The sequence below is a fragment of the Pelodiscus sinensis genome, chromosome 13 (assembly GCF_052426305.1).
Source record: "Pelodiscus sinensis isolate ZL-2025 chromosome 13, ASM5242630v1, whole genome shotgun sequence".
Lineage (NCBI taxonomy): Eukaryota > Metazoa > Chordata > Testudines > Trionychidae > Pelodiscus > Pelodiscus sinensis.
In genome coordinates this window covers 44270315-44341997 of record NC_143064.1, presented here as the reverse complement: position 1 = coordinate 44341997, position 71683 = coordinate 44270315, and the positions used below count along the sequence as shown (strand labels likewise).

At 48.7% G+C, this 71683-nt stretch overlaps 1 long non-coding RNA gene across 1 annotated transcript; it reads left to right on the top strand.

The window, feature by feature from the left end:
• Nucleotides 1-34669: 34669 nt before the first annotated feature.
• LOC112543765 (uncharacterized) lies at nt 34670-42631 on the top strand. The gene is made up of 3 exons (XR_003086989.3): nt 34670-36355; nt 36751-36867; nt 42576-42631. It is a non-coding gene; the product is annotated as an uncharacterized LOC112543765 (long non-coding RNA).
• The last annotated feature ends 29052 nt before the right edge of the window (nt 42632-71683 follow it).

Below are 71683 nucleotides of genomic sequence, written 5' to 3'. Positions count from 1 at the left end.
GTACTTGCCCCTTTGTTGCTGCAGAGAAGCTTCATCCCAGACTGCCCTGTGGGCCAGCGCTTGTAGCACTGTGTAGGTTGGGGCCCCGGTGAGAGAGGCCAGCCTCCAATACAGCTGGAAAGGTGCATCAGTTTGGGTCGCTCCCAAAGTAACTGGATACCCACAAGCCCTTGGAGGGGCTGCTCTCTCATAGGGTCCATGGTTCAGATGGAGACCTCCTCCGTTGAAATCTGGGTATCTCCGTGCGGAACAACACTACCCCAGAGTGTCCACCTCTTCGTGCCCTCTTCATTTGGAGGAGAAGTTATTCTGTCTCCTCTCTTTCCTCTCACCCTGCTCTCCAGAGTTGTGGGGACCAAACAAGCAACGAGGGTCTCCCAAAGTTTGTTTACTTTCCCCTCCTTTTCTTTCCACCCCTCTGCTCAGATTCTAGATGCTCATTTTTTTAGCCCGTGCACCTAAGCTTTTTCTGCAGTTGGAAGTCTGGCCTTTGCCCAGCTCTTGGGGCAAACAGAGGCAGTGTGTACAACAGAGGCAGCGTGGAATCTAATGGGAGTGAGACGCTGAGATGGTTCATCCCAGCCAGGTGGAGATCATGGAGCTCTGAGCTCATCCTCAAGGAAAGATAGAGGCCGTCTCATGATGTGGCAACTCCTGAGCTCAGAAGGAAACCTGATGGTGCAATAACGCCCCCAGTGAAGTTTCTTTCCCGCCAAATACAAAAGGAGTCGGTGCTCCACGCTCCCATGCCAGCGGGGTGAGAGGAAGTTGGGCGACACACTGAGAGCCCTGAGCCCGACGGTCCTGGAGCCAGTGCACACTGGACAAGCCTGTCGCTGGGAGGTGAGGGTTAGGAGCTGCAGCTGGTGGGTTCTCTTAAGAGAGCTGAGGGCAGCAGGAGGCAAGCCAGCCTGCGCTGAGAAGGGAAATGGTTTCCAGCTGCTGCCTTCAACAGTGGATCTACCAAGGACTGGACTCTGGTCCCAGCCCACGCCTTCATCTCCGGGAGCCTCCTTACTGCTTCACTTTCATTTGCACTTTAGCTGCTGCCTTTGGGTTGGCAGAAATCAACCCCGCGCCGCTCCTTCCATTTGCTGCCCTTTCATCCTCTCTGAAACATCACAAACCTCAAGCAGAGACGTACTGCATGGCTATTGTTTACCAATTACCAGATGGGCAGTCCCGACGAACAGCTGCTTAGATAACCTGGGCACATTTCCAGCAGGGACGACGTCTGCTTGAACATAACGATGATGTTGGTATTTATGTGTAACTGTTTGTGGTCCACATTCACTGTGCACCTCAGGAAAAACCCTTTCAAGGTGCAGTGGGGGAAAGCTGCATGGCTTTCAAATGTCACCACCAAGTTCGGGCGCACAGTTTTTCGTCTCACACCCAAATCAACAATGTGATGGGGCGTCTGCCTTGCACTGGCCCTTTAAGGGTAGAACCCATCCCTGGGAGAGGCTGAGAGCAAAGCCCACAGCTGAGGCAGATACTGCCAATTAGGGCCCAGCTGGGGGCTATATAAATAAGAGTTCTGAGCTCAAGCCTGACCTCACTCCCAGGCTGTAGAGCTTGTGGCCAGGCCTGAGTGTATGACGGCTGCAGGGAGACAGCTAGGATAGGAAAAGGCAGCAGGTCCACCTTCGCCCCTCCTTGCCAACAAGGTCTCTGAGGCAAGGTGGGAATAGGGGAATTGGGGGTTCCCTGGGAGGGGAGGACCCCAGAATGCAGAGACACCGGACTACTGAAAAACCCCGGAAGGGGGATGAGAGACAACTGAAGAGGTCGCTGTGGGAGCGACATGGGCCCGGAAATGCAGCATGGCATGAAGACACGGGAAGGTACCAGCCAGAGGGAGGGGCCCTGCTGACCAGCTAATTCCCAGCTCCACCAGCAGGAGGCGCTGCAGTGGTGAGTGGTGCCCCGTGACAAACACCCATATCTGTGCATGGGGCTCACTGTGTATCTTAAAAGTGTCAGGTGGTACAGGCTTTGCAAGGGCTCAGAAATGGTTAATTTTTGTGTTTTTCAGACTGCCTTGCTGTGTAGTGTAATGCATCCTGGCAAGGTGGGTGCTTAGCACGGCAGCGCGATGATCATTCAAGTGCTGGCAAACCTATAATATTTGCAATTTTTGTCTCTTAGAGACACCTTGCCAGTCACTCTCCTTTCATCCCCACCTTCTGAGACAAAGCTTGTCTATCTGCCTCGGCAGCATCTCTAAGAACAAAACCAAGTCAGCAGGTATCCGTTTGGATCCTTTTTATCTGATTTGCTGTGAAGTCACCTCATTCGATTTGGGCCATAATGATACGGAATGAGAAAATAGATATTTCCAAAACTGTGGCAATGAAAATGTTCCCTTGCAGGGGAAATCTAGTTTATTATCTAGCCACTTGAAAGGTAAATATCCAGAGGGGAAGATATGTGGTTAGCAAGTATAGCTCATAGGCTGTAAGGCACAGTGGCAGTCCCTTGCCTCTTGAATAACATTCACAGACGCTGTAGAAAACAAGTTATGCTGAATCATAGATGTATAGGCAACAGCATTAAATCTTTTTAGTCATTTTGGCCGCAGAGGTATTTAGGACCATTGAATCAATGGGAGTTAGGGGCCAATATACCTTTGCAATCTGCAGCGCTGGGATGGGCGGATGTGGCTCATGATCCATATTTGTCATTTCTTGTTAGCACTGCATCGTCTGCTGGCCTGGAGGGCTTTGCAGCTCAAAGCAGAAGAGCAGTCGCAAGGGAAGACTAACAAAACTATGTAGAAGCAGGAGCTTTCATGGGTAAAACCCCTCAGAGATTTATTTTGTGATTTTTTTTTTCTCCTGTTTGGTAGGCCTGGAACCTTATTTAGACTCAGTTCATCAAACTCTTCTGATCTCTTATTTGTATTATTGTAGAGGCCCCAATCTCTGAAGCAGCACCCCCACTGTGCTAGGCACTGTACAAACACAGAACAAGAGAGACCGTCCCTGGCCACAAAATTAAAAAGCTCAAGCTTATCTCTGAGCCCCCTCAGTGGTACGGAAACACGGGGTTCAGAGCGGTGGCTCTCAAAGTGTGGTCCACAGACCGTTAGTGGTGCGTGACCATCTTGCTGGTGGGCCATGGGCTTGGGGTTCGGTCCCTGCCCCTGCAGTGGGGAGCCTGCACTGGTGCTCCAGCTCTCTCCCCCACCATGAGGTTAGTGGGCTTCCTGCTCTAGGGTAGGGATCCCTAAGCCTCACGGGCCAGAATCAGGGGTCAGGAAGTAGTTCCGTGCATTGCCACACCCCCTTCCAGCTGAGGGAAAGATATCACAGGAAACTGCTTGCCTGAAGGCTTTCCCATTGGCCAGAATCATGGTCAATGGGAGCAGTAGGGGTGCGGGGGGGGGGGGGGAGGGGTAGGAGGTGCCTGGGAGTGGCAGAAAGCAGGAGCCAGGTAAGCACCCTCCCATCTACCTCATGCCCAGACCCCTATGCTTATCACCTTCACACACACCCCTCACACTCTCAGACTGTTCCTGCACCCTCCCTCCTGCCTAGCCCCCCCACTCCTGCACCTTCCAACCCCCCAGACCTTGCACTCCTACCCTCTCCTGCACTCATTTTCTCATCATGGGTCATTGGCTGGTGGTCTAAAGAGAGGTTTGTGTTGAGCGGGGTGGGCCTCATGCCAAAAAGTTTGAGAACCGCTGCTTTAGAGCATTGCTGAATGCGGCCCTTCATTAAGAGCAAGCTCCAGAGCAGCAGCAGAGGAATCTCGTAGCATCAGGTTCAACAGTTCCAGCGCGAGACCCTGCATAGCGAATGATTATGGGCCCCAGAGAAGCTCACGTAAAGACTCTCTTTGGTGATTGCTGCTCTTTGCATTCACGACCTACCAACTACACTGGTAAAAAATGCCACCATCATATTTTTTTATCCAGGATTCAGCGGGCACTGAATGCTTCTGAAAATCTGGTCACTTCTTTTAGGTTCCCTGGATAAGACCTGAATTCTTAAAAACCTCAGTGTAATTAGCCCTGTGGTTGTCAGCCTGGACATACAACTCCCTAGGCAAAGTTTTATTTTCTCATCCTTAGTGGTACTTTTTGCAAAAGTAGATTGACTTTTTATTTGATAGAAATATCACCTGAGGTTGTACTGCTTTCCGTCTGCGGCATGGGTTATAAGATGTGAAACATCTGTTTGCATTTGCAGTAAAATAGCTAACAAAGTCGTCTTAACATGGCTCGCAAAATAACGTTGAACAATCACTAGGTCAAGTGACAGCATTATGACTCTTCTCTGGTGCAGCAAATACTTACAATGGCTTGTAACCGTATCCAGCAGACAGCTAATTACCCGTGTGCCAGGATTGTCACAGTGGCAGTGAAGTAATGCAGTTCACGGGAAATAATGTAGGATGAGGAACAGACAAAGCAGCAGTTATGCTGATGATGAGGCCTAGACAAAGATCAATTTCAAGTTTAACCCTATAAACCTAGCCCATAGCACCAAGTAAAGGAACAATATTTGAGTTTTGGCCGCAGAGGTATTTAGGCACCATTGAAATCAGTTGGAGTTGCCATTATTATGCAGTCATGGCCTCCTGTTGTGCTAGGTGCTGTACAAACATACGGCAGTAGGTGTTCTCTGCTCCCAAACAGCTGCTTATGCTAATATAAGGCAGAGAAAACAGATGGATACGCAGGAGGGAGGACAAGGAGACAGAATTGGCCAGCAGTATCAGCAGCAGGCCTAGTACACCGGTGGGCTAAGCGTTCTCGAGTGTTTTGTAGGCATCCTGGAAGAGGCGAGCTCACAGGAGGGATTTGAAAGTAGCTAGTGAGGGGCTGTGCCAGCAGGAGAGATGCCCAAAGGGGCCTGTCTGGAAATGTAACAAGTGGGTGATGGAGGCTGGCATGGTGGTTGGACTGACCTCTCCATAGCGAATATTCCATCTTGAAACCGACGACGCTCTTCAAAGAGCGTTCCCAACATGAAGCGTCCTAACCTCCACCTGCACACTGTAAGCTTCCCCCTTTTGCAAATGGGGAACCTGAGCAACAGAGAGAAAGCGACTCGCCCAAGGCCACACAGCACGTCAGTGGCAGAGTTAGAAGTTGAACCCAGGAGTGCTGACTTGCGCTTTTCCTGTTCTAACCAGCAGACCACCAAGGGAAGCTGTGACGAAGTGCAGTTAATGGAGCACAAACGAATGTGGTGATAACGGTGCAACTTTAGATAATGTGAAATCATGTTCTCCATTTAGGAATTGCCCCCCTTTCATTGTGCTGTACACTATAGACATGGGGAAGAACTCAGATCCTTCTGCTTGAATACACTGGGCCCTCATTCTGGGGAAAATCTCTGCTAGCTGTTAGCACCAGTAGCCCCCTTAGGCCACGCCTACATTATCGCTTACTTTGTGTGGCAAAGTTCTGGCCGTGCCCTGTGGGTCTCATGCTATTGGCGAATAATATTAGCCTCAGAGACACACTGTGGGCCGACACACAACCCCTTTCTCTTTACAGGAGGCAGGGTCCACAGCTTAGAGAGCCTTGGGGGGAGGGTAGTTTGCACATTGGCTTGCTATACCCAGCCTTGTGAGTTCAATCCTTGAAGGGGCAAATCTGTCAGGGATGGTGCTTAGTCCTGCTGTGAGGATAGAAAACTGGACTTCTCAAGGTCCCTTCTAGGTTTATGAGATAGGTATATCACAGACTAGTCCATGGTTTTGGGGTGAAAACCCCTTGATAGTCCCGGCCTCCCTTCTTGGGACAGGCTCTTTGTTGGCATTGGGGAAGGTTTGGGGGGAATCCGGGCCTGCCCACTACTCCGGGTTCCAACCCAGGGCCCCAAAAGTGTCCCCAAACAACTCCTCCGAAGTGTTTCTCTTTGGTACATGTTAACCAGCTCTCAGCTCCCACACAGCTTCTTCTTGTTCCTCCCTTTGTCCTTCTGGTCCATCACTCTTTGTCTTCCCCCTCTCCTTACCTAGGGGCAGGGGCGGCCCATGGATGTAGGCAACCTCGGCAGTTGCCTAGAGTGCCGCGTTTAAGGCGGCGTCCAATGGTGACATTACACCATTGAGGGCTATGGAGGTGGGGGTGCCAATCGCACATTCCGCCTAGGGCTCCAGTTGCCAGCAGCTCTCCTCGAGCTGCTCCTGCCTAGGGGAAGCCTTTTAAAGCAACTCCACTGGCTGTAATTGGCTGCAGGTGTTGAGTGACTTGCCTAAGGGAGCAATCTAGTTAATTAGCCCCAGGCATTTTCCTGCCTCCATTTTATTGCAGGAAGCTCTAGTAGTTTACTCAGGAAAGAGAAAACCACTCATCCACTGCCCTGTATTCCTGCCTTCCACCAGCGTGTGGCAGGCTGCTGGCTTAGGTCTGTCACATTTGGTATAGCTTATGTCATTCGGGTGTGAAAAAGCCCCCTCCGCAAGTGGCGTAAGTTACACAGACAGACCCTCGCACTAGTGTCTACAGCACTGTGTTGGCCGGGGCACTTCTCTCTCCAACGTTCACCTGTCGCAGAGGGAGATTTATTATGTAAATGTATGGAAGTAGCGCTTCTAGTGTAAACGAGCCCCGGCACTGCTACAGCTCATTAAGCCATCCTTCTCCTAATGACCAGAGCCCATGCAGGCATCAGCTCTCGGCCTCGTGTCAATTCCCACATGTTAACAGTAATGAAAGGAACATGGATGTGGTATTTACTTCAGAAGCTAAAATGTTTGTTCAGGGTGTGTCTATGAAAGAGAATAAATTTTGATGATCTTTATTTTGGTCTTCTGGAAATCTAATATGTTTCCTCTGGCTTCTAACCACAATTCATCACTAAGTGATTTTCCGCAGGCCAACTTCCATTTTTCATTTAAATAATCTAGTAACAAAGAGGATGAGGCATTCGGCAAGAAGGCCTCTGACCAAGTAATTATTCTGCCTTCATAGCCTTTAGGGGGAATTATTAGAGATGAGATGACCTTCCTGACTGCCCACCATTACCACGGTAACACAGATGGATGATGGGACCATCTGACATGCAGCCAAAGGCAGGCTGAGTTGAGTGTGTGGTACCTGCACCTGAAAATGACAGTGATCTGATGAAGAGAGATTAAAAAGACTGGGACTTTTCAGCTTAGAAAAGAAGAGACTAAAGAGGGATATGACAGACAAATATATAATCATGACTGGTGTGGAAAAAGTGAATAAGGAAAAATTATTTACTTGTTCCCATAACATGAGAACTAGGGGTCACCAAATTAATTTAATAGGTAGCAAGTTTAAAACAAATAAAAGGAAGTTTTTCTTCATGCCTCACACAGTCAACCTGTGGAACTCCTTGCCAGAGGATGTTGTGAAGACCAGGACTTTAATAGGGTTCAAAAAAGAGCTAGATAAATTCATGGAGGCTAGGTCCATCAATAGTTATTAGCTAGGATGGGTAGGAATGGTATCCCTAGAGCTGTGGTCACCAACCCGTCGATCGCGATCGACTGGTCGATTGTGAGGGTTCGACCAGTTGATCACGAGATGTTTGGGGCCTCTCCCATTTACCCCCACCCCCAAGAAGCCCCACTACCTACCTCCAGCGACAGTGGAGGTAGTGCTGGCTTCCTGCAGGGTGGACAGAAGTCCTGCAGCTGCGTGCCACTTCCGGGGGTTCCAGAGTACACTGGCTGTTCCCCTCCCCCAGGTCTATGGCATGCCGGGAACTTGCGGGGGGTGGGGAGAGTCCCCAGAGGAGGCACATGCCGGAACTTCCCTGTTCTGCAGGGGGGAGGAGTCCTGGGAGGACGTGGGTGCGGGCAACTCCCTGTCTCCTGCCCCCAGGAACACCCTGTCCCCTACCCCCACTGTCACCCTGCCCACCAGAACAGTTGGGGCCACATTAGTGAGTCTTGGGAGGTTTTTGGAGGGTTGTTTTTTTTTGCATTTCACTTGTGTGGCCCCCAGCTGACGTTTGTGAGTCAGTGACCCCTGATTCAAAACAGGTTCCCCGCCCTTCTCATAAATAAAGACAGTGCAGAAACTTTTTGTGTTTGACACAGTATTTTATTTAAAAATGAAGCCTGGCCAACAAACCCCCAATTGGGGCCAAGCCCCCATCTGGCTGCAGCATCATAACACTCCTGCACACACACCCCAGACCCTAGATCTGAGCCTATCATACATTGGACCCCCCTGCCCTGAGCCCCTCACATACCCCAAAGCAAATTCCTGCACCCTCACATCCACAAGCCTATGGCTTGCTTAGTACCGCAACCCTCCATCTGACTCCAACAGTCCCCAACCTAGAGCTCCCTCCCTGAACCAGCGTCCCCTTCTCCACCTTCTGCATCTAGATTTCCTCCCAGAGCTTGCACCTCTCATCCCTTCCCACACCCAAATCCCTCATTCCCACCCCAGAGCCCACACATCCTATCTCAACCCAGTGGGGGTATGGCTAGACTGCAGATGTTTTCTTGTGTCATGGAAATGCAGGGGTGAAACAGAGCAGTGCTTAGCAGAACTGAAACAGCAGAGGAAGTTTAGCGAGACTGAATCTGGTTATCACGCCTGGAATTTGGCCAGTAGTTAAAAGGATTAGGACCATAACCATTAAGCAATGCCAGGTCTCATACATGATGACGAAACCTTATTTACTCCTGAAGAGGGTGGGTTGCTCCAATTTGAGCTTTGTTACAGACTAGCTATAGTGTAGTGGGAAGAGCACCAAGAGTTTTTACCTGACCACAAGTGGCAGAGACCTAGAATTTAGTCATGGCTTTGTATTCAGTTCATATGTGGAGGGTATTTTTAGATGTTTTATATTTCAGATGAACTGCTATAACAGTTTTCAAGGGGAAAAGTAAGCAAGGCTTTGTATGTTCCTTACATAGCATCTTCCCTTTACTCAATCCAAGTCCTGTAGGAAAAGAAAAGAAAAACAAAATAGAATTATGAATCAGCTAAGGACAAATGATAGCGGTTTTCAAATATCTAAAAGGGTGTCACAAGGAGGAAGGAGAATTTGTTCCTCTTGGTTTCTGAGGACAGGACAAGGAGTAATGGGCTTAAAGTGCAGCAGGGGAGGTTTAGATTGGACATTAGGAAAAAATTCCTAACTGTCAGGGTGGTCAAATTGCCAAGGGAGGTGGTGGAATCTCCCTCTCTGGAGATATTTAAGAACAGGTTAGATAGACATCTGTCAGGGATGGTGTAGACGGAGCTTGATCCTGCCTTGAGGGCGGGGGGCTGGACTCGATGACCTCTCGAGGTCCCTTCCAGTCCTATTATTCTATGATTCTATGAAATGCAGTATCTGACATGAGCCAAGCATGTTCACATACCTGAATGTCTGAAAGATGAACGATTCCAATTTGTCATACAGTATGTATGTGCCATTAGGACAGAATATTGCTAAATATTCTGCTGATGAGCTAGATGAATTTGAAGTCCTCCAGCTTCATTTTCTGGTTTATCCTCAGGAACAGTTCTACAAAGAGCATGATTTATTATTACCTTTATGGTGATCTACCTTGATATAGTGGTGAAATTACGATGATGGATCATACTTAATTATCATCATTAAAAGACATCAAAAATGTAATCGGCTGTTCGTCATTTATCTTCTAAAGAAAAGGGGAGGGGGACCTCGTGTTGAAAAACCTGAATTCTAGGTGTTGATAAAATTAGAATATGTTTTATTCATGCCATGGCAGTGATCTTTCATCATTGGATTTTCTTCTCCCCCGCTTCTATGAATTTTATTCTTGAGGCATTGGGGGATAATGTGGAAGCGGAGTCAGAAATCCAGGACCTCAGGTTCCAGTTCTGCCTTGTGTGCCATTTGGGAAGAGACAATGGTGCCTATGTGGAACCCAATGGGGCTCCCTGTGGGTCTAGGGGTTGCTGGCACAGACCAGCCTGTGGGTCAGGACAATGTGAGAACTTTGTTGTCTGCAGGTGAGGCCAGCTTGCCTCAGTTTTCATAGAACACTCAAACCAGAAGGGACTTCGAGAGGTCAAGTCCAGTCCTCTGCCCCCATGGCAGGACCTGTTCATTGTGAGGCATGGTGTGAAAAGCAAGAAGGCAAATCCCATCAGAAAGTGGAGGTTGGAGCATACTGCTGTCATCTGGGGTGTCTCGGGGGGCTTTAAAAGGAGTCGCGCAATTGTTGCCTTGCGAGATTTAACTTCGTGGCAGAATAGTTAACGTTTAGTCATAAAATCAAATGATAACGACTAAAAGGAGAGTCCTCAGTCTTGGGAGAACAGCCAGTGGTGTTGGAGAGGAAACGTTTTCCCCACCCCAAGGAAAGAGATAGGGGTTGTTTGCTCCAGCAGAGACAGGGGGACCCTTTTGTGAGGAGATTTTAGAATTTAAATGGGCAGGATTGGCAGTATGGCGATCTCCGCTGGATGGGTGGCAAACGGAAAGGCCACACAAGGTCTGTGGGCTGGTGGGAAAAGGGGACAGCTTTGGCAATCCTGCAGCACCACACACTATACTCGGAGGGTAATTATTCTCTCTTTGCCCCCAGCTCATTAGTGTGTGCACACTTCTAGGAGAGCGAGCTCTGGCATGTCCCCTGACAGCTACACGGATGAACTCATTTAGTCAAGATAAAACGTATACACCTAGCGTGATGGAAATATACTTGCTGGCTTTCCATCCAGTTTAGGGTGAGACTCATCCTACGGGTCTGGACAGGGAAAAAAGGGTACAGAGTTGCATCTTTCTCCTTTGTGCTGGCTACCTGCCTCCCAGGTCTCAGCGGGGAATAAAAACAGCCACCATTTTCTTTCCCACATAGATGGATTATGCTCCACCTTATTGGCCTGCACAGCTGACCCAGACTGGAGGATGACATAAATTGCACCAAGGGTAAGATGGATACAGATTCTATTCCCCCCGAGTGAGGGAGGATGCCTAATCTTGGTTTGGTCTTGGATCTTCTCCATATTCAGAGCTAAAATGGAGCCTTGGGTAGCCAGAATTTCATCCCTTTGTTTAAAGTATTTTATGTTCCCGCCAAAAGGGCAACTACTTTAAAGTGACTTCCCCGCTTACTGGAGGCCCTGTGTGCACTTACCACGTGCCTCGTTTTAAGAAGCAAGTGTTTTTTCAGAGACAATTGAAAGAAATTAAGAATGGCACATCATGATCATTTATCTCACGCGTATCTCAGAAAGTTCATCAATTCATATTACATTAGGGAATATGTAAATAAATGTGCACTCATTTGGCATAGTCCTCAGAGCAATTATTCTTCAGTTGATTTAGTACACTTGATAAAAATAAAGGTTAAGGAGGATGTTAATTTAAGACTTTTTTTCCACTAGATTTTATAAAGTGTTAACATGCAGATTAATTCCAGGCTTTATACTGGTGCAGCCACTTCGCTATCGCACAAAGACGACTGACATAAATCAGAGGGTGGGACGTATTTTGCTGCCCTCATGCTCAAAGGGAGTTTTGCCACTGACATCCACAGGAGTAACCCCATGTCAAAGCCTAGATGTAACATGAATTTAATGCAAGGCACGTTGGAGCTCTGCGAGGACCGTGCTCGCTGAAGCGTAATAAACCAGGAGAGAGATAGTGTTGTGAAAACTCCTGGGGATCGGAGACCCTGGGCAAAGAGTCGGTGGCAGAACTAATTCTACCCTGAGCTAAAGAAAAAAGTCAGTGTCTGGAGATACCGTTGGATCCAAGGAAAATCTCAGCCAAGAGGAGTTAGAATCTCGGTTTCCCAAATTCACTGTGGGATTGAAGATCGGCTAAAAGGAATCTCTCATTCTTATTACCCCAAAACTGCTCATATGAGACATTTGCTTAAATGGAAGAGATTTGCCCAGGAATCTGGACAAAGACACCAGTCACAAATCCCACCAGTACCTAATGCATGGACTTGGCCTAGCCCAGCTCTTTAGCTTCAAGAACATCTATGTGTGTATGAAAGCTGAATTCAATGCAGAGGTAGCCAACTCATTGTAAGTAGCAGAGGATGCTAACTTTGTGGCTCATAAAGTGTTTTTATTGGTCAGAATTGGATGCCCTATTGATATAATAGAATCATAGTACTGGATGGGACCTCAGAAGGTCATCGAGTCCAGTCCCCTGCCCTCACGGCAGGACCAAACACGGAATAGACCATCCCTGAGAGACGTCTGTCTCTCCTGCTCTTCAATATCTCCAGGAATGGAGATTCCACAACCCTCCTAGGCAATTTATTCCAGTGTTTAACCACCCTGCCAGTTAAGTTTTTCCTAAAGTCGAACCTAAACCTCCCTTGCTGCAATTTAAGCCCATTGCTTCTTGGGATGGGGCATAACATTCTGATTTCTTAGGAAAGAATCCATCATTAATTCTGAAATAGGGCAGGTGTTGTGCACTAAAGAAGAGGCAAGTAGAAAAATGGGCTGAGAGATAGCAACTGGTGTCTTTCTTACTGTGGTTTTCCAAGGTAAACATGAACACTGAACAAAAGGTTCCTCTATGGTTTTCTTGCAGCATGATCACATTTCTCTGGGCTTTACCAATGTTGCATGTTGTGGTGCAGGTTCCCAGGGATTCCTCAAAATCCAGCAACAGGCAAATGAACTAGATTTGGGCATGTGGGGCAGGTAAATGAAATGCTAGAGAAGGCAGGCTATTTTATGAGTGACTACTGGCCTCATTTTCAAAACTGGTTTCTATGGCTCAGCCTCTCAACGGTATTTAGGTTCTTTGAGAATCTGAACCTAGAAGGGCGGATGAACAATAGATGTCCACAGTATGACAAATCCATTTGAGGTCACACGAGGACTGTTTCTATGATTCCCACCCCCCAAATCAGAGCTTATCGAGTCACCTTTGCTCTTCCGAATGGATGTGCGTGGCCTTTCCACTAGACCAGCACACAGACCCTCTTTTCAATTAAGTTTGTTTGGATCCTGTATGAAGAAGCTGCAAGCTTTGTGTGATGTCCCTGAGTTCATAAGTCATTCTCCATACTTCTGTTAAAGCAGAATCGATTTCTGCTGGACGAGGGCAGTAGGTGCTTTCCTGAAGGAAGTGGCAGAAGCCCCACATTTGTGACATTGGATGAAGCCTTGGAAAACAGGCTGCACAGAGATGGGCAGTATGGCAGATCCGAGGTTTTTCACCCCTGATCTTGATGATGTTAGCTTTTGTCTCCATCATTTGTGGGTGTCTGTCTTGGGCCTGGGATAGTATTGTACTGTCTTTATTTTTGCAGACAGAAACATTGTCCGATATGTAGTTAAGCAAAAAAAGATGCAGGGAATATTTTTGATAAATGTTGCTTGTTTGCAATTAATGATCTACTTGAATTTGTTGATTGTTAGATGATTACATGCTAGCTGAATAATTTGGGTGAGTAAGTCTTGGCCTCTGGACTGTTTTGTTAAATTGTCACTGGGGCATAGTGGCTATTTGATTTGAATTGTGTCGGTTAGTTTTGATTGGACCAGGAGGTCAGAAGGTGTTTCTGTTCTCCGATTGGATGCGCGCATCTCTTAGAATGAGTCTTCTGATGCGAAAATTCATGAGTGGGCATTTCAGTGTGCTTATTCTTATTCTTAAACTCTTACGCTGCCCTCTTTGAGAGGATTATAAAACTTAAATCCAGCCAGTAGGGTGGGGGGGGGGGTTCAAGATTTTTATTCCTAAAATGAGAGGCTGAAATAATTAATTTTTACCTGTCAGCCATTGTAGTTGTGTGCCCATTGCAATGGGAGATGGAGTACCCCCATTTGCCCTATTTCATTGCAGAAGAAACCATGACAGCTTCCCTTGTTGGTGTGTGTCAGTTCTGACTTGCAAACAGCACCCTGTGCTGTCACAGTCTCAGAAGCCATTTCCAATTCCTCAGTGTGGGTGCCTCTGAGGAGATAGAAGATGGCGCAAAAGCCAGAGAACTTTCCAGAGAACAGGTGATTTTCTTTGGAAAATGTGAGCACATCTTCAGGGATCATCACTTCAAGCACCCCCAGGTTTCTCCAGGGTGCAAACACAGGAGAATAAGAGGTTCCCACAGAGGAGTACCAACACTAGGCATTTCAGGTCACGTTTTATATGATCGATTTCTGTAGGTTACGAAGGGATGAATAGATGTCCTAAGATATAGGGGCCATGCGTTGTGGGTGATGGCTGAAGAACGTCAGTAGGTGTTATAGGCTACACGCCATGGCTGTTGATCTGTGGGACTCGGACATTCTACCAGAATTCAGTAACTAGTTCTAACGTGTCTATTAAACATAAATTAGCCACTTCCAAGTGGAACTTCCAGCGGTTTGCAAACTGTGGGTCGGGACCACTAGGGGGGTTGCGACCACATTTGAATGAGCTCATCAGGGCTGTGACAGACTCGCTGACGCCTGAGCCCCACCACTTGGAGCCCAAGGACTTCCATGCTGGTTACAGATCCCACACCTGGGGCTAAAGTGCATTGGCTTCGCCTGGCCACCTGCCCTCTCCGCCCCCACCTGGGGAACCTGGGCTCGGGCTCTGGCTGCTCCTTCCTGGGATCATGCAGTAATTTTTATTGGCAGATATGGGTAGGGGCTTCCCTATGGAGATGTAGGGCTTGGGGCCACCCCTGCTTTTGCTCTTGGTCCCATCCCCACATCACCTCTTCTTGCCCCTGCTCCACCCCCACTCCACCCCTTCTCCCAAATACCGCCTCCTGCCCCCATTGCACCCCTTCCCCAAAGAGATGGGACCTGGGGAACTACAGGTGGGCCAGGCATGGGGTGGCTGTGGAGCTGGGGGAAGCAGAGCAACCCAGCAGCCTGCTATCCTCCACTGCCATCTGCCAGCTAAGTCTCTCCTAGTCCTGCTGCCATGGAGAATGCAGGGAGCCCGACCTCTGCAGCTGCCCTGTGCCAGGCTCCCAGGTAATCGCCCAAGGCCCCTCAAGCTAAGGTCACTATTGGAGACCATCTGCCCTGGATAATCCTATGGACAGGATGGCTCCAAATATGGGTCATGGTGCAATGAAGTTTGAGAACTGCTGTTCTGTTCAATACAGGGACTTATACCACCCTCATCACTGCAGCATTAAGCAACCTGACTCGACCAGTTTCCATTAGGAGACTGGGAATTTTCTGGCCTCCTCCCTGAGGGACCAGTGAGATCCTGAGGGACTTAGGAGAGGTGCTGAGCATCCTCGCAGCCCATTGGCTCAGGGGAAGACCAGGGTGCTGAGCAGAATCAAGCTGGTAGTGCTTGGAGGCATTTCCCCTTGCACATGTTTGCATCTGGGGACGGCGGGGTGCTGTCCCCTCCAGAGCTAGTTGCTGCCAGTCCAGAACTGGCTGGGGGGAGGCGGTACAGGCCAATTCATTTCCTACTTTAATTCGTTATCATCTCTGTAAAATTGACACGTGCTCTTGTCTCCTTCGTTCCATCTGTGAAAATACGATTAACAAAGGTAGCAACAGAACGCCACCTGCCAGAGAGACAACAACCACCCAAGAAGGTGAGTCTTAGCTGGTGTGAGAGCTCTCCCTCTGCTAGACGTCTGAGCCTCCCTCTGCTCTCTTCTTTACTGGAAGCCTGGGCGTATACAGCCTTCACGGCACACTCTGAAGAGCACAGCTATGTGGTATTTCTGGCCAAGGGTGCGTCTCCACGGCACCGTTATTTCGAGATAACTAGCGCTATTTCGAAATAATGTGAGTGAAATTTCGAAATAACAGAGAGCTTATTCAGAAAGCAGTAAACCTCATTCTCGGAGGAATAACGCCTATTCAGAAATAGCTATTTCGAAATAAGGCGTGTGTAGACGCTCCACTGCTGCTGTTTCGAAATAGCCCCTCACCAGGGCCATTCCAAGTGATTCCTAAACAGGGCCTCCTGGGGCTCTAAAGCGAGATAGCGCATCTACATTAGGAAAGCCTGCCTCAGACTATTTTGAGGCTTCCCTGCAGTGTAGACGTGCTATTTTGGAATAACTATTCTGGACTAGCTTATTTCAAAATAAGTTGATGTACCCCAAGGTGGGAAGTGAGTATCATGGGGATCTTGTGGAGAAAGCTGTGCCTTAGGCATCGAAGGCGTTCCAGATGAAATGCCCCTGTGGATCTCAATCTGGGACAATATCACGCAGGTATGGAGATACTGTCCTTTTCCCTCATGGGAGAGTTTGTACCATCTTAGCAGTGCTGCTCTCCTTAGACTTTGAGAGCAAACGAATGCCTTCGATTCCTGTATGTGGCAACATACTGTGGTCCATCTAGACCCCGCGGCCTGCTTAATTTCATGCACGTATGGAGTAGTTGTTCTCCTCTGGTACCATCAGACAGACTGTGGTCGCTTTAAACACTGCCAGTCAATCCTACTTATCAACATCTGTAGAGAGGACGGGGGAGGGAGAAGATAATGGATTTGCCTCAAGAGCTCGTCGAGAAAGGCAGTCCCACACAGCAGACTGACTGTATAATGTATTACTTTTTAATAAGGTAAATATATTAACATTAGAGCAACCTTTTCAATCTTCAGTACCTAACCATTACATCACTTCCAGGAGCAAATGTAATTAGAGATCATAAATATGAAAAATACTGGGACATTAACATAAAGAGCACCGATAAGTTGCTTTCCTTGTCATGTAATTGAAAAATATTAAAGGTGCACTCTGCAGTTTGCTTCTACGGTGAGCAAGGATCGAGTTTAATACAACAGGACAGCTCCTAAGCACAGAACAAGTGTACTCCATATAACTTAACAGGGCACTGTCAAGGGGTTTTGTTAGGTCTAACATACCTGTAAGGTTGATTAATGTTGCAATTGTCATCGTGTTCTCGGCTGGGCCATTTTCTAATCACCACAGCTTACTCTGTTGGGTACTTAGTGGAGTCAGCAACAACAAAAGTGGCACCAACTGTCAATCTGTCCAGACAAAGCCCTCCACACAAACACTCTCACTTGGTGAGTGTTTCAAGTCTCTTGATCTTCATTTTACCTCACTGCGGGAAAACCTTGCAGCGATGAAATGTCAAACCGTTATAGCAAGGCACAACACTCACATGACAAAGCAGCCATAGCTGCACCAAGGGTTTACCTAGCTAGGAGGGAGAGGCATTCAGCAGGACTTCACTGGGAGTTAGGGATGAAATTGTGAGAATGGACATTTCCTGGCAATGAGATCTGTTAGCGTGTGGGGGAGTCTCCAAGGGACATGGGGAGATCGCTGTTCATTGGGATGTCTAAAATCTGGAGGATCTCCTGCCCTGGCTGGAGGAGAGATAAGAAGGCTTAATAGGACTTTCCCAGTAGGTCAGATAAATGTCTTTTCAGACTGGTCCCAACCCTTTCGGACGGGTCACTTCCTCTTTGCCCTCAATGTGGAAGCCCTCTCTTGAGATGCTGTCTGGAACCACCAACCCCCTGAGTGTTCTCCAGAGTGTATCTGGATGTGAAGGTCTGTGAGAAAGAGGACAGCAACCACGTGCTCCATGTCCACTGAAGGTGAGAGAAGAAGCAAATTGGCTTAACTGGCAGCAGGGTTAGCTGTTCGGAAACTATCAAGGTAGCTGAACTTTGGAACAGGCTTCCAGGGGAGGCTGTGGAATCCCCATCAATGGAGGTTGGTAAGAAGATTGGACAAACACCTGCCAGAGTTGGTCTAGGTTTACTTGCCTGGTCCTGCTTCAGCGCCGAGGCCTGGACTTCAGTGGCCTCTTTGAGGTCCTTTCCAGCCCTTCTGTGATTCCATATTTTCTGCATGTGGAATGAGGTTTCTGCGAAATGGCTCACATTGTGGGTTTGGGACTGTTTGGTGAACCAAAGCTGTCATGGCTAGAGAGGAAACTGCATGATAACGTGCAAGGAGCCATACCTGTCTGGTTTCAGTGTGAAATCGACCCGCAGATGGCAAGCACAGCCCACACTCTGCTAGCCCATGGTGGGGTACACGAGAGGGCGAGGGGGAAGAGGCCAAATTCTGCTATCATGGTGCAAGCTCTGTTGTGTATGGAAGAATCATAAATCACACTTGTACTCTTTCCTTCCAGGCTGTTCAATACCAGAAGTCATCCGTGTGCGAGGAGCAATCATACCAGAGTCTCAGTAGCTCCTCCTCCTTCCGGCTCAGCTGCAAAGCAGTCCTCAGCCCGGCTCCCGCACACGAGTGCCCGCTAATCCACTGTTATTGGGGCCACGCAGGGCTCAGGCGTGCACAATGGCTGTCTTTGCAGAGCCCTCGCCCTATGCGGCTTCTAGCAACAAACTGATTTATGCTGATTTCATTCTGGCCCATGTGCATGCAGGCCCAGGGGTCATGAACCTTTTTGTTGCTGATTGCGTTAGTGGGATGCTGACAACGGCTTACCCAGCCCTTGCAGCTTGGCAACCGCAAGAAGTCTGGTCACGGGCGTATGTCCACACGTTCTTGGGAATCTCTTATTTTCTGGGATTGTTTGTGGTTTGGCTTGCTTTGCCTAATCTTCCACCTTTTTCAGTTTCTCCTTTTCTCCGACCCCCTTGTTCTCTAATCATCTGGATTTTTGTGTCTCATTCTGCTTCTTTCTCTGATTTGTTTTCTGTCTTTCTCCCCACTTAGTTCAGAGATCCTCTCTTTTTTCAGTTTTTTTTGGGGGGGGTGGGGTCTGGCTTCTCTTAGCTTGATATTTGTTTTTTTTCCCCTCCAGCGGGCAGGCCTTTCTTGCACCATGTCTTTCAGACATTACAGGCTTTGCTCTGCTGCCAGCTCCCCCCATCTCTCTCTCTCTCTCTCTCTCTCTCTCTCGCTTTCCCTCTCTCTGCTAGCTGTGCTGTTGCTCTGGTCACACTGCCATGGTAACTTCAAAAGACACAGCCATTTGATAGACCAGACCCAGGCAAAGCCTGCAGTAGTTTGTGTGTGTGAGGGGGTAAGTCTTTATCTTTCCCTTTTCATTTTTATGTGCAAATATTTTATTAGCCTTGTTGGAAAGAGGGCCAAGCAATAGGAGAAAAAAGCTCAAAGATAGAGAACCACTCAGAGCACACATCAGGGCGGCCTGTGCAAACAATGGTCCTGAACCTACTGGGTGCTGAGTGCCACCAGTTCTGTCCAGCCTCAAGGGGAGCGACCCCCCGAAGATCTGAAGCAAGGGGAACAAACAAGGCAGCGACCTGAGAGGAAACGAAGGCCTAGGAAGTAATAATGCTGCTCCCAAGGGGACACATATGGGGTATTAGCAGCATTTCCCCTAGATTGCATGTTGGTTCTTGCAAGTGAAGAGAAAAAGAAAACGCACGTGACCACTTTGACACCGAGAAGCCGTAGGGGGGTGGAGCCCGGTGGCAGCTGCTGAAGTGAGAGCAGCGGTAAATCAGGGCAGGGGAGAAGAGGACAACATGGAGGCCTAATCTTGTGGGATCCTGAGCACACTCAACTCCTCGTGACATCAGTGAGAGTGGAGAGTACCTCAACCCTCTCAGGAGGCACTTAGCCCCTGGCAGGACTGGCCTGTGTATTGCAAATTGTCTGTCGCCCCGGCAGCAACCAGCAGTAGGTAGCGGCCCTGTCGTGTGAGGTGCTGTCCACACACAGCAAGAGACTTCCCCAGAGTGTCTGCAGCCTAAATAGATCAGGAGGGGGAGAAAGAAAGGGACGTCATGGGACGTGACTAACCCAAGGCCTCCCAGGGGCAGTCAAGATTAGTGCTTAAGTCTCCGAGTCCAGGGCCCAAGCTATGGGACCATCCCCCCTCCCCACTGTTCAGCTGGTGAGGGAGGAGGGGTTTAGGAGCTTCCCTTCCCCTTCTGTGGATGGGCTGCCCAGAATCATAGACCCTGGGCTCAGAGAGTCCCATGGCTGCTCCTGGTTTTCTCCCATGGATTAGCAGCTTGCTAAAAGGAGGCTGGGAAGAAGTAGAAGTGTGTGTGGGGGGAGTACACAAGGGGAGTAGTCTGCACCCCATGCAGATACATAGCAGATTTCATGCTTCCCTGGCATCACCGGGGTACTCTGGGAGACACAGTGTAGCCCTATGTCATGTAATTATTTTGACAGTACATCCGGCTACTTGGCTGTTTCCTCTGAAGTCTCATTTTGAAAAGGATAATGATTTTTTGCCTCCCGCAGGCCCTATGGAAACAGGTAGGCCAATTAGGAGCATGCCGGGGACTAGGCAAAGTACAGCTGCCTGGGAGGGTGAAGGGGACCCTAGGAATGGCTGACTGTATCCCCCATACTCCCCCCCCCCCCATTAATTACAGCAGAAACAACTTTTTTGCTCAAATGCTTCTCATTCTTGGTGTGGCGGAGATTTCTGTAGGCCACCCTGAGCTAATCTCCGCTGTGATAATTGGCTTCAATCGATGAGTGAATCAATCAGCCAGTGATTTCTGGTGGTTGGGATCAGTATGGGGCGAAGAGGAGGGAGGCGCGGAGCGGGGGCTGGTGGAGAGGGGTTGTACATCATTCCCTCTCTGGTCCTGCTGCAGATGCTAGGGCTGATTCCGGCCCCTGGTTGTACTAACTTCCCCTTGGATCACCAGGAGCCACGAAGCCAAGGGCAGGGGACAGGTTCCAATGGACCTGCGCCAGCCTGGGAGTCAGGGCGGGCTTCTGGGAAGAGACTGATCTCATGTAGATCCCCTGGGATCTGCGCGGCTATCCAGGCAGCAGGGACATTTAGAGGCATTTATTTTTCTCCGGGGCTGGGGGAAAGGCAGGGAGAAGCAAAGCCTGCTCTGCAAGGGGATGGGACAGAGGAGCCTCTAGGAGAATTTGCTCTCCTATTTCCGTGACTGGGGGCAGAGTATGGGCCAGAGACGCTAAGACCTGGTAGTTCCAGTGTGTGAAAACCTGGCAGAAAAGCAGAGACCACCCCCCTGAATCATAAAGGAACAGGTGCCAGCAACGATCCCCTCCCCGCCTTGAGTTCCCCATTAATGACTGTGCAAGGAAGAACGGTGGTTACTAATGAAGCAGGATGCAGACAGAGCCACCTCTCTAATGCAGTGCTAACTCACATCCATTATCTTCTGGGTTTTTATAGCATCGTGGCACAGCTACATTAATGTAGGGGTTTTTTTTTTTTGCATTTAATAATTAAGTTATTCATGAAAGCGGAGGAGAGAGCATTTCATTTAAACCATCTCATTCGAACATCAGGAAGCCAGGCTGGCCGGGTAGGCGGATTCTGAGGCAACTGGCCTCGAGACTGCTGTGTGCCACATCCCCTGTTGGTTCCCTTTCATCATTTTACCCTGTCAATAGCAAGGGATGACTGCTTTCAAAATACCGGACAAACCAAGCGATTGCTTTGGGGGCAGCCAGGAACACAGACGTACCTCCAAAAAGCAGTTCTGTGTGGTGCGTTATTCCTAGGGTTGCCAGATACTTTCACAAAAAATCCCAAACATGGTGGGGAAAAAAACTGGTTGAGAAAAAAAACGGGAGACTAAACTTGAGCAAAAAAAAAAAAAAAAAAAGTCACTGAGCCTTTATATTTCCCCACTCCCCCTGCTCCCGCCAGACTTGGCAGAGAAAAAATGTCCCTGCCGACCTTCCATCCAAGAAAATACTGGACATTTTACATGTTTGGTGTTTTCTGGGTTTTTTTATCAGACAGAAGATGCAATTACCAGCCTCTCCACGTGAAAACCAGACACCTGGCAACCCTAGTTATTCCCTGACAGCCAGGCACTTTGAGGCCACTCAGGAGAGATTCAAATGCCGCCCAGCAGATTAACAGTTAGGTTTTTTGTTTCTGTTGGTGGGGCACGTTCGCACGTGTCTTGGTGGACGTATTCCACACAGGAATGGAACAAGTCTGCACCTGGATGGATAAGATGAGGGGGAATGTTGGTGTGGAGGCCTGGAGAGATTGGGCTCGTGATGCTGTTTTAAGGATTTGACTGAGGCGCTGAGGCTGGGGCTGAATGGGATGCTGTGCAAAATGTGTTTGGTTGGGTGTCATTCCTGCCACCAAATATGTCTTTTCAACGCAAAACTTTGCCATCTGCAAAATGGCTGAATTGTACTGAAATTGCCTCCAGCGTTCAAATTTTGCAATCTGGTTTATGTTTATTACACCCGGTGCAGGCCGCAAACTCATGAGTGATATCCCAGAGGCCATATCGTTTTCCTTCTCCTTGCTCCATCTCCTGTCCGGCATGACCAGTGTCTGCCCTGCCTGACTTCCCTGCGTAGATTGTAACTTTTAAGATCTATTGTATTGTTTGGTTTTCTTCCTGCCCTCATTTTCTTTCCTCCAAGGTAAAAGTCTCTGTTTACTCTAATTAGGGTCGTCATGAGCCTTGGATTCCTGTTTTCAAATGCCAGGAATCCAACCGGGTTTCATGCAAGGGGACATGGTGTTGTGATTCCCCTGGCAAGCAATGAGGTAGCAGAAGTTAAAAGATGAATCTGGTGATGAATTCTCAGCTTTGTTTGGCTCCCGAGGCTGGAGGATGGCTTGCACACGCTCCTTTGCAAACAGTCCCCAGGAGGAGCAGCATCCCGTAGCACGTGGAAAGATTGGAAGCATTTTATTTAACTTTACTCTGAGAGACCGTGTGTGTGTGTGTGTGTGTGTGTGTGTGTGTGAGAGAGAGAGACATCTAGCAAGTGTGCACATGGAATTCAGAGTGTGTTGGAGGGGTTTAAGTTGGGGACTATAGGTAAACTTAAACTCCTCCAATACATTATCAATAATCTACAACCTATACTGGAAGAGGATACTATACTCCGAGAGGCTCTGGGGGACAGACCCATAGTCTCCTATAGACAACCACCTAACCTCAGGAAGTTCTTACCAACAACCACAGGACATACCAGATTAATACCAACCCTGGAACTTTCCCTTGCAACAAACCCCGTTGCCAACTTTGTCCACATATTTACTCTGGTGACACCATCACTGGACCTAACCATGTCAGTTATATGATCAAGAACACATATTCCTGTTCATCCAGAAATATAATTTATGCCATCGTGTGCCAACAGTGTCCTTCTGCTCTGTATATTGGACAGACTTCTGAGACACTTCGCCAAAGAATTAATGCCCACAAATCAGACATCTTCACAAGGAAAAACCAGTTGCTTTCCATTTCAGCCTACCTGGACATAGTCTTAACGACCTTACTATATGCATCTTACTTCAAAGAGACTTTAACACCAGATTACAGAGGGAAACTTCAGAACTTTCATTCGTGCTTAAATTTGACACTTTACGAATGGGCCTTAACAAAGATGCTAATTACTGTACCCATTACAAAGATAGCTTCCCCACTTATCACCCCTGATTAGCCATTCATTGACTCATAAATAGGTATTCCCTCCCTCCCTCTCTCTCACCCCACCTTCTGTACTAAATCTGATTTGTCAGGTTAATAATGTGTTCACTTTTTTCATTGTATTCCTTTGGTATATATGATCATGCCAATTCTCTTCCAGAATATGATCTGAGGAAGTGGGTCTGGCCCACGAAAGCTCATCACCTAATAAACCATCTTGTTAGTCTTTAAAGTGCTACATCGTTTTTCCTTTTGTTTTAACTTAGAACCTGTTCTGTGTTGTGCCAGAGGTAGCAGCCCTAAAGGATGGCCAGAGCGCAGAGGTGCTGAGGCCATGCCTCCTTCTCCTTGGTCATGTCCCCCTTGGCCACATCTCTAGCACTTTGGTCTGCAAGGGGATTGGCCTGGCGCTAGTGGGAACTCCTTAGTTGACCCAATACATTGGCTTTACGTTGCTGGAGCAGCACAAAGCAGATTAGAGAGTCTGGTCCTTCATGATCTTTCCTATTCACTGAAGTTCTAATCATAAGAACATCAGAACAGCCAGGCTGGGCCAGACCAAAGGCCCATCCAGCCCAGCGTCCTGTCTGCCGACAGTGGCCAATATCAGATGCCCCAGAGGGTGTGAACACAACAGGTAATGATCAAGTGATCCCTCTCCTGTCATCCATTTCCAGACACACAGGGGCTAGGGGCACCGTTCCTACCCATCCTGGCTAACAGCCATCCTATTTATATGGTGTTAATCACAGTGGACTGTAAGCATGATATTTACCTGATTTATAACTGTATACAGCCTGTCATCATCACCAAACACCATACCTTGAATATCATCTACCCCAAATGCTTTCTCACCTGTCTCCTCATTTAGTTTAAGCAAAGAACATTAGAAAGCAAGCTAAGCTATTTCAAAACTTCCTTTCTCTTTGTCCTTGAAGAAAGTCTGTAGGCTTCTTTGGTCCTTAGAATGAAATTCCTAGCGGGAGACACCTTGTCAGCTTTTCTTTTTGGGCTAGAGCACAATGTTTCAAGTGAAATTCCTTTTTTAGTCTTGTCTACTTCATCTACAAGAAAGTGGGTGAAAAATCTATTTTCTTTCTTCTTTTAAAGCAACTTTTTCAAGTGCCTTTATGGCTCTTTTTAGAAATCATATAACAAATTGTGGAAATCTGGACTGGAGATGGAGTTTGTCTGATTTCTTTAAGACGCTCCCTTCTGCTGCTAAAACAAAGAAAGGAACCATGAGATTCAGCAAGCTTTTTAAGGGGTGGGCGGGGGGAGAGGGGAGAATCAAAGTTACCATTTGGCTTTTGAACAAGCTGCAAATTAGTGACTATTTGTTAAAACTCCAGACAGCAATTGTCTCAGAAATATATTTTCAAAGGGGAGAAGTTTTTCTTCTGTAAAAAAACAACACCCCCGTCCCCAACAATCCGCATACCTGCCTTTTGTTTGAACTTCAAAAGCCTGCCGAATTGTACAGAAAGAGAGAAAGCGAGAGCTTGAATTTAAAAGGAAGCAGCCACCTTAGTCAAAATAGTTTTACTTGCAAGGGAATTATTTTCCATTTGCTTTTTTTAGTTCTGGTGCTGTCCATAAATGACGTAACACACTTTTTCCCCCCAAATTTTCAGGACCCATCCACCCACGGTAACACTTTGTAAAACTGAAACAAACACATAACATTAAGAACTTAGAGATAGAAATGTAGCCATGTTAGTCTGGTGTAGCTGAAACAAAATACAGGAGTATGTAGCACTTTAAAGACTAACAAGATGGTTTATTAGATGATGAGCTTTCGTGGGCCAGACACACTTCCTGAGATCAAATAGTGGAAGAAAATTGTCACAACCATATAGAAATCTCTACCAATCAGGTTCCGACCGTGATACAAAGCATAGCCCTGAACTTAAGAGCTCGTATTTTCCTCCTTGCCCTTAACCTCCAGTTGGAAACAAGACACAACAGCTGTGGTCTGCTCAACCAAAGACATTCAGTATTAAGGATCAATTAATGCTTGAATTTGGGTATGGAAGAAATGCTGAGTTTTGCCACTCAGCTGAGCTCAGTTCCTTCTGGTTTGGAGTCCTTTCTCCAAGAAGTGCTGTGAGAGGCACTGGAGGATTGGACAAGGGTGGCATACGGGCCACGTGTAGATTACTTATGGTTGCAGGTTGCCCACTATTAATCTGAACCATACTTGACTAGAGCTGGCCAGCTTTTGTTAAACGAAAAGAGCTCATCTTTTCTTCAAAAACTAGAATAAATTGACTAGGGAGGTTGTGAAATCTCCATCAATGGAGATTTTTAAGAGCAGGTCAGACAAACACCTGTCAGGGAGCGTCTTTTGAGTCCTGCCATGGGTGCAAGGAGCAGTACTAGAAGAGCTCTTGAGGTCTCCTCTAGTCTTAGGATTCTTTCCTTTCCTCTCAGTGTGAATTTACAAACTAAAGAGCCATTTTTCCCTGGTGCTGTAACTACTGGGGCTCACGCTTTGCCAATGTTCAGCACTTCATTTTAAACCAGCATCTTTTCAGCTTCATTCTCTGATGGTGAGATTTCTGGCATTTCGCCTGAAATTTCTGTGGCGGTGAAAACATGTGATAGTGATGGCTGACACTGCAGCTAGCTTGCGGGAAAAACAATGCATGGCCCTCTCTTAAAAGTATGTCGAAACACAAATGGCCCCTTGAGACCTGGGGCAGGAGGGTTACTAAATGGGCAGGGTAGGACCTGGGTGGTGATACTGGCAGCATGCCACCCCAAAGAGAACAATAGGTTGTTCTGGTTTGGTCTGTGTCAGGCTTACAGGGCTTGGATTTTAATGAGTTTTTCCAGCAGAGCCTCAGAGAATTCCCACCAAATGGCAGGGCTGAGAAGAAAATTCCCTTACGAGCAAGTTATTCCATAATTGTTCGCTGTGGGGTTTCTTGTGCCTGCCCTCAGAGCAGATAGCACTGGCCAATTTAGAAAACAGCATGTAGTCCTATCGCATCTTAGAGACTAACAAATATCTATATATAGCATCAGGAGCTTTAGTGGGCAAAACCCACTTCCTCAGATGAACAGAGTGGAGAAAAAAGGGGGGACCTGCCACAATTTATAACGGAAAAGACGGGAAAGGGGGAGTACCTGTCAACTGTAGTGTTGGTGCTATTGAGTCTAATTGAGTGGGCTGGAATTGTCCCATACTTAGCTTTTGATGTCAATTAGATGTTGAATGTAAGGAAAGCAGGTTTTATAAGGGCCCATCCAGTTCATGTTTTTGTTCAAGCCAGGAGACTGGATTTGGATGTCCTCTTGTCCAAGCCCATCTGGCAAATCCTATTTTCCATCTTTACTATGGAAGAGCACTACATGCATCCTCTTCTGGTGCAGAATCCCAGGGCCGGGTTTTGCCACCACACCATGGGTGGAACTAGAATAATGGTCTTTCCCCTTTCAACGACAGGCCAGTGTGAAAACTAGGTGGTCTTTCCAGATGAGGACAAGCTGAAAGTTGCCTATCAAGACATATAGGCTATGTCTACACTGGCATGATTTTCCGAAAATGCTTTTAACGGAAAACTTTTCCGTTAAAAGCATTTTCGGAAAAGCACGTGTAGATTGGCAGGATGCTTTTCCGCAAAAGCACTTTTTGCGGAAAAGCGTCCGTGGCCAATCTAGATGCAGTTTTCCGCAAAAAAGGCCCGATCGCCATTTTCACGACTGGGGCTTTTTTTGTGGAAAACACTACTGTGCTGTCTACACTGGCCCTTTTGCGCAAAAGTCTTTTGGAAAAAGACTTTTGCCCGAACGGGAACAGCATAGTATTTCCGGAAAAGCACTGACGATCTTACATGAGATCGTCAGTGCTTTTGCGGAAATTCAAGCGGCCAGTGTAGACAGCTGGCAAGTTTTTCCGCAAAAGCAGATGATTTTGTGGAAAAACTTACCAGTCTAGACACAGCCATAGTGTTTAACAGATAATTAATCAGGCACAGCAATTCCTGGGCAAAGGTCAGTGACTTGATACCACGGGTTAATTTTGAAACAGACGGAGGATTCACAGAAGGAAAGACACACTAAGGAAAGGATTCATTTTGAAGCATAAATAGAGCTCGTTTCTAGACCCCCTCCTCCACATATCAATCAACATAGCAAATCATCCATCTCCATCAAAGATGTGGGAGAAAAATATAGTTATCTATTTAACTATCAAAAATTAAAAGGATTTAAAATGAAACATGTAATTAGCCCGTAGGACTCTGCTGTAGGTTACTGAGGCTAAAAAAGCTTACTATGTTGCAAATCTGCATTCGACAGTTATGAGAACAGCATCTGCTGCTCCAGGAGTTTGGAAAAACTTAACAACCCCTCCCATGGAGACTGTGGGTCTAGAGGTTTGCACATAAGGGTGGGAGTCAGGGGATCTGAGTTCTAATCCTGTCTCTGACAGTGATTCACTATGTCAGGGAGCCATAGACTGTATGGGCAGAAGGGCTTACCAGCTTGTTCAGTCAGACCTCCTCTCTGTCACAAGCCACCCACGCATGCTAGAATGAATAGGAGACCAAAGTACTACAGCTCATGGGAGGCTATGCTACTATGTGCCCAGGCAAGATGGAGGTGCACCAGTGCCCAAGTGAGAGATTCCAGGCAAGTCACCTGCACCCAGATGCTGCCGTTTCAAAAATATATCCAAGGTGTTGTGGGGGGCAGACTCCCTCACCAACCCCACATATGGCACTGTGTCATGGGGGCAAAACTCCGCCAGGGCTGACACTAAGCACGGTGGGCCCCTTGCAGGGTGTGGGCAGGGTGAGAGGGGACTTTGAATGTTTTCCTCCACGCACCCTGCAAGGGGCACGCAATGCTTAGAGTCAATCAGTTGACTCTAAGAGTGGTGCCCCCTTGCAAGATGGTGGCAGGGAGCAAGAGACTTCCTGTGCTCCCCCCTGGCCGATTGGGCTGGTGGTAGGGGGAGCACATGAAGTTGCCTCCTGCTGCCAGGGGCTCAGGCACCTAGAGGGAACCAACCTCCAGCTATTCAGAACAGCCGGAAGTTCTCTGAGGGAGGGGCAAAGACTTCACACTACTAGCCGGTCTGTGGGTGGGGAAACACAGAAGTGTCCTGGCCCCGCCCCTTCTGGGGTGGCCCTGAGCCACTTCAAAAATTTTTGAAGTGGCCCCCTGGTCTAAAATTCTTGCCCACCCCTACGCGACGTGCTCAGGAAAGTTTTCTGAATTCATTTGTATCAGGGACTGTGACACTCTGGGCTTGTCTACACTGGCCCCTTTTCCGGAAGGGGCATGGTAATTTTTGAGATCGTTATAGGGAAATCCGCGGGGGATTTAAATATCCCCCGTGGCATTTAAATAAAAATGTCCGCCGCTTTTTTCCGGCTTTTAGAAAAGCCGGAAAAGAGCGTCTACACTGGCCAGATCCTCCGGAAAAAAGCCCTTTTCCGGAGGATCTCTTATTCCTACTTCAAAGTATCAAAGAATAAGAGATCCTCCGGAAAAGGGCTTTTTTCCGGAGGATCTGGCCAGTGTAGACGCTCTTTTCCGGCTTTTCTAAAAGCCGGAAAAAAGCGGCGGACATTTTTATTTAAATGCCGCGGGGGATATTTAAATCCCCCGCGGATTTCCCTATGACGATCTCAAAAATTACCATGCCCCTTCCGGAAAAGGGACCAGTGTAGACGTAGCCTCTGTGTTCATGCAGCTGGCAATTCAGTTTGGCTCCCGGATGCTATGGCAGCACTAACATCAATAACACTGGCTCAGCCACAGCCCATGCTAGGGGTGATGTCATTCCACACGAGTGGCCGTTCCAGCGTGTACTCCATTTTATCAAAGCGCAAAGCCTCCTGAAAGCCAAACCACTGTCTTTAAAGAGGGTGCAGGGTGTTCTTCCTCTTCTACAAGTGCCCCTCTGCCGCTAGCTGCAGAGTACAAGACTTGAGCGGTCTTTGAAGGCAGGTAAATATGACCCCGTCTCCCCACCCCTGCTAGGGGAAGCAATGGGGTCAGTGGGCGCATGTGGGCCAGACCCAGGGGCCCGTGTTTCCCCACTTGAAAATGGAAATGTGATTGGTGTTTTGGCAGGCATCGCCAGGTGGTGCTATTACACGTAGCCACTCAAGTTCTTTTTCTGAGTGTGTGAGCAAATGTTCAGTCTTGGGAAGACATGGCACTGGTGTTGTTCACTTGTGGGTTTGCGAGGATCTGGGTTAAAGCAGCTGTGTGAACTGCAGGAAAGTCTGCTATCTGCCTTAGGGTATGTCTACTACGCGCAGCTTTTAGCAACAAGGATGTGTCGACAGCGTGTTGGGGCTACAAGTCAGCCTGTGTGAACTCTGTTTGTGGGCACTTTTGCCAGCAAAATGCTTCCACCCTCTAGGTGGGGGATTCACTTTGTCAGCAGGAAAGTGCTCCTGCCGATAAGCCAGCGTTCACACTTCCCTTTGCTGGGGCAAAACTTCATGGGGTAGGGAATCTGTAAGAGCTTGTGAATGACAAAAGATTTCTGTATGCAACACAAAAGACAAGCATGGTTTAAATGCAGGTCTCTCTCAAATATGGGGGCCTAAGTGTTGTTTGTGTTGTAGCTGTGTTGGTCCCAAAAGATGAGGTGGGTGAGATAATATAATTAATCAAGCCAATTTCTGATGGTGAAAGAGACAAGCTTTCAAACGACGCAGAGTTCCCCCAGGCTGGAAAAGGCAATCAAAGGGTTATGGTTAAATACCAGCTGGGACAGTTACAGATTGTTAGTATAAGGGGGTAAACTCTTGCTGCAGGAGACCCTTGAAGATGTAGTGGTCAGTGAACACCATTGTTGGGGGGATGTTTTGCTTCAGATAAATTGCTCTTGTTCTGATCGCTCTCTGGTTCATGTAAAGTTATATTATACTTGGAACCATGCCTAGATTGCTTTGTGGGAGTGGCTGTATGGCATTGTATGCAGAGGCTTACCGAATAGATTGTCTGCAAAGAGTGTATTACGAGTGGGTGAGGAGGGCTCAGCCAGATTTCTGTCTAAACTCTATTATTCATAACAGGAGTCTGCCTTTCCTAGTGTGCATTTTAGTCTTGGGATTCCAATACATTTCCAATAGAAACTGCATTAAATGCCAATTTTAAGGCAAATCCCCGTGGAGTGACATTGAAAACAAATGACCTAGGCCTTTGGCAGTTTCATTTTCTCTTTTATCTGGTTGGTGCCAGAAAATCCCCTGATGCTTTGGGACCTGGTATTCAGCTCAAATACCCAAATTTGCAGAAGCTGGTTAATGAATGTGACGTTTCCAGGTAAAAGCATTTCCACGATGTAAGATTTATAAAGAGACAGTTATTATGGTCTCCCCCCCAACTCTGCTTCAGAAAGAATATGAATCACCAGATCAAAGACCCTTGTATTTGTAAATCAGCAGAGACATCACAGGAATGTTTGGAAGTTGTACTCCGTTAACAGAGCTACTTCTCAATCTCGGAGCTTTACATAACCCCTTCTTAACGCACCGTTATTTCCTTTATAGATATACTCATAAATTACTCCTGGAACACAGAAAGCGTGGGAGGCTGCCTGTTTGCACAGCATGGGCCCAAGACCTGTGCATTCAAATATCAGCAGACAGCTGGAACACAATCTGTGAAAAGGCACTCAGAGCCTCCAGCTCTATTAAATACAAACTTAGAACATCTATTGAGAATTTTATATCTTGCATCACACCCCAGTAATGCCATAAAGATTTGGAGCAATCTCCCCGGGATTATATCTATAAATGTAGCAACTTAGCATCTGAGAGCTCTTAAATGTATATAGCTCTCTTTGTATGTGTATGTATGTACATTCATGTGTGTGTAAGTATTATGCACTGTGATATATTTAAGATTAATTATAGTTTTTTATAGCATTTTGCATTGGACTTTACTTGGGAGACCGAGAACATTCCGTTTTTGCGCTGGGTTCTTCAATCGACCCCCAAATATGACGTTACACAGAAACTATGCTGTCCTTTTCCCCTCTCTAAAGCCCATCGAGCTGCATTTTGGAAGAACCTCCATCGTGTGAACACGTATGTCCCATCTGAGTGCATGAATACGGCCCAGGACAGTGGTGCTTGAGCATGCAAATTGCATAGTGAGGCATGCAATTGGCATATTTGCTCGCGCAAATGTAGTCAATGTTTGAATAAACGAGAGCGGGCAAAGAAGTTACATAGGCACCAATGAAAAGTCTTTGGGATAATTCCCAAAGGAGTTGGCTCTAATGTGACATATACTTTCACTCCTTTTTTTTTCTTTATCTTGCTGAGCTGAAGTTCAAGGCACTTGGATTCCTTGCAAAATAAAACCAGTGTTATGATTTACATATATCAAAAAACAACACAAAGTCTGGTTCCAGTGTCCACTGTGATCTCACGTATGCTGGTTTTACAGCGGTATATCCTGAATGGCATGTCTCCTTATGTGAGCAGTGTAAGTAAGCACAGAATCAAGCCCTTAACACAGAGGTGGGGAACCTATAGCCCAAGGACCAGATCTGGCCCTGGCTAGCTTCCCCAACCCAGTCCTGCGCGCTGTCTGCATGGCACCATGCAGGGCTCCGGCAATGATTTAAAGGGCCTGGAGTTCTGGCTGCTGTGTGGTAGTGGTGAGAGTGGCCCAGAATCCCAGACCCTTTTAAATCACTCGTCCCAGGAGCAGCTGGCCCCAGGGACCCACCCTTTCTTTCCCCCGTTGGCGGACCTGATTATACCAGAGATCTGAGAAGTTTGAAAAATAAAGTTAAGAAGGGAACCAAACTATCTGTATCTATCCCAGATTCCGCACTGCTCCAGGGACAGAGCTGGTCAGGAGGGAAGGGGAGAGATGAAAAACAAAGAGCTTTATGCACATCTCTATAGTGAAGAGTTGGAAGAAGCAAGGAGCAAAGAAAGTACTTTGCAACCCCCCAAATGCCTTGGCATGTTTACCAGCAACTGCCACTTGTTCAGGGTGTGCCCTTGTCTGCATTATGTCAGGGCTCTCTGCCTCAGTTTACCCCTCTGTAAAATGAGTTCAACAACAGTTCTCTGCTGGACTACTGCGAGTCTTAATTATTAATGAGTAGACAGTGACTGGGGATCCTTGGAGGATAGGCAGGCTTTAAGCCCAGAATAACAGTACTAAAAAGAAAAAGCTTCTTCTAAACACAATGTGGGTGTGTCTACACTGGCGCGATCTTGCGCAAAAGCAGCCGCTCTTGCGCAAAAACTTGCTGCCTGTCTACACTGGCTGCGTGTTCTTGCGCAAGTAAAGTGACATTCTAATGTATGAAATCAGGGCTTCTTGTGCCAGAATTCTGACGCTCCTGCTCAGGAATAAGCCCTTTTGCACAACTGTTCTTGCGCAAGAGGCCAGTATAGACAGGCAACATGAATTTCTTGCGCAAGAAAGCCCTATGGTTAAAATAGCCATCAAAGCTTTCTTGCACAAGAGAGCGTCTACACTGGCACGGATGCTCTTATGCAAAAGCACATCTCTTGCGCAAAAGCACATGCCAGTGTATACGCTCTTTTCTGGAAGAGCTTTTGCAGAAGAACCCTTGCTCTAAAGAGTTTTTGCGCAAGATCACGCTAGTGTAGACATAGCCAATCAGTTTAAGAAGTCAGGATTTGGAGACAGTAATGTAGAAAACCCTCAGTTGTTAAAAGCAGAACAAACATTACTACTCTTTGTGTTGAAATTTCTACTAAACAAATTTTGCCAAGTTTCCAGGAGTACACTAGTCGTGGAGCTCTGCAAGTCTCATTTGGCTTCTATTGTTCATTTCCTGTTATTTTTGCCCTGGGAGAAAAAAATGATGAATGTCGCTGTTGTACACCAATCTATACGGAAAAACCCTACACTTGGTCTTTTAGTTCTGCAATAATAAATTAACTTTTGCCATTTAAGATGAAGTTGTTGTTCTTTTACATCTACTAGAGAATGCACGGTGACATCTCAGTTATGTTAAAACAGGAATGCTACAGGACATCGCCTGCTCCTGCCCGGGCCCAGAATTCCCAGTTGAAGTGCCGTGGCCATATTAAGGGATACACTAGCCCGCATCCGGCATGGAGATGCAACTGATTTGTGCTACACCGTTACTGCAAAACCCCCTTGGAGCTGCCTCCGACTCTCGTGCTGCCAGCATAGGGTGGGGAGAAGGCGGTGTGTATAAGCCATCCGTACTTCAGTGATCTGTGGCTGACATCTGAGCCCCCCAAGGCTCAGAGAAATACAGAACCCTGCTCTCCAGCTGTGCTGTATGTTCCGCACACATAGCTGAGGATCTAAGCTCTGTGTGGATACAAAATTTGTACCCGCATCGGCATCCACACAAATGAGTTGCGGATATTCTCATCCACATCCGCAGATGCGGATACCCGCAGATATAAAGCGGATATCCTTGGATTTGCAGGGGTCTAACTATATGGTCCATAGAGAGGAACTAATTTAAGAATAATCCACACCTGCCTCCCCAATTCAGACTAGCATTTAAGTACATGCTTACTTTTAAGCATATGCTGAAATTCAGCTCTAATCAGCAAAGCACATAACATGCTTACTGTTGAACATGTGCTTTGCCAAATCAGGGCCGGTTATCTATTACAGTAAAACCTGTGTTATCTGACATGCTCAGGTCATTCCGGTTATCTAAAAATTCCAGTTATCTGAGCATCCCATAAACCAAGGAAAAACCAATGGACAATAATAGTAAAACTCAAGTTTTTAATATTGGTAGTTTTGTGATGTGAGGCAGTTGGTTTCACATTTCTATTTTGAGTTAAAGACGATTAGTACTTCTTAAATAAAAAATTGTTAAGCCAATCATGGTAAATCAAGTCAGGCCTGTGCACCTGAAGATGTGACAGTATTGTGGCTGGGGGCAATGCCAGTTAACAAAGTTTTCTGGTTAATAGAGTGCCAGATAACAAAGATTTCACTGTAGTATCTTTCACTAAAACTGGTCACATAATTCTTTGTGAATAATGTATCCAACGAATGAAGCCCATTTGTTGTTCTGCAAATGATCCACAAATATTTTACTGATATTTTCATTCACCATCATTCAGACAGTTCAGATGAACCCGTTTTTGTCCATTCCTTGGTTGTGAATGGATCGCTGTGAGTGTTCTCTGTGGTTGGCCACCTGAATGCAATGGCATGCTTTGTCTTCCCTGAGCGGCCGATCTAAATCCCTTTCGTCCATTCAGAGATTATCTGTGGACATTCAGAATGATTTGATCAACCTAGAACAGTGATAGAAATGTAGTCGTGTTAGTCTGGTGTAGCTGAAACAAAAAACAGGACTATGTAGCACTTTAAAGACTAACAAGATGGTTTATTAGGTGATGAAAGCTCATCACCTAATAAACCATCTTGTTAGTCTTTAAAGTGCTACATAGTCCTGTTTTTTGACCAACCTAGTGTGTGAATAATATAAAGGCACTTTCAGAATGGCCCTGGGAGCATGTCCAAGGAAAATATCCTTGGAAATGTGTAGGCACGCTATTGCTCACGATGCTGCTGCTTCCCATAAACATTCCTGTGAATGACACTCACTCAAACATTCAGAAACCACCAAATCCTAGCAACAGAGTATTCATGATATTTTTGTTTTGCTGTTCCCACCCAGCTCTGCTTCCAAAGGTCTCTTTCCTTTCAGGTGCTCTGAAGTATATGCCATCTCCCCGTTCCATCAGCACAGGCCTGGACACAATATGGCCTGAGGGCTGGATTCAGCCTGCCAAGCCACCGAATCTGACCTGTGGATGCAGCAGGGAGCCCCAGGCAGGGGGGTTTCACTTTACAATCTGTGAGCCTGGAGGGGAGAGGGGAAGGCTTTAGGAGCTGCTCCCTCCCCCAGCACAATCCCATTGGTGGGTTTTGGCTAGAAACCGACCACTGGGAGCTGTCTATTTCAATAACAGGCAGCCAAGAAGCACCATGCCCCCTCCCCTCTGGACTTGTAGTTATTCACAGAGGACATGGCTACAGCCTGTGGGGGTATGGAGCAGGCAGGGAGGCTGCTTCAGGAAAATGCTGCTGGCTGGTAAGTCCCCTGGCCAAAGCCTGCCTCTGGCACCTCAACCTCTCCCTCGCCCAAACCTCTGCCCCCCCACTCCTACTCCCTATACCACATACCCAAATCCTCTGCCCCCCCTGCACCTATATCCCCTTCCAGAGCTGGTATCCCAATCTCCTGCCCCAAATCACAGTCCTCTCTTGCCTAGCTCACAACCCAAACCCCTGCACCTCAATCCCTTGCATACCCTTCTGTACCCCAATTCCCTGCTCTAGGTCACAATCCAATCCCCGGCACCCCAGTCCAGTGTCCCAGGTCACACTGCCTCCTTCACCCAAACTCCCTCCCTTACCCTAAAGTCCCTTCTGCACCCAACCTCCATTCCAAACCCCACACCTCCTCCATTAATATCATGGAAGAGTGTGGCCCTTGACCAGTTTCCAAATTCTTGGAGTGGCCCCCCCCATCAAAAATTACTGCCCCCCCATTAGCACAATGTCAACCAGTACTAGCAGGATCACTGGCTTCTCAGAATGGTGATATTCTAAGGGGTTGCCCCCCCGCCCAGTTTGCCCAGTGGTCAGCAACTCTTCACACAATTCTGGGTCACTGAACAGAACTGCTGAGTTTGGAGGTTCATAGAGTAGGTCAAAGCTCCTCAGCTCATCTCCATGAGAACATTATTATTACTAGGAAATGCACATTGTGATACACAATCACTCCCTGATGAGACCATGTACCAAGCCTAATGGCTCCCACTGAAACAAAATGTAATATTCAGCTCTTACAACAGGCATACACACTTGGCTCCTACTGATGATGCTTCTACAGAGAAGCAGGATGATTTCCTTGAGGTCTGAGTTTGTGGTAACTATAGCGTAGGCGTAAAAACAAATGTTTTATCCTTCCCTCTCCTTTTTCCAACCCAACCCAATGGATCCTACCCCAGAGAAGATGAGTATAACACCAACTCTTTTTCAGATGTCAGAATCTCCTGTTTGGTTGACCCTCAAGGTTTACACTGAAACAGGTAGCAGGGGTAAGAATCCACATGAAGAATCCACATCCAAAAAGAAGTTTGCTCTGAAATCAGAGCCTTCCAGATGTGAGTAGTTAACGTGACCGGTCCCCTGAATGCCTGTTTCAGTGTGCTAGATATGTAGTCTCTCTTTATTCATGTCCTGCTTTGACCGAAGCCCATCAGTATCTGTCCAAAAGCTTTCTCTCACCAATTATCTTTACAAACAAAACCCAGCCTGAGGCTCTATCTCTCCCTGTGTAGCTGGTGTCTGATTGCTCTACTGTTTGGAGTTTAAGCTCTGTGTTTGCGGCATGCAGCACGCCCCGTCAATGTATAATAAAAAGTGCCAGTGATCAGAAAATGGCCTGATTTTATTTTTCATTCTTCCAGAGTTAGGGTTGCCAACTTTGGTTGGACATATTCCGCAGGTTTCATCACAAGGCATAATCTTTAATTAAAGATGAATCTTTTATCCCTAGAGACTCCAGGACAATCCAGGAGGGCTGGCAACCCTATGAGACTGGCGTGGGAAACCAAGCTGGGCGGTTCACATTTCCACGTCACCAGGTTACGTCAAAGGCCTCTTGAATTTGATGGTAAGTTTGGAGGCAGTGGCATGCTTGGCTCTTGCTCACAAATGTTCTGAGACCCAGAATGCTTAGAAAGACCACCAGGAAGCTCAGCACCACAGCAAGGGACAGGGACAGGTGGGTCTCACTTCGCTGTCAAGGTTCCTCTTTCATATGGCCCACTAGGGGAGTCTTTGTCACTGTCCCTGTAGAGCCATTGGGTCTGTTTTTAAGTCAGGTGGGGATTTTGGTGGGTGGGCATAAAGAAGGTAGACTATTGTAGGCAGAAGTGGGATTGGCATTATTTTCTGGCGGTGCGGAAGGTCATGGCCATTCTGCTCTCTTCCAGGGGCGAATTCCAGAGTGGTGGGGCAGGGGCCAAGAGATCTCTCTGTCTCGCAAACCTGAGTGTCACTCTAGAGAAAGGTGGTTCCACTGAAATGCAGCAGCTGGGAGAAGTCATGAACTGCAATTGCCCAGGAGGAACCAACGTATCTGCAATTTGGGCCAGTACCGCAAGGGCTTTTAGCTGGGGCCCAGTATTGAATCAAAGCAGTGCTACGTCTACATGGGCAGCTTCTTGCGCATGAACTTTTTGGCGGAAGAGTTCTTGCGCAAAAAGTCTTCCACAAGAGCGCGTCTACACTGGCATGTGCTTTTGCGCAGGAGCGTCTATGGCAGTATGGACACTTTCTTGTGCAAGAAAGCTCTGATGGCCACTTTAGCCATAGGGGTTTCTTGCGCAAGAAATTCATGTTGCCTGTCTACACTGCCCTCTTGCGCAAGAGCTCTTGCGCAAGAGGGCTTATTCCTCATGGGGAGAGGAATAACTCTTCCGGAAGAAGCCCTGTTTTCCAACGCTAGACTGTAAATTTACTTGTGCAAGAACGTGCATGCAGTGTAGACAGCCGGCAAGTTTTTGCACAAGAACAGCTGTTCTTGTGGAAGAAGCTGCCAGTGTAGACATAGCCCAGGTGTTCTCTGGTGGGAAAATCAGTGGGAGGAGCAGAACCCTGGGGTGACGTGTACCCGAATATGTACTTCAACTCCTCTGTGTTACTAGGCACGAGGTCTACACTGTCCTGAACCAGCTGGCGATTTGTAAACGAGTGGTTTTATTCTTAGGTACGGTGTGTTGCATTCCCAGTAAGAATATGCTCACACTTGTTCAATGAATATTCTGTATTTGAAGGGACCATAGTTTGTGTTGGAGTGAGTCCCAGAGATTGCCCTTTACTGAGGGTTTAGTACTCCAAATTGCTTTGATTGCAATTTGTCGTGATCCTGAGTTATAGCTTCACAGCACTTATGTGTGGGAAGTTTGTTATATGGTTTGCCAGCTCTTCCCAGAAAATGCCGCGGTGTCCCTCTGGATGTTATAAGAGCACATTATGGAGGTACCCTAAGTGTGACACCTCGCATGTTTTATGGAATTCGGCTTATGAATAAATAGGCACAACTCAAAGATGCTTTAGACAAAAACAATTTTTGAAGGGGGACCACTCCACACATTTCAGAACTGGTTGTGTGCTGACCTGGAAGGGGCGGGGCTTCAGGCAGAAGGGGCAGGGCCTCATGCGAGCCCTTTAAATAGAAACCGTTAAAAGGGCTCACAGCCACTAGCAGGTTGCCAGGGAGCTGGGACGCATTAGCCCTTTCAACTGCTTCTATTTAAAGGGCTCGCGCCTTCCCCGTGGCTGCCAAGCAACGTGTTCTCTGACAGGCGTGAGGAAGGCGCGAGCAGTTAAAAGGGCTGGTGTGGCTCCGTCCCCCAGGCAATGCACTAGGGGGCGGGGCCGGGAGCTGCCATGCAGGCCGGAGCTGAGAGGCTTTTGCCCACCCCTGGCATAAAGCAGAGAGGGGGCTGTCCCACCCAGGTTTTCCAGCAGCATCAGCAGCTCCCAAAGCAGGGTATCTGGGTGGTATGGTGGCTCTACACATCCAGGCACTGAGGATGGGGAAGGCACTGGCTGCACTTTCCCAAGCTGTGCCAAACTCTACTAGGCGAGCTGACAGAGTCACCAGGCCCCTGGGCAGGGAGGGAGCGCCCGCGAACCCCTGTTCTGCTTGCTCTTCCCAATACCCAGCGAGCTTTCAGTGAAGACAGGCATCACTCCTTCAGAGACGAGAACTTCTCCCGCCTCTCCCACCTCTGTATCGCTTGGCTCAGCAGGGGCCTTAATTAAGCCAATAGCATTTAATGGGTTTGCCAGGGAAAATGTCATTTTTAGTGACACGTCTATGATAAATTGCTCGTGCTACTGGTCGCTGGATCTGGCGTCTATAGTTCCATGTACTCCAAAGGGGCTGGTTTTATCGCTGGCGCTGGTGCAGTTCCAACCAGAGAAGTCACAGGCCTTCCAGAGGGGGTGAATGTTGCCTGCTATTTGTGTGAGCTTTTGAGCGGTGATTGGTGTGACAGTAAGATCCGTACAGCTGTCTCCCTGTATTTATTCTTTTGCCTGCAAGGTTGATTTATAGTATCCTAAAATGCTCACAGCTTTCCATGCGAACGAGTTGAAATAATTGATTAATACTCATGATGACTATAATGTAATGGGGTATGCGGGAAGTTTACGGGCTTGGATGAGCAACTGCACTTAAAACTGGTTTATTCCCGCTTTCCAACTCTAACCCTTTTCTGAGGTTCTTGTAATTGGACCGTGCCCTCTGGGCCGAATCCGATTTGACAGGCCTGACATTAGGTTAATAGCACAACTGCCTGGGGTGTGCACTGTCTGATGTGCCTGTTCCCGGTGATTGTGTAACATGGTACCCCAGATAGAAGAGAAATGCTCTGCAGCAAACCAGCGGTGTCTTTATTATAACAAAGAGGAAAATCCCTTTCTAGAGCTCGGCAGACAGTAGTAGCTTCCAGGCATGGAACACAATGTGTTTTGAATACTCTGGTGTGTTTCTTGAAACCTGCTGGTTTTGTTTGCCTTGATTTTGTGAGCCTAAAAATGATGGGTTTGATTCTCCGGGGCATGCAGCGGTTCAGGTTCTCATGAGTTGAGGGGCTCGTGCTAACCAGAAATAAGCCAGTTATGAAACAAGCCCTCTCAGTCCCTCACGATACTCCCTGTCCTCAAAGGACTTTACCTTCTCCCCCGTGTGGGGCTGGCTTCCATAGCCTCCGTCATCACACGGTCAGAGTGCCTTCTGGCCCACTTCTGCCTTGCCACCTGCTATTTCCCTGCCATCTTTGTATCACCTCTCTCCACCAGGATCTTTCAGGGCAGATGGCTGGCCTGCTTCCCTGTGAAAGTGCCAAGTCCTTACCTGGTCTCCACAGAGCCTGCCAACCCTGCACTAGTGTCCACATCATTGTCATAGAATCATAGAATCATAGAGCTGGAAGTGACCTCAGAAGGTCATCAAGTCCAGCCACCTGCCCAAGGCAGAACCAACCCCAATGAAATCATCCCAGCCAGGGCTTTGTCAAGCTGAGACTTAAACACCTCTAGGGATGGAGATTCCACCACCTCCCTAGGTAACCCATCCCAGTGCTTCCCCACCCACCTAGGGAAATAGTTTTTCCTAATATCCAACCTAGACCTCCCCCACAATTGCTCCTTGTTCTGTCATCCGTCACCACTGAGAACAGCCTCTCTCCAGCCTCTTTGGAACCTCCCTTCAGGTAGCTGAAGGCTGCTCTCAATTCCCCCTTCACTCTTCTCTTCTGCAGACTAAACAAACCCAAATCCCTCAGCCTCTCCTCATAGGTCATGAGCTTCAGAGGGTAGCCGAGTTAGTCTGTTACAGAGAAAACAAGCAAGCAAATGGTCTGGTAGCACTTTATAGACTAACAAAACATGGAGATGGTGTCATGAGCTTTCATGGCACAGCCCACTGCCAGTACTCCAGGGGGAAAGTTGTTGAGCTCTGACTGGAGGCGCTGGTACTGCGTCTGGAGGTGTCAGTATTGAGTACCAGGCAGTACCGTCACAAAAAAAGCACCGGGTCATGTGCGCCAGCCCCCTATTCATTTTGGTCACCCTCCACTGGACCCTCTCCAATGCGTCCACATCCTTTCTATAGTGGGGGCCCCAGAACTGGATGCCATACTCCAAATGCTCACTGCCCACCCTGGCGTTCGCCTGTATCCTACACAACAATGCAATGCAAATGCCACATTCTCAGCTTCCTCCCCAAGCACAGCGGCTCTGAGGACTTCCTCGGTTTTAGCTCCCTATTGTAGCTTCTTTTCAATCCTTGGTGTTAATGAGACACGCTTCAGCAACTCGGCACAATGGCACTAGCTTCATCCATGGTTTAAACACTTGTCACCAGGGAGAGGAAGCCAGCAAAAGTTTGCTCCCTCCTTGCTACAGTCCCCTGCATTTAAAGTTTGGAGATTTACCTCGGGAAATCTTCCTTCCCCTCCTCCATCTCACAGGTGTCTTCGGGAGACAGGTAGCCAACAGCAATGGGACTGCAAACACTCCCAGCCATTTCTGACCCTGCACCCAGCCCTCGCCTTATTGTGGAGCTGAGAAATATCCTAGAATGCGCAGTGAGAAAGGGGAATCCCTGGTCTTGTTTTTCTTTTCCAGTACAGGCTGGATTTCCCTAGTCCGGCATCCTCGGGACTTGACTGGCCCCAGATGAGGGATTTTGCTGGCCCAAGGGAGGTCATTTTCTGGCCCCCTGCTACCGCCTTCCAGCCATGGTCCAGCTATCAGCCTCCTGGCTGGCTCCCTTGCCACCAGCACCCCACCCTGCTGGCCTTACTAGGCATCCCAGCCCTGCCAGGCAGCTCTGTTGCCACATGCCAGGAGCCACAGTGTAGCCCTGCTGCCAGCAGCCTGCTGCCCTGCCAGACCTCAGGACTCCCAGCTGCCAGCCCTCCACTCGGACACTGTGGTTCGGCAACATCCGTGGTCCTTCTGGTCCCTCCGTGGTCCCTCTGATGTTGCCGGATCACACAGTCCCGGTTTAGAGAGCTGCAACTCTACTGGAGATGGCAACAAAACCTGCCACTCTCCCCTCTATTAGACTGCGCTAACCCCGACAGGAGAGCTCTGACTTGCACAGCAACTGGAGAGCAGCTGTGACCAATTTGGTTCTTCTTTGACTCCTGTAATTTGCCCACCCAGGCAGAAAACCCTTTTCTACCATGGCTGCTTGGCTCGATCGCCTGTCTTGACAGGACTTGTGTACTTCCTTGTGTGTTTCTTCCTGTGGCAGAAAGGGGGTGTTCAACCCTGGCACCCTGGCCGGGTTGATTTAGTTGGAACTGGTCCTGCCTAGAGCAGGGGGCTGGACTTGATGACCTTCTGAGGTCTCTTCCAGATCTATGGTTTTATGATTCTATGATTTTCCAGAAGGCTTAGAGGTTGGGCACCGGAACTCTGGCTTGAATGGGATTGCACAGTATATTGAGAGCAGAATGCGGCTCCCGAAATAACAGAGACGTATCCCATTCTCCCCACATTACTCCGCTCTAGATAGCTGCAGTGTGTATCTTTGCTATTTAGTTGTCAGTTTTAGCTTGTCAGAGGCAATACTTTTCTCTAAGTTGGCACAACTTCAAAAAATAAGAGCTGGCGTCGGGACCGGCAGCATAATGCATTTCTATCCGTCAAGATCCATTGTTCATGTAGCGCTATTTAAAACTTGTGCTTGCCATTTGGCTTGTCTTCATTTTAGTCACATACCTGTACAGCATCTGATTAAAAAGGAAACACTCCTCTTTCACTCGCCGCATTCTGATGCATCTTATTGTTTCACAGGTTAATGCGGGCCACATTGTGCTGTATCAGTGTCACACGTCTTCACCCGACTTAATGTGAGTAGACACATAATGGAAATGGCTGAATACCTGCTACTGCTTTTGATCTATTAAAAAAAAAAAAAGATGCTGTTTTCTATGGCGCTAGAGAATAACTGGTCACCTACAGTTCCCATGCGCATTGTAGCCTTGAACAATGGTCTGCAACAAATATTCAGTTTATGCTGGCATACTGGTTTACTGAGGGGGGGAAAAAAGAAGAAGAAAATGAACCAGCTTTATGCAGTCATGGTGCTGGTCTCAGACACCCATCACATTTTTGCTGTTAATAGCAGGGAGCAGAGGCAACGCAGAGTGGGAGGTATATAAGTTAGTGGCATTGCATGGGACCAGCCAGGGGAAGGTAGAAGTGTTGTGGTGACATTTTGGGCCATTTCAACAGTGCTGCTGTGAAGGAGGAATAAAGCCACCCCTAAGTGGGCCAGTGTGGATTGCCCTGGCTTGTCGGAATCCCCCTGTAGTGTAGACCAAGATAGTCAGTTTTATTCCAATCCCCTGAGAATCATAGAACACAAGAACTGGAAGGGACCTTGAGAGGTCATTGAGCCCAGTCCCGTACCCTCACAGTAGGACCAAGCACCATCTAGACCATCCCTGATAGACGTTTGTCTAACCTGCTCTTAAATATCTTCAGATATGGAGATTCCACAACCTCCCTAGATAATTTATTCCAATGTTTGACCACGCTAACAGGTAGAAAGTTTTTCCTAATGGCCAACCTAAACCTCCCTTGCTGCAATTTAACCTCCCTTGCTGCAAATTTAAGCCCATTGCTTCTTCTCTTAGCCTCAGAGGCCAAGGAGAACAATTAGTCTCCCTCCTCCTCATGACACCTTTTTAGATACCTAAAAACCGCTATCATGTCCCCTTCTCAGTCTTCTCCTTTCCTAACTAAACAAGCCTAATTCTTTCAATCTTCCTGCATAGGTCGTGTTCAATAGACCTTTAATCATTTTTGTTGCTCTTCTCTGGATCTTCTCCAATTTCTCCATATTTTTCTTGAAATGTGGTGCCCAGAATTGGACACAATACTCCAGTTGAGGCCTAATCAGCGCAGAGTAGAGCAGAAGAATGACTTCTCGTGTCTTGCTCACAACACACCTGTTAATGCATCCCAGATTCATGTTTGCTTTTTTTGCAACAGCGTCACACTGTTGACTCATGTTTAGCTTGTGGTCCACTCTGACCCATAGATCCCTTTCTGTATTACTCCTTCCTAGACAGTCGCTTTCCATTCTGAATGTGTGAAACAGATTGTTCCTTCCTAAGTGGAGTACTTTGCATTTGTCCTTATTACTTTATCCTATTTACCTCATACCATTTCTCCAGTTTGTCCAGATTATTTGGAATTATGACCGTATCCTCCAAAGCAGTTGCAACCCCTCCCAGCTTTGTATCATCTGCAAACCTAATTAGCGTACTCTCTATGCCAATATCTAAGTTGTTGATGAATATATTGAACAGAACCCATCCCAAAAAAGACCCTTGTGGAACCTCACTTGTTATGCCCTTCCAGCAGGATTGTGAACTGTTAAAAACTATTCCCTGAGAATGGTTATCCAGCCAGTTATGCACCCACCTTATAGTAGCCCCATCTAAGTTGAATTTGCTTAGTTTATTGATAAGAGGATCATGTGAGTCTGTATCAAACTCCTTATTAAAGTCTAAGTATACCACATCTACCGCTTCTCCCTTATCCACAAGAGTCGTTATCCTATCAAAGAAAGCTCTCAGATTGGTTTGCCATGATTTGTTCTTTACAAATCCATGCTGGCTGTTACCTATCACCTTATTATCTTCCAGATGTTGGGAGATGGATTCCTTAATTACTTGCTCCATTATCTTTCCTGGCATAGAAGTTAAACTGACTGGTCTGTAGTTTCCTGGGTTGTTCTTATTTCCCTTTATAGATAGGCACTATATTTGCCCTTTTCCAGTCTTCTGGAATCTTTCCTGGCTTCCGTGATTTTTCAAAGATGACAGAGAAGAGAAGTAAGAACTCGGCAGTGACTTTCTTGGCTGTAGAGTGTCTTGAAAATGGAGAGAGTTGGGGGAACAGGAACATTCCTGTAGGGTGAAGAGGAAGCCCAGATAGAGAAGATATGTGAAGGACACAGGATTTCATCATGTTACTGCAGTTGACCCTGACCGAAGGGCAGGAATTAGACACCTGGGAGATGATGCTTGTTGCCAAGAGCCCAGGAAAGGGCTGAAGAAAAGGTCTGAAGAAAGGCTAACGGTAAGAGGTAGTTGCAAGGCATCTGATGGAGCAAAGCTTGGCTGATTGGCCTACGGTTCCTGGAGTGCAGAGGTAAACCCTGTGTTATGAATAACAGGAGAGAGAATGGATGACAGGAGAGAAATCACGTGATGGTTACCTATTCCTTTCGTTCCCTTTGGGGCATCTGGCATTGGCCACTGTTAGAAGACTGGATACTGGGCTAAATGGGCCTTTGGGTAGACCCGTTCTTATGCTCCCTGACCAACACCTGGGAAGGTGGCATGAAGCCCCAGGACATAAGGGGATAAAGACAATTTAAAGCTGTGACAAAATGCACCCCTGGATTCACACCCTACACTCTGTTGTAAAGGTTTTTGTACAACGCTTGACAACTCATAATCTGCGGGTCAGTATCAGCCTGATACAATGTGTGACAACACTGTAAAAGGTATAAGGTCCTTCGTATGGTGTGAATAACACATGTCCCAACTCAAAACAGAGGTTGGCAAACAGGTCTGTCCTACACAAAGGTAGGGGTGCTCTGTGTAATTTGCATGCAGGCAGGAAACAGTCCTCAAGCTGGAAAGGAAATAAAGGAAGCTCAAACAAATGAGGAAAAATCACCAAGGAACATCTTTCCACAGGGAACGTTTGGCTCCTAATGCAGAGCTGGAAATCTTTCAAGAGAGGGATTGAGAATATAAAAAAGAGGGACGAACACCACCAGGCACCCCCCCTACTCATCCCTGCCACTGCTTGTTACATTCACAGCGTCTGAAGCCACAAAAAGAAGCTGGGGGAGAGGGTCCTGACCTGCGAGGTTTGATCAGTATGGGCTGCTGAAACATGTGGTGGGATACTTTGCTTGAATCTGATATAGTCTGTTTGATTAGATGCTAGCAATATCTTACCTTTATTATTCTTGTATAATTGCTGACTCTTATCCCTCATTACATGTACTGGTTGACTCTCTAGTCTGGGACACTGGTCTGGCAACATCAGTGGTCCAGCATCATAGGGGATCCCATAGGTGCTCCGGGACAGGAGCATTCACAGGAAATAGAGCACCGCAGGACCACAGATTTTGATGGAAGAGATAGATGGGTGGCAGCTAGGAAGTCAGCCTGGAGACTGGGGCCTGCAGCTGGGAGCAGATCTCGGGGGCTGAGGGCCAGGACCCAGGCTCTGGCTGGGTCCAGACCTGGTTGCTGGAGTCTGGCCAGGGATAGAGGCCGAAGCAGGAGCCTGGTGGCTGAAGCCCAGCTGGGGCTGGAGACCGGAGTCTTGTGGCCAGAGCTCAACAGAGAGCTGGTGGTTGGGAGCAGAACCTGGCTGGGATCAGGGGCAGGGAGCCGATGGCTGGGAACAGAGCCCGGTGGATCTGGGAGCAGGGAGCCAGCAATCGGGAGCAGGGAGCTGGGAGCCGGGAGTGGAGCCCAGTGGCTGGTGCTGGAGGCCAGGCCAGCAGCAGGAGCAGAGCCTTGCAGCTGGGAGCAGAGTCCTGGGGCCGGCAGCCTGGGCTGGAGCTCAGGGACTGGGTTGGGGGGGCGGGGCTGGAGCCTAGAGGCTGGGGCTGGGGGCCAGCTGCTGGAAGCAGAGTCTGGTGGTCAGCAGTAGAGGTCCAGCAAACTCCCTGTTTCGGGACCGGCCAGGCCCTGATGATGCCAGATCAGGGAGGTCCAACTTGCACTGACGTTAACATCTCTCTTTGTGGTTACTAAACTTGTTTTAGAGCTTTATCTAATCCAGCGTGTTTAAAGTGAAGTGTCCAGGGAACTCTTTTGTGGGGGGGGGGCGAAGCAGGTTATGTGCATGTTATTCTCTTAAAAGAATAAACAGATGAAATAGAACGTGCATGCCCAGCAGATGCCACACAATTCTGGGGGACAATCCAAGAGTGGGGTGTGTTGGGGTCACCCTGAAGTAGAACCCAGGCTGGTGAGAGCCCGAGTGTAACCAAAGGGTGGCTGGCAGGGAGATAAACATGCAGGGTGTGGCTTGCACGCTGATCTTTGTGAGCAGCCCAGGTGGGAGACATTGCAAAGCCCCCGAGGTTGCAGGGTGGGGAGACAGCTGCTCATCAGCCTGGATTGTCCCCTGGTATGTGCCAAATGCCCAGAATGAAGGGCGTGCGAGGGCATGTGAGGGCACAGAATCTGCTTGCACCATGATTTGCATTTTGCTTTTGAGTTTGGTTAAATAAGGGAGCCATGACTCTGACAGAGGAGTGGATTGAAGGAGGGGCCCTGGAAGGACAGATGTCAACTTATCAGTCCCCAGTATTGAGTGAGACACTGTCAGTCTGGCACATTGATACCCTGGAAGGGGAAAGACCTGTCAAGAGGGCTGGGTCAAGAGGAGAGAGTCCACAGCAGGGCTGGAACAGCTGTCGGCAGAGAGAGCCAAACAAAAAAGAGCTGCTAGGCCGCAGCCAGCCATGAGGAGAGACACAGGACTTGCCGTCGCTCATTTTCTCTGGGATTCACCAAGTAAATGGGCTGAGGTGTGTCATCCTAAGGAAGTATGGACCTCCACTGTAACTTGCCGTTTGCCATTGGTTCAGATGGCTTCTCTTGTGTTGGGTGCAGTGAAACAAAATGAGAAGACCACTGTAATGGATGGGCAGTTGGAATAAAGTTCATCTTCCGTGCCCCATGTTCCACCCCGCAAAACACCACAGGGTGTTTCATTCACAGATTGGCTGTAAGGTCAGCTACTTCTCTCTTCTTTCTAACCCTTCTCCTCTTGATTTCCCTCCAGAGCGCAGAGGAATACTGAAAACAGGAAACCAAAAACAGCTGATAGAGCTGGAGGGCTTCTCACCAGAGAAGGTGCACGGGGAGGTGGCTTTCCTAGAGAAGACATCTCTCCCTTTTGAGTGAAACGAGCCGCAACAACGGAGCACAGACCTGCGGAGTGATGACTGACGGGTTCGGGACAGGAAACGAAGAATCACTTTTGCATTTGGAATGACGGCGGAGTTCGGGAGACAGAATGCAATTAGTCAGATTGGAATGGGGCCAGAACCCCGGAGTTAATAAATTGCCTTGTTCCGTAGTACTAGGAAATCAGTTGTTTGTGTCTGCGTGTGCCTCTCTTGCTCTCATCTTCTACTGTTGGATGGGGAAGGAGTACTAGACAGTTGCACGTCAGTTTCAGAAGTGAAGCACTGCTGTCGTTTTAACAAAGGGTTCACCCAAGTCTTTCTCTCCTCCCTTAAGGCGTTTAAACCCCATACTCTGGAAGTGTGTTTGCTGAGAGGAGGGGAGAAGGGATGAGGAGTGTGGCTATTTGTAATGTCTTTCTGGATATCATATTCCAGGCAGCAGTAAACACCACTTCACACACTCATCACAAGAGCCGTAGGATAGCAATGTTTGCCCCTTATTCCTGAGAACTAGACCAGGCCACATGCGCTATTCCCACGCATCCTATGGAGTCTGCCACAAATTGCATGTAAAGTGCTACTGTTCCGGTCCAAGGTGGCTTATCCCTACTGTACACTGATGTAAACAACTACACAAGGGGCAGGACAACAGGGAGTTAGGCTCAGTGACTTTATCGACCATATAGTCATGTGTCTAACAGGTAGCAGCCCTCAGTTACCCTATGGAAGGAGAAACAAATGGGCTGAGTCTAGACTGGCAAGTTTTTCCGCAAAAGCAAATGCGGAAGCTGTCTATACTGGCCGCTTGATTTTACGCAAAAGCACTGATGTTCTACTGTCTGCAATCAGTGCTTCTTGCGCAAATGCCTTGACATTCCCGTTCGGGCAAAAGCCCTTTTCCGGACATGTTTTTGCACAAGAGGGCCAGTGTAGACAGCTAAAAACTGTTTTGTGCAAAAAAGCCCCGATGGCGAAAATGGCGATTGGGGCTTTTTTGCGCAAAACCATGTCTAGATTGGCACGGACGCTTTTCCGCAAAAAGTGCTTTTGCGCAAAAGCGTCCGTGCCAATTTAGGCGCTCTTTTCCACAAATGCTTTTAACGGAAAAACTTTTCCGTTAAAAGCATTTGCGGAAAATCATGCCAGTCTAGACGTAGCCATGATGTAGTGTCTGGGTCCTTTCATGTTATAGCTTGTTTTGTCTGCTTTGGGGTGGGCAATAATTTTGCGGGGAGGGGGCCACTTCATGAATTTTGTCAGTGGCCACGGGCCGACTCTCTTGAAAGGGGCAGGGCCTCAGGTGGAAGGGGTGGGACCTTAGGTGGAAAGGTGGTGTTGTCACCTGGCAGGGGAGGAGAACTCATGCACTCCCACCACCCCCAGGCCAATCAGGGCCTAGAGGTAGGGGGGGCACATGAAGTCTCCTGCTCCCTGCTCTGCCAGGGCCGCGTGGTGCCTAGAGGGAACCACCAGCCATCTGAACAGCGAATGACTTTACACACTCATCTGCCCCCAGGAATCGATTGGCCTGGGGGTGTGGGAGTGGCAGGGTGTCCACAGACCTGATCAAATGGCTTGGTGGGCTGTATCTTGCCCACCCCTGATCTGGATGCTACTCACCTGTCTTTGAACAGAAGTGTTCACAATCATCACCAAGGAATTTCCACCCAATGCCAGTGCCTGGTTCCCACAGAGAAACGCTGCTCGAAGAATCGCCTCGTTAGAGCAGGGGTGGGCAATCATTTTTGAAAGGGGCCCACTTTGTGAATTTCTGAAGTGGTCACGGGCCGCCCTCGAAGGGGTGGGGCCTCAGGCAGAAGGGGCGGGGCCAGGAGACTTCGAGAGCTCCCCTCCCCACAGAGCCTGATTGCCTGCGGGTGCGGGAGCATGTGAAGTCTTTGTCCCCCACCCTGCCAGGGACACCCGGCGTCTTGAGAACAGCTGGTGGTGTGAGGAGACTTCCCTTGCTCCCAGGCCAATCAGGGGGTGCACTCCCCCCCAAGAAAGCAGTAACGTCAGGAGGGGGGCTGAAGGGAGGCTTTCCTTTTAGTTTGGGAGGTGCCTCGCTTCTCCTCCCCTGGCTGTGCCATGCCTCCCAGTCACTGCGAGCCTGGGGGCGAGGGAGCAGTCTCTGGCTTTCCTGTCCCGCCCCACTAGGGTGTGCAATTCCTTCCTGGCAGGGCGGGGTGGGTAGCGAGAGACTTTGCACACTTCCTCATCCCCAGGCCCTGATATGCCTGGGGGCGGGAGGGAACATGCGAAATCTCCTCCCCCTGCCAGGGACGCATGGTTCCCTCTGGTGCTGCATTCCCCTGGAGGGAGGAGGAGACTTCACGCGCTCCCTCGTCCCCAGGTCTCAATCGGCCTGGGGGCGGGGGAGCGGCAGGGCAGCCGCAGGTCCGATCAACCCGCCTGGTGGTTTGAATCCGGCCCATGGAGATGCCTTTGCCCATCCCTGAGTTAGAGAGATTAAGGCAGAGGGCAAAGCCTCCCCCCTGCTGCTTGCAACAGCCCCCCTGAAAAGAACCAGCTCTCCCTGCTACCAACAATTCAGCGTTTTTCAAAGAGTGCACAGTGCATGCACGCTAGGGAAAAGAATGGCTAAGATGACGTATAACAGCACCTCTTGGTGACTTCTCTCTAACATGCGGTAATCTGAAGGAGGAGGGGGTGGGTGGATGACTTTTTAGGGACGCCTAGGATGCTTTTTTCGGCAAGGAATTTCTGAAAATACTTGGCCATTTGGTGTCAACCAACCCATTTCAAAACAAATTGCTTCTCAGGAGAATGCGCCTGAACCTCTGGAATAAATCATCCATGGCAGAGATTACTTGGCAGTATCCAGAGAGGGGCTAGACTCCCGCAGAAGCAGGGAAATTACCCCGACCCTCTCTCGTTCAGTCTGGTGGTGGAACCGGAACAAGCCCTGCAGCTTAAGCAGTGAGGTTTAAATGATAACCTCATCTGTTCCCTGGCTTGAAAAGTTCTGCAAGAGTCACCTTGTGAGCTGAAATATGCTCTGTGCTTGGTCTTTGCACAAAGGTTGATGTTTTGGAAACATTTGAGTAAAACCCTGCAGCCATTTTTGAGACTGATGAAGAAAACAAAATCTCCTCTTTAGAAAAATCACCCCATTTCCCCGGCTTTCCCATTCCTGGACAGATCACTCAAAACAGCTGCTCTATGAAAATTGGCATGTTAATCGATTTCCATTGTGGGCACAGACATCACCAAACAACTGGCTGTGTTGCTATTCACAGAGTTTGCATGTAATAAGAAATGCAGCATGCGTTATTTCAGAAGGTCGAAATTAACCCTGGGCAGCAGTTCGGCACGAGACCGATGCATGCGGAACCCCATTGCTTTACAATTTTGAATATTTGTTCCCAAGCAGGGGCTTAAGTGGTGTGTAGCTCTTGTGCCAGCACTCGGCACAGGGTGAATTTCATACTGCGCGCACGCTAATCTCTTAACAATGCTTTAACCCACCTCTCGCCCGCCTGTATTTCCTCGCTTGAAATTTCACCTGTGCAGTCGCTTAATGCTGCATCTAAATAGCCACCAAAACCAAGAATGCAAATCAGCTGAATCCCAAGGAGCAATGTTCTCTGAGACAAATACAGCTGATAGCATGACTAGATTCCGAACATCAGCTCAACTACTTTTTATTATTATTATTAATTTCAAGCTCCAGCTGCTGCCTCGGAGCATTTTGCTTTGGCATTCCAAAAGTTGTGGCTCAGAACAAACAAAAGGGAAAGAAAAATGAAAGCGAAGCTGCTGCGAAGCCATTAGTACCATAGAGCACAGCAATGATGGCTAACGGTGTCTGCTCATCCATCAAGGTATCTCATCTGTCAGCTATAAAAATGTCATCCCCAAAAGTTTATTATGGGAGCTCGGGAACACGTAAGAGTGGTTTACTGCTCAGGAGAGTAGCTCTTTGTGACAGTGGCAGAGACCTGCTGCAGCGGCAGTGAAGCAAAATATAAACCCTGTGGAGACGCGGAAGAACGGTGTGGCTGGTGGGTGGAGACGACAAGATGAGCCAGGAATAATGTTTCTTCCAGACAGGCCTACTCTAAAGATGGGGTGTTCAGCAAAGGTAGATTATTACACTGGGGTAAGGACCCCAAAGAGCCCCTACACATGGCAAGGTCAGGGTTTGGTTGTGCCTGGACAACTGGAAGCCCCGAGAAAGGGACAGTTTTCCATACTGTGCAAAGGGAGGGGCTGCTGTTGGGAGGGACGCAATATTAGAGTGGCCACTAGGGTGCCGTTAAAGGAATGGCAAGCAGAGATGGGGCTCTGCCATCTTGCCTGACAACCCCCCTACCTCAAACCCTTCCCCCTCCCCAGCCTTTAACTCAGCACCGCAGGAGGGAGAGAACAGGCCCCTGGCATGCTGGGAGGATGGCTAGCGGGTGGGGTAGAGAACAGGCCCCAGGAAGGCTGGAGGGTGGCTGGAGGAGTGGAGGGAGGGGGAGAACAAGCTCTGGGCAGGTAGGCAGAGGGGCGTGGCAGGTCTGGGGAGAGAACATGACCCTGGCCCCCAGCCTCCTGCACCCCGCCCCCACAACTCAAGACCCTGCCCTGAAGGACCTGGACAATGCCGGGCAAGACTGCTAGTCTACTACATCTCTGAGAGAGTCTGGGTGTCTGTGAGTCTGTTTGTTGAAGAACGCCTCCTAAACTTGAGAGCTAGGACCACCACGTGGTACGGTTTGGTTGTGCCAGGACAATAGGTTTTGCCTGGAATATGATTGTTTCTCATAAAACACAAAGGGAGGGGTCTGCTAGCAGGCAAAATTATATTACAGAATGACCAAGGGGGAGAGGGGGGCACACCAGTAGGCGAGTGACCCAGTGGAGGTCGGGCTCTGGATGTTGCTAGCCACCATACACATGGAAGGTTCCTATGCTGGTGAGCTGCCCTGGGCCAGCCCCAGGGATCCGCCAGCCCCAATGATCCACTGACCAGGCACCATGTCCCGACCACCCCAACCAGCCCCAGGGAGTTACCACCTGGCCGCTATCCCCGCCTGCCCCAGGGAGCCAGTGGCAGAGTAGTGCGGCCTCCACCACCCGTGCCAGCCCCGGTGATGTGGAAGTTGAGCTGTGTGGTCCTTGCTGCCATGGCCCACCCTAGGGATCCAGTGGCCGGGCCATATGGTCCTCACCATACCAGCCATCCCTGGGGATCAGCCAACCTCCTGCACCTCTCAAACCCCACCCTGAACCCCCAGCCTCTTCCCTGACTCCTGCATCCCCACCCCCTGCCCTGCCCCCTCCTTAATGGACAGATTTTTCTGCCCCAGTGTGCACTGAAACCTACCTGGTCTGCTGTTACCTTGGGACTGAACACGGGTGGTGGGTGAAGGTAGGGCTGGGAGAAGTAAGCCTCTCACCCCGCTCCCAGCCCCACCCCTTCTGCCCAGACCCCGCCCCCTAGCATCCTGGAGAGGTGGGGCAGCATGCGGCCCCAGCCTCCCTGACCCTGAAGCAGGCAGTCCCAGCCCCTCTGCCCCCAGTTGGTGTTCTGGGGGTGGGGTCAGGGTGGTGGATTGAGAAGGCAATACCTGCTCCTGCTTAGCATATCTACCTGCCATAGGGTAGAAAGTGACTATGGAGCTAGGGCTGTGTGTTTTTGCAGCGTCAAATTCCCAGTCCTCTGAGCCAATCTAAAGTAAATAGTGGAACAAAGGCCAGTTGCATGACACCCCCCTCAACTCACTCGTGAGCATTATCCAACCAGCATTCAGCACCAGTTTCGGGCACGAAGGCCAGACCCAGAGCGTAGCCGTGCGATAGAGCAAGAGGGCTACAGACGAGCCTTCCCCACCTCCCCTGAGCTATGGGCACACGGACCACGGCTCAGCTGTGCTGGAGAATTCCCCACATGCCAAGCTGCCCTGGTTTTGCCATCCAGCAGAAAGCCTGATGCTCTGTTTGGGGGGAGGCGTGACAATGGCTCACCCGCGGCTGCACGCAGAGCGGAACAGTTGTCTACGTTCACCTGCTTTGGTTAATTACAGGCACCCCGTGGAGCACACACACTTTGACATTCATGAAGCAGAAAGGCTGCCAGGCTCCAGACACAAACACGAAACCCGGGGAGATTTTCCTCTTCCAGCATGAGCCGGGGGGCGTTACCTGGCAGGGGGTGGCAGCAGGAGTCTGGCCTCCTTGCACTCACCGTGACAGCAGGAGTCCGAGTGACTAGCAGCCTGCTCCTCTCCGTCCCACCCCACCACTGTCTCCCAGCCCCTGTGCTCCACCTCACCTCAGCAGTGGGAAGCGGCGTGCCCTGGGACCAGGCTGCGGGCCGGGAGAGGGCGGCGACGTGGAGCAGCCTGCCAGGCGACTTTGTCTCCCACTGCCAGGGTGAGGTGGGGTGACCCCTGCTGCTGCCCCACGCCTGGCCTCCTGATAATCCCCTGGGCCATCCTGGGCCCCGTCCATAGGGCAGTCAAGGCGGCCACCCCGAGCCATCCTATGGACAAGACGCTCTGCTGCTCTGGCCGAGAAAGGAGGAGAAAAGTAGCGCAGCTCAGCGTGCCCCTCAGAGTAGAAGAGGCACCTCTCGTTCTCCAGAGGGGTTAGGCCAGGGCTGGCCTTACCATGAGGCAAACTGAGGTGGCCGCCTCAGGTGCCAGACTGTATGTGGGGGGGCACCACTAGGACCCAGACTGTAGAAAAGTGTGTCTGCTGCTGGTGCAGATGTATTCTCTCTGCTCTAGGTGCACAGAGATGGTGGAATGCCATGAGAGTAGAACAGGAAGAAGGCAGAACTGAGACCTTTCAAAGTTTTGGTCCAAGCGAGGGGATATGGGAGCATCATTTGAGCTCCCCGCCGCAGGTACCAAAATGTTGTGGGCCGGCGCTGGGTTAGGCACCACCTGAATGTCCCTGCACAAGGACAGAGGCAGCAGTAGTAGAGCATTTACTCTTCCTGATTTATCTGCTGCTGGGCCACTTCTGCATCTCAGGTCCTGTCATTAAACTCAGCAATGCCCTATTTGGCTCTGGGCAGCCGGCAGACTTAGGCTACAGCTAGATCGAGTTGTTGGGCGTGGACTGTAGCTCCTATTGCATGGGACAGTTTTCGTGGGTTCTCCATGCTGAAACGGAACGCAACCAAACTATTTTGAAATTTCCCGTGAAACAAATATTTTTCGCATGGAGTCAAATGCGACATGTTGCTTCCATAAAATCGATACGCTTTGGTTTTATTTCCCCTTTTTGACATTTTAAATATTTTTACAAAGTTCATAGTATAGCACAAGAGACACGATGAAACAAAAGGGCGGTTTTGAAACTCCCCATTCCAAAAACATTGAAATCTGGGCTTGTTGAAATGGTCCCCCCGACAGCTTTCTGCATATCTGTAGCTTTCAACAAACTGGCACGTACTGATAGAAAAATGCTCCATCAGAAACTTTCTAACCAGTGGGAGATGCAGCATTTGCACTTTAACCCAGAGGATGCGATCGATCAACATGTATCTGGACATGTTCACAGCAAACTACAAACCCCATTTTGTCCTGAAAATGCCGTTTTTGATTGTAAAGTGCTCTGCCTCTAATGCACTGTTGCCTTCTAATCCTCAGTCGGGCCTGGGATTCGAGGCAGAGGTAGCAGAGGGCTAATAATGGGGAGCATTGAATGGTCTTCCATGCAAATGGAAGCTCCTCAGAACAATGCGTTGGCTGCAGTCCAAAGGAACCAGTTCTCTCAGAGGGGCTGTAATTAAGGCCAAGTCTACCCTGTCCAAGTTACTGCACAGTAAATCAGCCCCCAGTGCTGGAAAGGAAGAAATCATCTGACAAGTGACTTGCAGTCACTTAGGGGTCACTCAACTCAGGGGACTGAAATGTTGTAAAAAGGACTGTCTCCGGCCACGTGGGAAGAGAGTGGAACCAGGAGATGAGGCTGAGCATGAGAAGTTGCAGAAGACTCGAGGGGCCCTTTGAAGGACACTAAGCCCTGGTCTACATTAGGACTTTATTTCGAAATAACCCCCTCCCCTGGGTCGCATTTATAAGCCGAGCGTCCACACTACCAAGCTGGTTATTTTGAAATAAAGATCTGCGGAATTCAAAATCTGAACTTCTGCTTTTCATCAGGAGTAACGCTAATTCCAAAATAGTTATTTCAAAATAGAAGTCGTGTGGACACTTCGGTGCCGCTATTTCAAAATAACTACTCCCTGGAGTCATTCAAACTAATGACTCCCCAGTGTTTCCTGGTGCTCTAAGTCTGAGGTAGCGTATCTACATTGATGCAGCCTGCCCTGGACTAATTTTGAGCCTCTTCATAGTATGGACATGCTCGTTCGAATTTGTCAAACTGGGAGTTAAGCTGAAGTTAGTAATTTTGAAATACTTTCTCAGTGTAGTCATGGCCTAAGAGACAACGGGTTAGAAGGCAAAGTAAGGAAACAGAGATAGAAATGTAGCCGTGTTAGTCTGGTGTAGCTGAAACAAAATACAGGACGATGTAGCACTTTAAAGACTAACAAGATGGTTTATTAGATGATGAGCTTTTGTGGGCTCATAGACATTTACCTCCCCCCCATCCCCCTTCTGTTCTGAAATTTGATTTGTCTTTTTCATGTGTGTTCATTTTTTTAATTGTATCCTTTGGTATATATGGTTGTGACAATTTTCTTCCACTATTTGATCTGAGGAAGTGGGTCTGGCCCACGAAAGCTCATCACCTAATAAACCATCTTGTTAGTCTTTAAAGTGTTACATAGTCCTGTTTTTTGTTTAAGGAAACAGAGGCAGGGATTTGTATGCTGGTTTTCCAAAGATTTGTATTTCTCTTGTGTTTGTTGATGAGTGATTGGTTTGGAAGTTCATTTGCAAAGTTTTTGTGTTACTTGCTCTTTCTGTCATGAATCCTGGAAGAGGAATCAGTAATTCAGAGGAAAATTCTTTCTTTCTTTCTTTCTTTCTTTCTTTCTTTCTTTCTTTCTTTCTTTCTTTCTTTCTTTCTTTCTTTCTTTCTTTCTTTCTTTCTTTCTTTCTTTCTTTCTTTCTTTCTTTTCCACTTTGAAAGCGTAGTGGTTCTCTCACACTTTGGCTATGTCTAGACTGCAGCACTTTATCCCGGAAAAGCAATGCCGTGTCCAAGGAAAAAATTTCAGAAAAGTGGAAGCGTTCTTTCACCATCCCTATAAACCTCATTGTACGAGGAAGAAGGGATGGCTCGAAAGAGCAGGTTTTTCCAAAATGTGGCGCCATGTAGATGCGCCAAATTTTGGAAAAGCCTCTTTCAAAAGAAATGCGTCTCTTTTTCTGACTTTTCTTCATAGTCGAGACGTAGCCTTTCTGAAGCTCAAGATGATCTCATTCTGCACTCCCAGACCCAAGCAGTCTGAGGACAAATGCGCTCAGCAAAACGGAACAGAACTCGGCATTTCAAGATTATTTTGGTAGCTTATGAAGAGGCAGCTTCCTAGCCGAGCTGGGATGTTCCCCGACTACCTGAGCTGCCAAGAGTCTTTCCCGAGCCTGCTGCTGCCAGCTCTTGCTATTCTCTGACTAGAAGCAGAAACGAGTCCTGCCGAAGCTGGGCTCTTTGTGCCTTGTAAAAACAAGGGCCTTTCTGTTGCACCGGCAGCTGTAGAGGAACTGTGGGGCAGACACAAAGAACCCTACTCCCGGTGCCAGCGCTGTGCCCCTGCACAACAGCCTCAGGCCTGTGGGTGGATCCGAGGCAAAAGGGGGCCGATGGCATGGCATCGGTGGTGGTTTTATAGCAAGTGTTGCCACGCCCGGTGCTGCCTTAATGCGCTAGCTCCTGGAGGCCGGAGATGAAGGGAGCATCTCAGCTGTTGTTTTTGATGGAGGAATGTGCCTAGCCCCTGCGGCTGGGTGAGGCGCCTGCAGGGCATCCTCAGCGTGCACCCGAGGGCTCAGAAACCAGGAGGCAACTACGGAGAGCTCACAGTGTAAAATATCTGATCTGTAAGGCAGCCGCATGGCGTGTGAGCCCTGGGGCCGGGCGCTCTGTTCTTATCCTGGCTGCTCCGGGGCCCTGTAAGGTCTCACAGGGGTTAGTGAATCAGAGGGGTGTACAGTGGGCATGGAAGAAGGCGAGAGAAGCATTTCACTGAGTCTGTTCTGCACAGCCGTGTCCTCCCCCCATTTTGCTGCACCCCCTGCTCTGGCCAGCGCTGTCTCATTCCTGGATTCCTCCCCCGCCCCCATTCCTCCCTCCTTTCGCTTTGGGGGCCTGTCGTTGGGGTGAGCGGAGAGGTGCGATGGAATGGAATGAGCAGCCCAGGCACCTCCCGGCTGGTAAGGTTTTGAAATGTTCAACGAGCATGACTCGTTCCCTGTCAGCTGGGTGTTAATACGCACTGACGCGCTGGTCGATGCAGGACCTTGTGAATGATGTATGAAAGGAAAGCTCCTTGGTCTTCTAACGCGCAGAAGAAAAAGCCCTGTAGGTAGCCCGGGAGCATTCCACTCCGCCGCTGCCTGAGAAAACTGGAGAGTCCCCCCAAACAGTTCTGACGCTTTTCGCTTTCCAATCTGCGTGTTTGTCCTTTCCAGTGAGAAGGGGGATTTGAATCCGCTCCTTTGCGGAAGGAATTGACCCATTAAATACATTTAAAAGCCTTTCAGAATAGCCCTGCATGCCTCTGACAGATAAGAGCATAGAAACGGTAATCAAAGTTACCTCACAAAGACTAAAAAAAAGCATTGAAATGACTTAAAATGTGGTGGGATAGGAGTGGATGTGAATCTCAAAAGCCCACCTCCAGCTTTTCATGGAATCCTAGGGTTGGAAGAGACCTCAGCAGGTCACCGAGTCCAGCCCCCTGCCCAAAGCAGGACCAATCCCAACTAAATCAACCCAGCCAGGGCTTTGTCAAGCCAGGACTTAAAAGCCTCTAGGGATGGAGATTCCAGCACTTCCCTAGGCAACTCATCCCAGTGCTTCACCACCCTCCTAGGGAAATAGTTTTCCCTAATATCCAACCTAGACCTCCCCCACTGTAACTTGAGACCATTGCTCTGCCATCTGTCACTACTGAGAACAGCCTCTCTCCATCCCCTTTGGAACACCCCTTCAGGGAGCTGAAGGCTGCTATCAAATCCCTCCTCACTTTCTCTTCTGTAGACTGAACAAGCCCAAATCCCTCAGCCTCTCCTCAGAAGTCATCTTCTCCAGCCCCCTAATCATTTGGGTTGCCCTCCACTGGACTTTCTCCAATGCGTCCACATCCTTTCTGTCATGGGGTGAGGGCCAGAATTGGACGCAATACTCCAGATGTGGCCTGAGCAGTGCCAAATAAAGGGGAATAATAATTTCTTGGTTGCAAGGACACACTGTTGACTCATATCCAGCTTCTCATCCACTGTAACCCCCAGGTCCCTCTCTGCCAAACTGCTGCTGCTTAGCCGGTCAGTCCCCAGCCTGTAACAATGCTTGGGATTCTTCTGTCCCAAGTGCAGGAATCTGCACTTGTCCTTGCTGAACCTCATCAGTTTCCTTTTGGCCCGATCCTCCAACTTGTCTAGGTCACTCTAGCCCGTCTCCCTACCCTCCAATGTATCTACCTCTCCTCCTTGCTGTGTGAAGCCATTTCAAATCCAGTCTGTGCCTGTGGTCCCAAAAGGAAAAGTGCATCCCACTTCACTGGCAAATACTGCCAGAGCCAAACCCTCTGGGTCGGAATTCTAAAGCAGCAAGTGTATCCTACTCTGTTTTCAAATGCTGGGCTGGCTGATGGGTCAGCTGAGGCAGAAGAAAGGTGAGAGGAGGAAGAATGGAGAAAGGCATGCATGGAGGTGGCATAAACAGAGGTCAAGGTGAAATTTGTGCCCGGTCAGCACGTCCTAACTTTTGTCCATTTCGGAAGTGGGGAGGAAGGGCTCCTGCTGAGACCAGAGAGGCTGACTTTTGAGTTAAATGGGAGCAGAGTTAGGGCAAAGCTGAATGGTTTTAAAATTCCTGCCTTTGACGTCCTGGGGAGGTCAGCTCCCAGGTAGTAGTGCTCATCTCCTCGCTTGACCCTTTTGGATGGTGTGATGTTTCACAAGCAGTAAGTTCGCTAAATCATTCTTTGATGGAGTGGCTAGCACTCAGCCTTTGAATAGTGTCAGCCTCTTCCACAGGCAGGTTCTGCTGATACTGACAAGTCACCTTTTTCTCCCTGGTGGTGCGACTCACAGTTATTTGCACAATGGCAGGTAAACCAAACTGAGAATGCTACGGCGCATGGAGAGATCATGGGGCATGCCAGGAGATGACTTTTGAGCCGACATGAACCTTTTCTTGATCTACATAAAGTTCTCCCCTGCTAGTCCAGACAGATAACCTAAATACCATCGGATCCACTCTCTGGGCGTGGATAGAGAGCAAATAAAGACCCATTTATTGTCACAGGTTTCCAGGCTGACTTAGCCTCTCTTTACAACTGCTAACTGGGCCACGTGCGCTGGGAAGTTTCACAAAGCAGGCAAAGAAAACAACTGTTTTTAATTAATCGTTTGGCTGTTACTTCTGTTTTCATCTTTCATCTCCAGCTACCTAGCAGCTCCTGAGCATCACCCAGCAGGACGTTTCATGGCAGGGTGCAGCCTGTTTTGAGCCACCTCTGCTAGATTATACAAACAATGGAACGATGTTGATTTCTTTCCACAACCCATATGTTTTCCCCTATTAGAATTCCAACTTGAAATCTGGGTTTTTTTCAAATCTATTCTTGAAACTCTACAATTTATTCTTTAACTCTCGCCTGCCCGACATACGCCTCCTTTGTATTGGCTGCTTTGAACGTGTGCTTTGACACTTGTATTTCAAGATCCCTTCTTGTTGCATGCTGCCAGGACCAGCAATTCATTCACTGTCAGCCACTAGCTTTAATTATTCAAGGTCACTCTCTCGTCCAGGCAACAGTAGCTACAGGGAGTAAAACTTAAATCTGCCTTTCAATTTTAATTCTACACTTTACAGAGTCACAGATTCATTTTGTCTGTTGTGTGTGTGTGTGTGGGGGGGGGGGGGGTTGCCCCCACTGTACATAGCAGTTATTACAACACGCTCAGTATCACTAATTGGAGGTACTTTGTATTCCAAGCTATAGCAACGTAGGTATAGTGCCGGGTGGTATTTTCCATAGCTATTTAAAATGTGGAGGTTGTGGAGGTAAGCAGTTTTTAGCTTACCTGTGAACTCCTAAAAAGTGCCACAGAGAAATAAACCTCTTAAGGGATACAGTCCAGCAGGAGGTGAAGTGTGTGTGAGTTTGTGAAGTGTTTTTGTTTGTAATTCATGCCAGGTACATCTTTTCAGTTAAAAAAAAAATCGCAACATTGCCCTGTAATTTCTCATTAATAAACCCTTTGGCCCTTACTCTGAGGTATTCTCTGGCCCCGTTGTGCTACATAAGGAGCTTTTAAGTGGCACAGGGCCTCCCTGAAGGGCTACTGCTTTTCTAATTGGTTCTGAAAAGCAAAGCCAAACCATCTTTTCTCATCTGGAAACTCTCGGGATGATTGCCGTATCTGTGCTTCCCAGCACCTTGCCGTCAGCGACGGGCGCCATATAAGTCAATTAATAATTATGTCCCTCTCCTTGAGATAAAATAGTTCATTTATACAACCCGACTGAGACGTGCAGAATATGGCGCTGAAGGCTGACCTTGGTGGTGTGGCATGAATAGGACCGGGGATTCTCTTTCTTCTTGTGCTCTTGGCTTTGTTGCAGTTTTAAAGCACGGGCTGTTTGAAGCGCTGCCTGTGTGGATGTGGTATGCTGGTCCCCTTTGTCATGAAAACTTCATCCTTTTCTTCATTTTTAATTTCACAATCTCGGGGCCTTCTGTTCCTCCAGGCTGCCTCCTGACGGGCAGCTGAGCTGTAACTATTGACCCTGCCTCGGCAACGCCATGAAATAAGCCAGGGCCGCTTTTGAAATCTTGGCCCAGTCATTGCGTATCGCCCCGAGGTTGAGGTCACTGCTCTTCTTCCCTTTCTAAAACTTATCGCAGAAGAAAGAAAAAAGTTCTCAGACTGAGAAGAAATCCATTCCCGAGCCGTTCCTATTTCTGGTAGTTTGTTTACTGCCTCCCTCCCCCGGTGCAATGTAATTTCTTTCTCCATGAGTGTTCCCATCACCTTTCCTTGCTGTAGCCTACACATCTCTCTAACTTCTTTGCTTCAGTGTGGGCGAGGTTTCTGATGTCCTCTCTAAAGTTACCCCAATGCACATACTTTGGTCCTTGATTGTGTGCATAGGTCCCATACACAACTAGTGTCTGCATTACCCTATGCTGGACACAGGCATAAAATGCAGCGGCCTGCACCCACAGTGCTGCTGCTGCTATATGCATTAGAGCAGTGTTTCTTAAACAGTGTTAAAAGGCAGTCAGAGGTGTGCCACAGAGAACAACAGAGTTCAAAATGGCCTCCCTTAAAGGGGCAGGCGACTTTTTTTTTTTGCTCTACAAAAAATCCTTGGTGTTCTTCTTAAAAAAATATTATTGTTTGGTGTTCCTCAGTCTTAAAAAGTTTAAGAAACACTGCATTAGAGCTTCCATTTTGGGAGTGGGATCCCAGGGTGTTGTGTGGACTAGGAGACCCACTTTGCCGGGTGGTATTTGTGCTGTCTCCTGCTTGCACACTTCTATCAGTTCCGTGGTAATATCACCTCACCCTCCTCACTGTTGTGCTCTGCTAAATTGGGTGCAAGACAGGCAACAAAGGGCCGGAGATCTGGTTCCAGCACAAATTGCTATGCAGTGGAGTAGGTAGGTGAGGGGCTGGGCGGACTCTGAGCAGCGCTTTCTGACTTGTAGGAGCTGGTCCATTGTCATTCCTTCAGCTCGCAGGGCGCAAATAGCGTGACCACTGGTAAGGCCATGCTGTGTCCTTGGGTGGAGCATTACCTCTGGCACAGGAGAGCCAACCCAATGTGGTGAAAGCACTTCATTGTGGGATGATCAGCTATGATGTCAGGGCTTCCAAATGAGGAAACAGGCCTGCCTGGAGCTGTGTGAGGAGCTTGCAGCTTGAGGGGCCTCGATTCAGAGGAGCCATAGGGGTACAGAAGCAAGTAGCCAATGCCCAGGGGAAGCAGACAGCTCCAGACGGGGACACGTCTGTGGCAAACAACTCTGAGGCGGGGAAGCCCACTGTAGGGGCTGTGATGAAATTAGCACGGTGCTCTACCCTGGGGGGAGCTCGGTCATAAAAGACTCAGGTAGTGCAGCCGGGTTGGAGAGGATTTTTAGCCAGGGCAGGGTATCCAGCAATGGCTTCCCCTCCCTCAGTACTTTGTCCCCACAAGATGCACTTGAATGCGTGAACTGAAAAGGTTCACACGCCGAGGCGCCACTGAGGCAGTTCCAAGAACAGAAAGGTGAGAAACCCTGGAAAGCGGCAGGATGCCAGGGCACGGAGGAGATGGGAATTGCCCCCCAAGGGGGGAGAATGGACTTTATTCCCCTGTATGGTGCCAGCACCTCTGCCAGAGACCCAGTGGGTCATCAGTCCAAGGGGGGGGCACAGCGACAGGAGGGCATGAGGGGGCTGGGGTGGCATGGTGACCTGAGGGGGGGTTATTTGGGGTGGGGGTGGAGAAAAGGCAAATGTCCCAGTGCACTGAAGGGAGGTAAATGGGGATGGTGGAAGGTTCATGCCCAAACTAGCCCCAACCCCCTCCACTGATACCGCTCTTTGGGGTGAGCAAGAAAAAGGGGAAGCCCCGGGAACTGGGGTGTCAGAGTGTGGCATGAGGGAGGGGAACCCTGGGTACTGGGTGGTCATGGAGGTGATGGGGGTGCAGGGATGGGCCCCTCCCCCCAAGTGCTTGGAAAGCTGGGGCTTTGGGATGCAGGGTTGGGCACCTGGGAGCTTGAGGATTTGGGGGTGCAGAGAGAGCTGGGGGAGCTGGGGGCACAGGGAGGGGTCCCCAAGGAGTTTGGGAAGCTGTGATCTAGAGACACAGGGGGCCCTAAGGGAGCTGGAATGTGAGGGCTCGGGGATTGGCCCTTTAGGCATGGAGGGCGGTTGGTATCTGGAGGACAGATGGTGAGGAGGGGATCCAGAGAGCTGTTGGGGCTAACACCTGTGGGAACAGGGAAAGGACTTACAGGGAGGTTGGGGGCTGAGAACTGGGGGCACAGGGACGTGCCCTCTGGCAATGGGGGCTTGGAGGGAGGATGGGAATTGGGGTGGGGCCTTTTGGGAGTATTGAGGGTTCAGAGATGGGGGACACAGGGAGCTGAGAGGAGGCCTGGGGGCATAGGAAGGGGAAGTGTAGGGGAGAGGGGACTTGGGAGACATGTAGGGGACGAGTGGAAGTGGGTGAGCATGAAGTCTTGGGCTCTGGGGAGCTCAGGGAGGGGCCTCCAGGGAGTGCGGTGAACGAGAAGTGGGGCTAGGATCTTGGGGAACAATGAAATACCCCCAGGCAACAAGGAGGGGTCCTGTGAAAGTGGGGGCAGGGAGGGAAGCTGGAACTGGGGGCACAGTGAGGGGCCAACTGGGAGATTGGGGGGTTGGGAGTGGGGGGAAACAGGGAGGGACCCCATGTAAAGGGGAGCATGGCAGTTGAGCTTGGAGGAACAGGGAGGGTCACTCTGGGAGGACTCAGAGAGGGGCATAGATCTGGGGACACAATGAAGGGGCCCCTACAAGTGGGACCTGTGGGACAGGGAGGGGGAATGTGGGAGTGGGGAAAATGGAGGGGGTTGGCATCTAGGGGTGCGGGAGGACCCCCAGGGAACAGAGGGGGGTTGGGACCTGGAGACACAGTGAGGGGGCCACCTGAGATCTGGGTGGGGCTGAGACTTGTGGGCACAGGGAGGAGATCCCTGGGAGAAAAGCTGTGTAGTATTGCAAAGCCTTTGAGGTTGTTTTGGAGCACTAATCTCCAAAACTGGGGTTGAAACTGGTCAGGGTTTCTGCGCAGGGGGAAGGAAGAGGCTATTTAATCATGGGATAGTGGCAGGGGTAGGCTTTGCCTCTATTGTTGCTGGAATTATGTTTTGATTTTCTGCATATGAACTAAGCCAAAAAAAGACATTGATCTCCCCATTTTCTGTAGGGCAGAGTGCTGCTGTGTGGAAAGCCAGTAGTGTTGTCTGACTACACACTGCCCCAAATGCCCTTTCCCCATCCCAAGCACTGTAATGTCATTGCGTAATGCCGACAGGCAGGACCGAACGTAGAATCTCTGGAGTCAAGTGCATGAAGCCCTACAGCTTGAACTAAGGCTGTAGCACAAACTCATTTCTTCTGTCTGTGAGGGTATGTGTACACTATATGGCTCCGTCGACGGAGCCATGTAGACGAACTTTGTAGACATAGCAAAATGAAGCAGCTATTTAAATAATTGCCACGTCATTTATATCAAAATGGCTGCCGCGCTGTGCCAATCAGCTGTTTGGCGGCACAACGCAGTAATCTGAACGTTCTGCAGTCGACATCAAAATCCTTTGTTGACCGCCCCGGTAAACCTCATTCCATGAGGCATAATGGGGCCATCAACAAAGGCTTTTGATGTCGACTGTGGAGCGTCCAGACTACCGCGTTGTGCCGCCAAACAGCTGATCGGCACAGCATTTTGATGTAAACGAAGTGGCGATTATTTAAACCTCTGCTTCATTTTGCTATGTCTACAAAGCTCATCAACATGGCTCCGCCGACGGAGCCATGTAGTGTAGAAATACCCTAAGGGTATGTCTAGACTGTATTCCTCTGTCGGCAGAGGGATGCAGATTAGGCAGGTCGACATTGCAAATGGGGCAGGGATTTAAATATCCCGTGCCTAATTTGCATAAAAATAGCCACTGGGTTTTGGTGACTCAGCAATTTGTCAGCAAAAAGTGACAGTCTAGCGGGGGATCTGTCGAGAAAGAAAGCCTTTTTCAACAGATCTCTTATGCCTCCTGCAAGGAGGTTTACAGGATCTGTCGAAAAAGTCTTTCTTTCTCGACAGATCCCCCTCTAGACTGCCACTTTTTGTTGACAAAATGCTGAGCTGGCAAAACGCGGTGGCCATTTTTATGCAAATTAGACACGGGATATTTAAATCCCTGCCTCATTTGCAATGTTGACCTGCCTAATCTGCATCCCTCTGCCAACAGAGGGATGCAGTCTAGACATGCCCTAAGTCCCGCTCCATGGGACAGTGACTCACACCCAACAGGTGTGGGGGTGACAGCTGCACCTGTCTCCTTGTCCTTCCCGTGACAAGGGAGGGGCATGAGGAAAAACCTGCCATGGGACTTGGAGGAGGGGCAGGCACTTGATGAGATTCAGGAACATCCACAGGCTCTGTGTTCCTCCTCTGGGCACTCCAGAGTGGAGGGTGCTGGCCCCATCCTGCAGGTTTCCTGGTCTCTTCCTGGTAACTTGGAGCAGGGGTACAGTGGTTTCCAGAAAGAGGCCCTTCAGCTCAGCACACTAGGTGGCAGTCACAGAAGGAGAGAAGACATGGTGGTTCGTGGACAGGTGCAGTGGCCTTGGCAGGAAAAGCACCCCAAGCTCGTTGGGCCACCCGTTCCCAGTGGCTCCATGAAGCAGGCTCTTCAGCAAGAAGGGACTTTGGTGCACTGTCCCTGCAGCTCTTCCCGGGTTCTTCTCTATGCGCCTGTGACGCCTCTTGTGTGTGGCTGCTGCCCTGCAAATTATCGGCCCTACACATGGAATTGTGCGACAGTTCAGCAGCTGTCAACGATGGAGGGATGATGGAGTAGGGTATCTTGTTTGGAAAAAGATGGGGATACAGCCAGATGCCAGGAGCCAGCCTCCCCTTTGTATTTGGTGGCTGTGAAAGTACCCATGCAACGGGGAGATGCAAATACCGCAGGGAACAGTCGGTTTGCTCTGGTGCGTGCAACTGTGACCGTGACCTGTGTAGCAACAGGCTTCAAACGGCGCAGAGAGACTCAGAAGGGGAAGGAGAAATATTTCAACTCTGCAAATTACGGTGGCTTTTTTACAAAGGGGCCTCGTGTTAGCCATTCAGCAGCTCATAGTTGTATGTGATAGGGGTTATGTAAGAGAGCATGGTTATACTTTGTTAATCACATGTTGCATTCATACACAACACTCTATAAGCCTTTTGCAGAGACTCATCGCTGCTCTATAGTGTTAGAGATGCAGCCGTGTTAGTCTGGTCTAGCTGAAACAAAAGACAGAACTATGTAGCACTTTAAAGACTAACAAGACGGTTTATTAGGTGATGAGCTTTTGTGGGCCAGACCCACGCTCATCACCTAATAAACCATCTTGTTAGTCTTTAAAGCGCTGCTCTATAGGTAGTCTATTTGCATTTTCATGGCATTCAGTGATAGTGAGAAGATAATTAACTTTGTACCATGAGCGATTTAGCCCTCTGTCTCTGGCCGAGCACTTAATGTCAAAATATATGTTTTATAATTAGAGGGTAGAGGCCTTATTAGCAGCCTGAGTTCATAAAAATAGCCGACAGAAAAAAAGCTCTCCAATCAGCCCATTCTACAAATAATGGCAAATATTTTGATGTATGGACATAGTACAAACAAGCTCATTCTGCTGTGTGACTACAGACCTTTGCTTTAGCAGACTGCAAAAAAGTATGGAAAAAGCATAAACTATATCACCTAGGGCTAAATATTTCCCAGCATTTCTAAACCAGTACTATTTTGAGGCTATAGTTGCACTATCAATTGCATTTAGATGCTTCATGCCAATGTGAGTCACTCTTAAAGCTGTATTTCTTCACGTTATGGCCCTTTTATGATTGCTTCTGATTGGCTGCCGTGCAATGTTTAAACATTGCCTGATACAGAAAAGCCTGCATGACTGCCAGCGTGTACACCCACTCTGGTGATGAGCACCGGATGTCTGCCTAATGTGATAGCAATGACATTTTTCTAGCTGATGGGTTCTCTCACATTGCGCAAAATGGGTGTGGGCTTAGTCTGCCAGGGCATCCACAGAGCTCTACCATGTTTCTGTTATGTGCCTGGATTCGGGGGAGGGGAGTGCACTGGACTGGAAGTATTGCCTAGTGGTGACAGTCCAAAAGCCACCTTGTCTGTCAGCAAGAACGCAGGGAAGTGTTGCCCATTGAGGGAGGGTAAGGGAACCTTGGCCCACCTGCTCCACTGGGTTCTGACCCAATGCTCTTCGAAGAAATAGACAAAGTTTGCTGCCTGGGTCTCTGCCTATGCTTGTTACAGTCCCTCTGGCAGCCTCATGGGCTGCAGTTAGGGGTCCCTGCTGTGTCCCCTTCTCATCTGTCTCCAGACTCCCCTTCAGTAGGCAATAGCTAATCACTACCTTTGACTCCCGCCTTCCCTGGACTCACCGTGGCTTGGTGACAAGGCTCTTCCCCAGCCGCTTGGCGTCCTGCTGGCTTCCCAACTGCATCCGACTGCTCTCTCCTGGCAGACCCGAGTCAGCTGAGCTGCTCGTATTGCTCTGGCCATTGGGACATTACCTAGCAGGGGGGCGGCGATGTAGCTTACGAATCCTCTCCCTTCCCGTGCAGGGTTCTTACACCCTTTCCGAGCTGTCACGGACTCAAAGGCAACTTTCAAGGAGTTTGCCATGGTGGTGTCAGCCAGGGGAGCCGACAGCCATGCTGGATCCCTGGACAATATTGGGGAGGCCCCAACTGCATGCTCTGAGAAGGGGCGTGGCTTCAGGCAGAAGGGGCGGGGCTTCAGGCAGAGGGAGCGGGGCCGGGGTAGCCAGCCCTAAGTGCTGCTTGGTGCATTCAATGTCAGCTCCCCACTTCCCAACTTTGGAGCTCCAGTGGTGGCAGTGGGGAGCCCCAGGCCTTTTTGAGTCACTAGGCCCTGGGGCAGTGACCCCTTCTGACCCCCCCCTTGTCGGCGGGCCTGGTGGCAACACAGGGGGCTGAATTCTCTATTGCAATATGCTGAATCTTCCCTCAGCAATGGGGCAAGGCAGGAAGGGGATTCAAATGACCTTGATGGGTACATGGTAAAGCCAGCACAATTCAACCCCCCGGCTTATCAGATCAGCATCACTGAAGGAGTCCCCTTCCCCACAAGCCACAAGATCAACTCCAACCTCAGCCTGGGACACTTGACTCCCTGGCACCCTGCCCGAAGAGCAGCCAGCTCAGCCTTACGATGGAAGCAAGCCAGGGCATGGCGATCCCCGCACCGGACTTCATCAGTGTTTAATCATGAGGGTTACTGAGAAGCCTGGCTCCGGTAATCAGAACGAGAGAGGTGGAAAGAAGACTTTTTTCTCTAAGCTAACCAGGACCCAAATCTGATAGGGAATTACCCTTCAATTGTTCCTCGAAACCAGCTAGAAACAAGGATACTAATAAAGTATCTGTCAGATGCTGCTATATGGAAATCTGCATGCTTCACTAGCCACAAATTGTCTATTGGCTGCTCTGCCCTTCTGTCTGAGGCCCCACCCCCTTTCGGCGCATGATGTCACGGCCTCCCCCACATTGCTCAGGGACCAACATACAGCACATGGACAGTAACGCAACCTAGATGAGATGAAGGCATGAACCACACAGTAGTACAGAAGGTAACAAAGACCTTCCCAGAAGACCCTAGAGCAGTGTTTCTTAAACTGTGTTCCGCGGCATACCAGTGTGAGGCTGTCGGAGGTGTGCCGTGGAGAACAACAGAGTTCAAAATGGTTGCCCTTAAAGCGGCAGTCAACCTCCCTCACCCCATAACTTTCCCCCTCCCCTTTTCTTTTTTTTTTTTGTCAATAACTTCTCCCCTCTCCCCTTTTTTTTTTGTTTTTGCTCAACAAAATATCCTTGGTGTTCCTCATAAAAAAATGATTGTTTGGTGTTCCTCAGTCTTAAAAAGTTTAAGAAACACTGCCCCAGGGGAAACCAATTTCCCATGACAATTACTTCTGGCTGGGCATGCCTGAACAACCCCGGCTCTCCAAGAGCACCAGAATGAGCAGCCTGTTTTCAGGAAACCCGTGGCCATTGGCTGGCTGCTAGGGAGTTACATAAGGGTTGCATCAAGCAAAGTGTAAACCAGAGCAGCCTGGAGGCTGCTCTATTTTGTGCTGCAGCACAACTCAGAGACCGATGGCCCTAGGTTCAGGACAATATAAAACTGCCTTGGCAATGCTGCCACAAGCTGTGGTGGATGGACCACAGCCAGGATCCAGTATTTGTTTTTTTAGGGCCAACTTCAGGTAAAATTTTACAGGTTCAAAATATCTTTAAATAACACACTTTCAATTAGCAGATGACAGTCAAACTCAGATCAGGGCAATTTGGAGTCCAGCAGAGGGTAACCAAAATGATTAGGGGGCTGGAGCACATGTCCTATGAGAAGAGGCTGAGGGATTTGGGTTTGTTTAGTTTGCAGAAGAGAAGAGTGAGGGGGGATTTGACAGCTGAACTGCCTGAAGGGAGGTTCTAAAGAGGATGGAGAGAGGCTGTTCTCAGTAGTGACAGATGGCAGCATGAGAAGCAATGGTCTCAAGTTACAGTGGGGGAGGTCTAGGTTGGATATTAGGAAAAACTATTTCCCTAGGTGGGTGGGGAAGCACTGGAATGGGTTCCCTAGGGAGGTGGTGAAATCTCCATCCCTAGAGGCTTTTAAGTCTCGGCTTGACAAAGCCCTGGCTGTGTTGATTTAGTTGGGATCGGTCATGCCTTGGGCAGGGGGCTGGACTTGATGACCTCCTGAGGTCTCTTCCAGCGCTAGGAGTCTATGATTCTATGAATATCACTCACAGCTCTGTTCTTTAAAGACTAGCAGATCTGCTAACGGCTGCTCAGGCATGGAAATCTAAAGGGAACTCTGTTTTCCTGCCTATTGATCTGTCAGTTTGTCTGTGAATCCAGAGATTCCTAATGCACCCATCCCTGCAATATCTAGGTGGCAAATAACCCCAGGGAAGGCTGCTAGAGGCCTTTGATGACTTCCACTTGTTATCTGAAGAGAATGATCTCTTTACATAACTTTACTGTTACTGCTTGCTAGTTTTATTTTTATTACACATCTTGGTTTTACCACTCTTGTTGTTTGCGCACATTTTTTAATCACGTTGTTCCGTTTCTGCTTGAGAATTATTCTCGACGTATTTGCACTTTTTCTGTACACAGTTGCACTTTTGTGTGGTTCAGTTATTTTAATTCCGCGTTTTATTTTAAGTACATTGTTTTATTACATCACTTGTTAATTGTTCAATTATCACTCTGTTCCTGCTTTATTTCGCAGCACACAGCAGCCTTCAAGCATTAGAGCAATGTGCCACAGACAGGAAAAAAACCCCTACAGAACCAAACATGCACTGTAGACAATTCTGTGTTATCTAATTATATGTTGTTTGGCAAACAGAAAAAAAAATTAGCTCGTTTCACGCTATTGAAAGGGTTTTCAAAATTTGTCACAATCTCTCCGTCCTGTGAACCCTATTTCACACCACAGACCGAATTCATAGGCAGTATAAGTTACATGTTGGCAGGTCAGCAGAAACTGCTGTAATTCATAGAGGGCAGATGTGTGAGACTGTAAAAGAAAAGCAGCCATCAGGAGCGGTTATAAATGTACAAGCTAAAAGGAACCTTCTTTAATCTATACTTTCTAACACATTCCTGCTGGCTGCAATCCTACCCTTCCTTCCTTTAGGTGCATTTATTCTCTCACCAGCTTACTGGTACGTGGGTTTCATTACATTTATGTGCACCCTGGATTTAGCCCAAGGGCTCATGCCCCGAAGGATCTTATGATGAGAATGAAATTATGTGTGTGACACAGTGACCACACCATTAACGAGCAATTTAAACAGTGGGCGTTCCTTACCCTTGCTCTTATATTGAAGGAGACCAAAGGACTCATCACCCGTTTCCCTTTCAAAAATCCTTCCCACCAAGGGGATATTATGTCTAGCGAGGGAGGAATATCGCATTTCAGCCAAAGGTTTTATATGCTTATGTAAGACCTTCCTAGGTTGCC